The 72,089-nt window shown below is 45.7% G+C and overlaps 1 protein-coding gene across 2 annotated transcripts; it reads right to left on the bottom strand.

The window, feature by feature from the left end:
• Positions 1–29,498: 29,498 nt before the first annotated feature.
• LOC147673715 (protein S100-A10-like) lies at positions 29,499–55,911 on the bottom strand. Of its 2 annotated transcripts, none has more exons than XM_086947633.1 (3): positions 55,716–55,911; positions 34,232–34,391; positions 29,499–29,854 (listed from the first exon to the last, which is right to left on the bottom strand). In XM_086947633.1, exons 2-3 carry the CDS (start codon positions 34,367–34,369, stop codon positions 29,693–29,695), a joined length of 300 nt encoding a protein of 99 aa, XP_086803759.1. In that variant the 5' UTR covers positions 34,370–34,391; positions 55,716–55,911; the 3' UTR covers positions 29,499–29,692. The 2 variants fall into 2 exon arrangements, with proteins under 2 accessions (XP_086803759.1, XP_086803760.1); XM_086947634.1 differs by lacking the exon at positions 55,716–55,911 and adding an exon at positions 53,697–53,865.
• Positions 55,912–72,089: the final 16,178 nt, after the last annotated feature.

Raw genomic sequence — 72,089 nt, 5'->3', positions numbered from 1 at the left:
CTACAAGAGTGCATCAGCTATAGCAGCTCCTTAAGCAGCATGACTGGAAGGGCCTGGCTACTAATTAGTAGTAGACATTTGCGCATGACACATATATCCATATTAGGGAGTTGCCCAGAACAGTTGCACCCAGTATACCCTGGTGGCACCCCATGAGGCCCAGGTTAAAATGACAATTTATTTTTAATCTTTTTATTTTAATAGTTGTAGGGCGCAGCGAATCATCCCCAAGGGAATCTCTCGGCGACTGGGGGGCAGAATACTGGATGGCTAGTGCTCTAACAAAACAGCCACGTTTTGAGAAGCTTCTTGAATTGTGACAGGTTGGGACATGCTCGGAGCTCCTCTGGTAGGCTTTTCCAGTGGGCGAGGGCTAGATGAGAGAATGCCCTCCCTCAAATCTTGGTTTTTCTGATTCTGCAAGTACGGAGCAGCCTTTGACTGCTAGATCTCAGAAGGCGCCCTGGAGAGCACCATTGCAGCTTCTCGGTTAAATATGCCGGTCCTGTGTCCTTGCAGGCCTTTGAATGCCAGGCATAGGAGTTTAAAAATTGATCTTTTCCTAATAGGAAGCCAGTGAAGGTGCCGTAATAGAGGAGATGATGGGGTTTGTGAGGGCTTGTTTAGGGCTAGGCACGCTGTCGTGTTTTGTACAACCTGCAGCCGTGATAACAGATCTTCTCTGATCCCTACCTGTAGGGAGTTCCCATAGTCTAGTCTACTGACTAAAAGCGCCTGAATGAGAACTTTCCTGGTGTGATGGGGGGTCCAGGGAAAGACCTTTCTCAGCATGCGCATTATGCAGAAGAACTTGCCCGATGTGATTTTTGCGTGCTCCTCCATCGAAAGTTTGTCGTCAATCACCACACCCAGATCCTTAGCACAATTATTTGGTATGGGGGCTTCCCCCAATTCTTCCGGCCACCACTCCGTGGACCATAACTCCTCAGCTTTGCCGAATAGCAAGATCTCACTAGAGTTCAGTGTAAAAAGTTCTTGCTCCTCCAGGTTGCAGTTTTTAGCATGCAGCTCTTACATTTTTCTCTGGTCAGGGTAAGGTCTTTCTCTATGGGGACTATCACCTGTGTGTCGTCTGCATAGGAGATCGTATGGAACCCACACGATCTTATGATTGGGGCCAGCGAGGAGACAAAAATATTAAACAGGGTGGGACTTAGGATGGAACCCTGTGGTATCCCCTTGTCCACCACTATCGTTTGAGATACAAACGTGTCCATTTGTACACATTGTGTTCTTTCTGTCAGGAAGCTGTGTATACAGTTTAAATCCGAGCCTCTGACACCAATCCCTCGCAGCTTATCCAGAAGGACATTGTGAGAGATGGTGTGAAAGGATGCTGACAGATCCAGGAGCACTAGTATAGCGGGGGTTCCTTCATCCAATAGCATCCTTATTGAGTCTGTAATCTCTGTTAAAGCAGATTCCGTGATGTGACCAGCAGGGAAACTCGACTGCGACAGGTCGAGCAAATGATATTGTTCTAGATAGGAAGATAGTTTTGAAGGTCTGCGGGATCTGTTTGTGCTTTCTTGTGTAGTGGCTTTATATATAGGCCCTTTTCCATTTTACCGGGAACGTGGCTGTGTCCAGAGATAGGTTACAGACTTCTATGATTGAGGAGGATAAGGCCGGTGCCAAATCTGCGATGATGTTAGTGGGGCCACATCTGATGTCGAGCCTGATTTAGTGTGTAGCAGTAAGGCACGTACTTGCTCATTGGTAATGGCTACGAAGGTCTCTAAACTGGGGGAGGACCCGCGATTCCTTGTATATGGCCTGGCGTTCCTCTGTGACTCAATCTGATGGAGCTCCTAGAGGTGCGGAGGAAAACAAGAAGTCCAACCAGGGTAAACGGGAACTCCCTCCTCCCCCCCCCCGTGATTTGAAGCCTCTCACCTCTAATATTTCTGCCCGAAGCAACTTCCCTCATGGGCGAAATGGAGAAGATCCCTAGAAGAAAAGACCAGGAGGCGGGAGGTACCCCGGAGAAAGAGGCATCCAAGCCTTGATGAAAAGATGGGTACCTGTGCTCAAGATCCGGACCCAATGGGTCCTACTTTCCAGAACATCCTGCTAACAATCACCTCCTCTAGAGATTTACTTGAGGCTAAACTAGACGCACTGGTAACAGACATGGGCTCGATTGGCTGAACGAGTCATCACAAAGGAGAAAGACTTGACAGGAGTATCCCCAGCACTGTCTGAGCGAGTGTCTGCAATGGAAGACAAGGTGACCATTCTGGAAATACGTGCAGAGGTTGCAGAAAATAGATCACGTCATAACAACATAAGAGTGGTAGGCCTGCCAGGGCACGTATAAGGAAATAATATGGTTGAATACCTGGAAAAATGGCTATGAGAGTAGGTCGTGACAGACGGCCTATCTCAGTTCTTTGCAGTAGAAAGGGTGTTCAGGGTCCTGGCACAATCTCCATTCCCAGGAGCCCATCTGCTTTCAGTGGTGGCCAGGCTTTTATACTATAGAGACCGGGACTATGTGCTGAGCTAGGCTAGGTAAAGAGGCACTCTCACTGTGGACAACAACACGGTTCGGATATTCCCAGACTTTTCACGCGAGGTACAAAGACAACATTCAATGTTCTTCGAAGCCAAAAAAAAAACTTAGACAGATGGACATCCTTATGCAATTGTATACCCTGGACATCTGCGGGTGGTGACACAGGAGGGGACATAGTTTTCCCAAATTCATGAAGCCCTATGGACACTGGGACTAGTCATAACCCTTGGACAGACTGCACCCACAGATCCAGATCATGACAGCGACTCTCCAAGCGTAGCAAAGCTGCCTCCTCCTAAGCATAAACACGCCAGGAACAGCAGAAAGTAATGGGGGTGGTGGCTTCCAGAAGAAGCAGAGGAATGAGTCCCACCTTGGTGCTTGGAGATGAAGAGGGGCACAACTCGAAGTTAGACCATGGATCCAACTTCTATGAAGAATCGAACTCTGCGCAGATGACGGTGACCCCTGGAACATCAGATGAGATCACTTGACTTTGTAACTCCATCGATGTGATGGGCAGCTGAGACTGAGTGCTAGAGGATTGTCTGGGGAAATGCCAAGATGAGTGGCCCATTTTGATTCCGCCCCCCTCACCCCCCAAGTCAAATTGACCTCACTGTGCTGAATGCAGGATGGCCGTGACGCCGACAGGTAGTGCCTTACCGCCACACACTTACGTCAGTGTTACATGTGGGATCCCCACAAGTGGTTGTAGTTTGTTTGAATGAGGGGACAATGCCTGCTTGTCCTCAGGAGTGGGAGTTGGGTTGAATATTGTGTGTCGTTTGCATGGGGGTGCTTGAGTCGTAACCTACTTGTTTTCTTCTCCTTGGACTGCAATGGATTGCTGATGTATTATGATCGGACGGCATCCGGAAGAGGCGGGCGTGGGGAATTGTGATGTTGTATTATGGCCACACTCATGACATAAAAAGCTGTCCTGGAACATCAGAGGAATGCACCATTGAGGAAAAGCTTTAGCTAGGTATGTATATCAAAATTCTGTTCATGTTACAGTGAAAAAGACATAAAACCATAAAGGTATCACCCTATCAAATGTCAGTGGATATACACGAAACTAGATATCAAAATATATTTTTTATTTATAATTATTCTCGTTTTGTATATATTTACACATTATGACATTTTTTACATATTTATATATCCAAATACATGATAGACGAAAAAGATGATGGAGGCAGTGCTGCAGGTGTCAAACTGCGCGCGTTTCGACATACGTGCCTTCATCAGGTAGCCGTCTATTGCACATATAAGATTACAGGCTTGCATACAGCAAAAGTCCAAAGAGTTCTTTAATTCTCCTATGCTCAGGTGATGCCGTATAGTTTACTTTGCACATGGGTGGCAAGATAAGCAATTATTTTCACAGGTTTTATACCATTGTTTTTTTCTCTTTAGGTTGCAGAGATAACGCTTTCAATAGATAATATTTCAGTGGGTTCATTTGCAAACGTGTTCCGATAAGAGGTTGATAATTTTGCTAATGCCACACGATAGTGGAATGATTAATGCAGCGAAAATATGAACGGCTGCGAGGCCTGGGAGGATTAGTCTCTCTCTTCGTCGTGAAAGCGCTTCAAAGTGCACCCATGTATGCAGACGATAGAGGAATGCACACACTGACAAAACCCTACAAAGTGTTTTCATACATATCACAGGCCTCCAAGAGACTCACCTCACAGCCAAGGAGGGGGCAGCATTATATAAACAATGGAGAGGTCAGGCATTCTGCACCATGTACTGGTCCTATACCTGGGGCGCATTGATTTGGATCCGCTCTGGACTCCCCTTCCAGCATACGGGAGATCTGGTGGGCCCGTGGGCAGATAAGTGGTGGGAGCGGCCGCATGGGGGTTGAGATATAGCACCGATTAACATGAATGTCCCAAATGTAGATCAGGGTGCCTTCTTGGTGAGCCTATCGGGCCCACTGGCCCCCTACCTGGTCCAATCCACTCTTATTGGTGAGGACTTTAACTGTGTAGCAGATCCTCATTTGGATCACTCCCATCCCATCTTGAAAGGCTCCCCAGTGTTAAGAACCACCACAAGCTTTTCGGACTGGCAGATCCAATGGGGACTGCTGGATTTCTGGCGCCAAATACACCCACAATTACAGGATTTCTCCTTCTTCTCCAGCCTCTATGGCCATAATACCCGTCTGGACACATTTCTATGCACCCTGGATTTTAACAATCTAGTATATGACACGGAGTATCTGGCCTGTATGATATTGGACCACAATCCGATATTGCTACAGTTTTGATGGGTCCGCCCCTCCCCATGCATTCTTACATGGAGACTAAAACCGAAATCATTAGAGAACCCACAATTTCATGATGTGGTAGGGGACCAAATTAGTAAATATTTTGACGATGATGGCGGCACGGCTTCTTCGCCCTTAGTGGAGTAGGATGCCTTTAAAACAGTAATTAGGGGGAAATTTATTGCAGAATCAGTGGGAACCAAGGGCACATTACTATGGGAGATTAAGATAGAAGAGGGATATTGAAAAGAACAGATCAGGACACCCAAAACCTACAACAGACTGCCAGGTACTAAGGAAAAAGTTGCGGGTCTGGTAGAAATGATCTGTTGCTTTCACTATAGACAATACATGGAGCGAGCTCACGCAGAGAGAGACAAGACGAGATTGCTACTGGCTTGGCTTGCTAACCCGGTAAAGAACGGCTGAATTATAGTGGAGATTCTCCCGTAAGAGAATACCCAACTATATGGAAAAGAAGAGATTAATAATCACTTCTTATGATATTACACAGGGCTCTATAGAAGTATCACAAGACAGGAGACAGGAGCATTTCCACACCTTTCTTGTGCTACTACCCCTTACCACTCTCACACAGGATGAAGCTGAGGGTCTAGGAAGTGCAATAACTGTACAAGAGATTAGAGCAGCTACCAAGAAACTGGCGCACGGAAAGACACCTGAGTCAGATGGGTTTCCAGCCGAGTTCTATGCTATCTATGTCAATGAATTAGCTCCCAAACTAGTCGACCTCCTTAAAACATCAAGGGATGTGGGTCACATGCCAGGTTCTATGCCACAATAATTAAACAACAGGGGGTGGTGATGGACAGAGTTTCTGAATTAAGCAGAATACTCTCACCCAGTCAAGAGATCAGGGCTTGATCCAACACCGTTTTATAGCTCACTGCACCATCCCAGCTCAGAACCTGGCTATATGCAAACTAGTCTGTCCCTGGCCCAGTGCAACATGGGAACAGGGCAGACCAAACTACCAAGCCAATTCTTTCACTGGGAAGGAAACAAGCTTACGGGGACCGGTTTCTGGCATTACAGCCGTCTTCGGCCTGGCTTGCTTAAATCCTGATGGTGCAATGAGCAAGGGACTCACGTCTGAGTATACCCTTCCACACTTATGGTGGACAAAATAATTAAACAACAGGGGGTGGTGATGGACAGAGTTTCTGAATTAAGCAGAATACTCTCACCCAGTCAAGAGATTAGGGCTTGATCCAACACCGTTTTTTAGCTCACTGCACCATCCCAGCTCAGAACCTGGCTATATGCAAATTAGTCTGTCCCTGGCCCAGTGCATCATGGGAACAGGGCAGACCAAACTACCAAGCCAATTATTTCACTGGGAAGGAAACAAGCTTCCGGGGACCGGTTTCTGGCATTACAGCCGTCTTCGGCCCGGCTTGCTTAAATCCTGATGGTGCAATGAGCAAGGGACTCACGTCTGAGTATACCCTTACACTCTTATGGTGGACAAAATAATTAAACAACAGGGGGTGGTGATGGACAGAGTTTCTGAATTAAGCAGAATACTCTCACCCAGTCAAGCGATCAGGGCTTGATCCAACACCGTTTTTTAGCTCACTGCACCATCCCAGCTCAGAACCTGGCTATATGCAAATTAGTCTGTCCCTGCCCAGTGCATCATGGGAACAGGGCAGACCAAACTACCAAGCCAATTCTTTCACTGGGAAGGAAACAAGCTTCCGGGGACCGGTTTCTGGCATTACAGCCGTCTTCGACCCGGCTTGCTTGAATCCTGATGGTGCAATGAGCAAAGGACTCACGTCTGAGTATACCCTTCCACGCTTATGGTGGACAAAATAATTAAACAACAGGGGGTGGTGATAGACAGAGTTTCTGAATTAAGCAGAATACTCTCACCCAGTCAAGAGATCAGGGCTTGATCCAACACCGTTTTTTAGCTCACTGCAGCATCCCAGCTCAGAACCTGGCTATATGCAAATTAGACTGTCCCTGGCCCAGTGCATCATGGGAACAGGGCAGACCGAGTGTGCTGGGTATACTCAGACGTGAGTCCCAGGCTCTCCACACCACTGGAGTCAAGCTATCCAGGCTGATGAAGGCTGATAGCCAGAAACCGGTCCTTGGATGCTTGATTCCGGTCTGGGAAAGACATGGCTTGGTAGTTCGGACTGGACTATTCCCATGAGGCACAGGGTCAGAGCTGATTTGCATATAGCCCGTGTCTAACCCAGGGTGGTGTGGAGTGCAAAAACCGATGGATTTAGGCCCAGATCCTTGTACTGGGGTGAATGTATGACATTGTTCTACATTCTGTCCATCAACTGTGTTTTTTGCAATTTTCACCCCGAGTGTGCTGGGTATACTCAGACGTGAGTCCCAGGCTCTCCACACCACTGGAGTCAAGCTATCCAGGCTGATGAAGGCTGATAGCCAGAAACCAGTCCTTGGATGCTTGATTCCGGTCTGGGAAAGACATGGCTTGGTAGTTCGGACTGGACTGTTCCCATGAGGCACAGGGTCAGAGCTGATTTGCATATAGCCAGTGTCTAACCCAGGGTGGTGTGGAGTGCAAAAAAAACGATGGATTTAGGCCCAGATCCTTGTTCTGGGGAGAATGTATGACATTGTTCTACATTCTGTCCATCAACTGTGTTTTTTGCAATTTTCACCCCGAGTGTGCTGGGTATACTCAGACGTGAGTCCCAGGCTCTCCACACCACTGGAGTCAAGCTATCCAGGCTGATTAAGGCTGATAGCCAGAAACCGGTCCTTGGATGCTTGATTCCGGTCTGGGAAAGACATGGCTTGGTAGTTCGGACTGGACTGTTCCCATGAGGCACAGGGTCAGAGCTGATTTGCATATAGCCAGTGTCTAACCCAGGGTGGTGTGGAGTGCAAAAAAACGATGGATTTAGGCCCAGATCCTTGTACTGGGGTGAATGTATGACATTGTTCTACATTCTGTCTATCAACTGTGTTTTTTGCAATTTTCACCCCGAGTGTGCTGGGTATACTCAGACGTGAGTCCCAGGCTCTCCACACCACTGGAGTCAAGATATCCAGGCTGATGAAGGCTGATAGCCAGAAACCGGACCTTGGATGCTTGATTCCGGTCTGGGAAAGACATGGCTTGGTGGTTCGGACTGGACTGTTCCCATGAGGCACAGGGTCAGAGCTGATTTGCATATAGCCAGTGTCTAACCCAGGGTGGTGTGGAGTGCAAAAAAACAATGGATTTAGGCCCAGATCCTTCTACTGGGGTGAATGTATGACATTGTTCTACATTCTGTCTATCAACTGTGTTTTTTGCAATTTTCACCCCGAGTGTGCTGGGTATACTCAGACGTGAGTCCCAGGCTCTCCACACCACTGGAGTCAAGCTATCCAGGCTGATGAAGGCTGATAGCCAGAAACCGGTCCTTGGATGCTTGATTCCGGTCTGGGAAAGACATGGCTTGGTAGTTCGGACTGGACTGTTCCCATGAGGCACAGGGTCAGAGCTGATTTGCATATAGCCAGTGTCTAACCCAGGGTGGCGTGGAGTGCAAAAAAACGATGGATTTAGGCCCAGATCCTTGTACTGGGGTGAATGTATGACATTGTTCTACATTCTGTCCATCAACTGTGTTTTTTGCAATTTTCACCCCGAGTGTGCTGGGTATACTCAGACGTGAGTCCCAGGCTCTCCACACCACTGGAGTCAAGCTATCCAGGCTGATGAAGGTTGATAGCCAGAAACCGGTCCTTGGATGCTTGATTCCGGTCTGGGAAAGACATGGCTTGGTAGTTCGGACTGGACTGTTCCCATGAGGCACAGGGTCAGAGCTGATTTGCATATAGCCAGTGTCTAACCCAGGGTGGTGTGGAGTGCAAATAAACGATGGATTTAGGCCCAGATCCTTGTACTGGGGTGAATGTATGACATTGTTCTACATTCTGTCCATCAACTGTGTTTTTTGCAATTTTCACCCCGAGTGTGCTGGGTATACTCAGACGTGAGTCCCCGGCTCTCCACACCACTGGAGTCACGCTATCCAGGCTGATGAAGGTTGATAGCCAGAAACCGGTCCTTGGATGCCTGATTCCGGTCTGGGAAAGACATGGCTTGGTAGTTCGGACTGGACTGTTCCCATGAGGCACAGGGTCAGAGCTGATTTGCATATAGCCAGTGTCTAACCCAGGGTGGTGTGGAGTGCAAAAAAACGATGGATTTAGGCCCAGATCCTTGTTCTGGGGTGAATGTATGACATTGTTCTACATTCTGTCCATAAACTGTGTTTTTGCAGGTTCTATGCCGGAGGCGCAAGTGGTGCCTCTATTAAAACCGGGAGACCTGCACAGGACGGTGGGACCTATAGGCTGCTATCAAAGCTCAACATCAATTATAAGATTCCTATAAGGATACCGGCTGCCAGGCTTCTTCCATTCATGACTAGGCCAGTACACCAATGATCAAGCTTGGTTTATACCCGACCAGAACACAGCATTAAATATCCGACACCTCTTAGCGGTCATGGAGGTCGATACATTTGACCGAGACAGGGCAGCAGCGTTTGGGGTCGACATAGAAAAGGCCTTTGACAGCCTGGAATAGGGATTTCTTTATGCAGCGATTGACCAAATGCAACTGGGTCAGGGCTTTTTAGCATGGACGTGTCTGCTGTACACAGAACCACTAGCTAGTGTACAACCGGGTCAAACCATATCAGGGAGCCGTAGTGTGGGATATGAAACTCACCAGGGGTGCCCATTGTTGGCACTGCTGCTCGCCCTGCCGAAGGCACAACTGGCCAGTCTAGCAAGGGAGGGAGGCAGATATCAGGGACTCCAGGTAGGCAGCCATCATCATCATCGTATAGCACTGCATGCAGATTACCTCATATTATTCCTTAAAGACAGGGCCATGGTCCTGCAGGGAGCTAAAGCCATGCTGGAATAATTTGGAGCCTTGTCAGGCTTGAGAGTGAACTGGCGGAAATCCCAACTATTTTGCTTGAGGGCGAACCACCCCCCACCAAATGATCTGGGAGAACTGAGATGAGAACCCTGCTGTTTCACTTATCTGGAAGTAAAAGTTTTCCACAACAGACAGGTCTCACATTATTGAAACGTGTCCTATACCATGAGGTCCTAGCTGGTATCAGTTTTGCTGTTCCCCACATATTCCAGAACTTTACTTCACTGACATGTGGGGAAACCTTTTTAACCAATGTCTGAGGCGTGCAGGGGATTTTAGGTTAGAAAAAGTGATGGCGTCCTCAGAGCTCACACCACTTCTCCATGTGTTTGGTCTGCAGAAATGTCTGGGGGTTATAGGTTTCCCTTGGTGCCAGAACAACCCAGGATCAAATGAGTGCATCTGTGTTCCAGCAAGCAGCAAGGGTGTTTGGGCTTTTTATAACAAAAGCCAGTCAGCATCCAGGCTCCCTACTGAGGCCCTGAAATGTATGTGTGTCTATGCACCATTAAGGAGATGGGTGCTGTTTGGTCTTTTTCTGAGGCTAAGAAAAACACAAGCAGCAACCATACTCCTCTTTGGAGTGTAGACATGTATCTGTGGCTCAGCTAGGAGCCAGACACTGCTTGAATTTGTTCTGAAGAAGAGAAAAAACACAAACAGCGTTCGGGGTCTGCACTTCGTGCAGGCATGTCTATCTGCACCCCCATAACGAATTAAATATAATGTAGATTTCTTCTTAGAACAAGATTCTGGCTCCTTATTAGGGAACAAAGCTATGTTTCTCTCTTCCTGAAAGGAGAAAGACACTGTCTAGATTTTTTCTTAGGCTAAAGAAAATCCAAGCAATGGTTTGCTAAGGCACATGCACAGGACTTCTGCCTCTCCCAAAGCTTCTCTGGGACAGAGGATCATTGGGAGGCAAAGGAACTGCCTGACACCTAACCAGGAAGTAGGGTTGGAATGGAAGAGATTAGGGACTTCAAAGAATCATCGCATGGGTGAGTATCCATTAGAGAATGCATGTGTGATACAACATCTGAATATGCAATGAATTCTTTCAGGACTCTGGGTTGTACTTGTACTTGATTTTCTGACTACACAGTGTGAATGTATGAGTGAAGCTTTTGATTTACGTTCAGTTTGCACAGAGCTGCTATCGGGACAGAGAAGAAAGCTGATTACAGGTGCTTACAGATGCTGACCTAGGGTAGCTTTGATGGGCGTCTATCCTATCATGCCCAGCATGAGTAGCAGAACTCCACACATTGTCTATAAGGAGAGGGATGATGCTGACAGACAAGGGCTTCCTGTCTTAAAGGACTGGACGTTGTAGGATATCGTAGCTATATGGCCAGCCACAGGGTCTGGTCTGGCTACTGGTGGGCAGATTCCCCAACTGACCAACACTACTCTCAATAATTGTGGAAGCTGAGAATAGAGGATTTGATGGACTTGCTGTTTGTTGGACGATAGTAAATGTGCAACACACAAGTCATCACGAACGGCTACTTACCTCATGTACGAGCTACCGTGCACAGGAGGGGATTTTATACTCCAGTGTGAAAGTGCATTCCCATGGAACTTGGTCACTAGCCATTAGCACACGGCTATGCAGTTCTGAGATTGAGAGCAGTGGCAACAGGCAAATATTAAGTATTCTTGAGCGGGACGTAAGGAGACGTTGTTGTCAAACCTCCACGCGTGGCAAGTTATGCCGCATCTCTTGCTGCTCACCGCCCAATGTAGGACACTTCACAGGATAATTACCACCACCGTGGGTGCCTTGAGGTGCCCTTGCCAAAAGAGTGGAGGCAGAGACGTGTGAGTAAACAACTACTACTGTGAGAATTAGTATTCATGATTGTATGAGTGAGTGAGTGAGTGACATATTTATAAAGCACACAATTGCAGAGGCTTCTTGGCTCTAGGAGTGACATGTTGCAGTTGCCCAGGCTCGACCGAAGTTTATTACGGGGGGAAAAGCCAGCCTAATAGTAGTCGGTAGCTTGTTCCACAATTTGGCTGCTGGATGCGATAGGCTTTTGCCTCCCCACCTGGCTTTTTGAATCTTGGGAACCTATACTAGCCCTGTGTTCGCTGATCTAAGATTCCGCCGCGGGGAGTACCAGGAAAATAGTTTCTGTATATCCATGGCTCCCCCACCATACAGTACCTTATGCACCAGACAGAGAGCTTTAAATTCCACACACTGTTGGATTGGGAGCCAATGAAGCTGCCTGATGCTAGTGGAAATGGAGTGATATTTGGGAATATTAAGTAGTACTCCTGCTGCAGCATTCTGCAAGGACGGCAGTTTGGCTGTCTGACACTTGTCAATTCCCAAAAATAATGCATTGCCATAATCAATTTTTGAGAGGACATCAGCTCCTATTACCGTTTTCCTGAGGCCCAATGGAATAAAAGGCAAGATTTTCCGCAGAATTTTCAATAGAGAGAAGCAGGAGGAGGTCAGATGATTAATCTTTTTTGCAAAACTTAGTTTGTTGTAAAATATTATTCAAAGATTTCTTGTCCTAGTGGATGGGACAGGGCAGTTACTGCCTGAGATGGCCACCACAATTGGCTCCATATGGATGGACCCTGCCCAAACTCCATGACCTCTGTTTTCTCTGTATTAAGATTGAAAACATTTAAGTTCATCCAGTCCATAATGGAATTTAGACAATTGTGAAGGCTGACGGCTGTGGCGTCCATCGTCGGCATGGCAGATACCACTATCTGGGTGTCGTCCGCGTATGAGATCAGTGTAAGACCGTGATCTTTGATTAGTTTGGCAGGGGGGTGACATGGATATTGAACAAGGTTGGTGATAGATCTGAGCCTTGAGGTACTCCACAAGGGAGGCAGGTGTTTTCTGATTTCAGATTGTCCCAATAGATCGTCTGCTCCCTGGATGCCAAGAAGGAGAAGAGTAGGGTTAAGGCCGTCCCTTTATTACTTATCGCCTTCAGCTGCCGCATCAGTACAGCTTGGTTAACAGTATCAAATGCTGCTGATAGGTCAAATAGGATGAGGACGGCTCTTAACCCTCCATCCAGCTGTCTACGAATGTCCTCTGTGGCTATAATCAGAGCTGACTGAATATTTGTACCCGACTTTCACAAGAGCAGTAATTGTTTCTTTTTATTTTGCCCTAACGCAAATGGGCTGTTGAAAGTAAAATTCTGAGTATGAGGGAGGATTTCCAGGGACCACATAAATGAACTGAGGCACTAGGAGTTACACAGAAGTAGGTCTTGTCCCAATAGTATGCAAAAACATACTTACAAGGTAATGTGTGGTCAGGCAGTGCCACACAGACCCACAGGCGGAGAAATGTCACCCAAGGGGGAGATCATAGTATACTAACTAGGTAAATCGTTTCCATAAAATTGAGAAAAAAGGGGGAAAAGGGAAGATATTACTTTGATAAATTAGTTAACTGGTTTGAAGAGATTATCACTAAAATTATATTTAAAAACAAAATCCTTGTGTGCAAGACAGCTTTAAATGCTGCAAGAAATTCCAAATGTTTAGAAAATATATTTCAGCAGCCTGCTTAAGTGTGTTAATAATTAATGAGAGAATTGGTAAATTGAGTAGCTAAATATGCAAAGAAGGCTATTGGTTTATGACAAATAACAGGGGCCTGATTCCCAGAGAAAAGTAATAAATCTGCACCCATTGAAGAACTCCCCCAAATGAGTCCAGGATTACTTCTTTCAGAAATTCATAAACATCCACAGTAGCGCTCTTGGAAAACTCAGCCAGTCGCAGGTTTGAAGCTGTGCTATGGAAATGTCATAAGACAAGGTGTCAGGCTTCCATTTCTCCAATGCAAGATTGTACATACAGTGCAATTATGTACTGGGGAAAATCAAACTGCTATGTAATTAGATTTTTTTCTTTTCTTTTTCTCCACAGGGAAAACATTTTACCCATGGAGAAACTTGGGGGCAGATTTACAATAACTGGCACATCCCCAGGGATGCAATTGCAAACAAAACAGGTGATGGACCGAATGTGGATCAATGTCACACATTCATTGCGCCAGTTATTGTGCACCACAGCTCCGCCACCCATGGTGCGCCGCATTTACAATGCAATAAACAAAGAGAAGTTGCTGACCCCACACTATTATTATTTGTCTCCAACGATAAGAGAAAACCAAACAAAGACTAATCTTCTGTTTGTTGGGTATATTTATTTTTACCCTTATGAATTTATCAATTCTTTTTTCAAATTTTCATGAGTGAGAAAAACACTGTACAATCAATACACATTTACACATATATACACAACTGCTCACATTATACATATATACATTTTATAAACAATCTTCTTCTATAATGCAATAGTTTTTATCCGGTGGCGGAGCTGTGGTGCACAATAGTTTTTATCCACGAATAATTACTCTTTGCAAGATAAATGTCAAAAAATGGAATAACCACAAAAAAAGCAAAGAAATTGCTAAGAGAAAGATCAAAATCAAACTTCGAAAGCTAAATCAAAGTTGCATTTAATGAAATCTTGTTGTCTTTCTTTTATGCCTGCCTGCCGACCAAAATTAAGCCTGCGTACCTGCCGAGCAACGTACCTGACTTGCTCGTTCCGGTTGCGGGGTTTATGGTTATTTAGCACTATTTCTCCTCCGCGCTGCTGTCACCAGCGTTACTTGGTCACGAGGATACCCTAAGGGAAGCGCAAACTTGTTAGTATAATGGAACACAGTGCAACCATTTGTGTATGTTATGCAAAGGCGCTCTCTCACCTATCAGTGTCTGCTCTAGGACGGAGATGCGAACGTTCTCTCGGCGTGGCGGCCATGTTTGGTTCCTCCAATATAGGCAATCATCGCAATGCATTCTGGACATTGTAGTTGCTGGTCCTATCAAAGTTGCCATCAGAAATTGTATCAAAGTCTAGATACTTCAGAGAGCGAATTCAACCCCGTCTGTGTGCTGTTAAATTTTAGGATTAAGTAAGCCTCCTTTTTCAGTAAGACCTGTTCTGTATTGGTCACCAGTTTTGACTGATTGACACTGAACAAAACAGTCCACTTGGAGTCGTGATCTCCATGTTTATTTTCTACAAAGTGCTGTTCAAGGGGCGCAGTTAGGACCTTATTTTTGAGGCGTGATCTGTGTTGGGTCATACGGGCGTTAACTTGTTGATTTGTCTTACCAACATAGATTTTAGGACAAGGGGACACAATGGCGTAAACCACGTTCTTGGTCCTGCAATTGGAGAAGCATTCATGCTTCCAAGAGACATTCGTATGTTGAAATATTTTGCCCTCGATGGTGGTATCGCACGCCACGCAGTTACCACATATATTTCAACATGCGATTGTCACTTGGAAGCATGAATGCTTCTCCAATTGCCCGTATGGCCCAACACAGATCACGCCTTGTATCATATTCTATAACTACGTGATCAGCTTTTTTTGTTGAAAGTATTACTTTAACTCCTTTACCCCGGCGCAAATTCCGCTGCGGTGCTGGATTTCTGAAGAGTGGGCGGGGCTGCGTCGGTTAACGGACGTGCACAGTAGTGCTCGCGACGGCCGTTGGCTGACGCCCGCATGCAAGGGGTGAAATATAAAGGTGTGCTTGAGCATATGTGTTAACAAGTCTCCAAAATAAATTACATATTTACACTGAAGAGTATATAAAAGAAGCTGGCTGCCTATTGTAAGTTGAAGTTAAGATTTCAGTTCCACAGAGTTGACTGACATTCCGCGTGCACTTAGATTTTGTAGTATATTGCCACAGAAGTTGTGTCGTCTTTTTCTTTCGTTCAGCAACAAAATCTGTACATTTCGTAAGAGCTTCAACGAAGTCCAAATATTTTTACTGCTGTAGTAGCTCATTCTGTTATGCCCTATTTCACTCTGTCATTAACGTACAGGTCCCTAAAGTTGGAAGTTAATCTTTTAGCAAGTAATTTCAGTAAATGTTTAACCTAGAACTACTATGTAAGATAGTCACTTACTTCTTATCCCTGAACACAACAAAAGGGGACAGTTTGGAAGTCTGCCCCAAGCTTCACTTGAAATTAAAATGTTCTCTATTAATTGTTGTCCAGATTGTCATTTAGCCATTGCTTAAAGTCACAGTATGTCCTCAGCCAAACTTACCTTTTTAGTTACATGTATTCGTCATCAGCCAGGATAGCTTGACTCCAGTGGCGTAGTGAGCACGAGACCCACGTCTGGGCATACCCTTCCCACATAGGGCGAACAGCAAAACACACAAGATGATGGACGGAATGTTGCACATTGGCAAAAAATTCACCCCTAGTTATCTTGTGTGTTTTGATATACAGGAACTTGCCAACTTATGGTCTGTCCCTTCATCTTGCTGGGGCTAATTACCTTTTATTTGAAGACCTATTTCTTCGTTTCAATTTGAATTCCATCCTCTGTATCAAATACTGAATCCCGATGGTCAGACAACAGGAGTTATAAGTAACTATCTAAGGGCTTATAGGGCAGCAAGGACAATGTTAACATATCTACAGGCTTAATTATGCGCTAAGATTGAGATCTAGCGGGGCAGGGCAGGGCAGGTTAAGGTCCCTAAAATCAAAAGAGCGAGGATGGGAGGGCGCTCCTTTCGATTTCTGGCAGCACAACAATGGAATAAACTCCCTTTGAGGCTCCGGCTGGAGACTTCAGAGTTGGCGTTTCGCAAAGACCTGAAAACTCATCTGTTTCCCAGAGGGTAGGCAGGGGTGGGGAGGGTCGAGGTGGTGGAATGTTGGCTTTGGGAGTTTTGATTATCACGTACTGCAGCGCGGGGACACACTAGCCTAGTGTACCCAGGTCCTTTATAAAATTAGTAATTATTATTATTATTAAGATATTTTTTTCCTGGACAGATGTAGCTTATTCTGCCCATTTCTTCTAATTAATGATCAATTGCAGCTTGTATGACATCAATGCGCACTGTGATGTTTTCTCAAACGAGACCTTGGTAAAAAGGGCATCCCAGCCCCATGGTGAGATGTATTTTTAGACCACTTCTGGTGCCCTTCCCTTATATACCTCTGCACTTGCTCCAACATTTGCCCCTCTGTGATTAGTCACCTGCAGGAAATGACTTAACCCCTTCGCTGCTGATGACGAGCTCAGCTCGTCATCAGCTACAGTGGTCATGTGCGGATGACGAGCTGAGCTCGTCATCTAACGCGGCTTTTTGAAAAAAGCCGCACAGCGGAAAAATAACTGCCGCAGCGATGCGGTTAAGATGCCTGGGTTCTTAGTTAAGAGGGCCAGCCTGAGAGAGTATATTGGCTTCCATTGGGATTGCATGTTGGAAGATTCAGTGTAGAGCTCTGCAAAATCACTGTTTGTTAAAGTAATTTACGCATCACCATAGTACCCGTGAAGAACAATACACATTTTCAACGCATGCATCTTTATTAAGAAAAGTTTAACACCAATGACATTTTTTGTGTCTCACCTGCGGGACAGCACAAGCTGCCTGGTTGCCCAAGACCTATTGCGGGCTCACTAAGAACTTACAGTAGGTTTTCAGGCCTCCCGTTGCTTATCATTGGTTGAATTTAGTGTCTGTCTCACTTGGTTGCTTTGTATTCATTGGTTGCGTTGGTATTCCTTCCTTCTCTTCTGTTTGTTGCACCCCTACAGCTTAGCTCCAATGCCATCCTTATGATTGGCTGTCTTGTTTTCTTCCTTTAATCACTTTTATTGAACTACTTTTTTCTTTTCGGTTAAGTACTCCACATTAGTGCATGTGTTTTCCAGCTCTCTCGCTCCTGTGCTTGTCCCACTGCACCAAGCTCTGTGATGCTCTCTCCCCCGTGTGTGGTTCATTCTCTCGTGTGTTTCTCCCAATAAACTCTCCTGCAATGTGCTCCTTGTGCTCTCCCACACGTGCTGCTCCCTCTCCTTTGCTTCCCACAAACTCCCCCGCTTTCCTGCCCCTTGTGTTGCTCTCTCCCTAGTGTGTTATTTTTCTCCTACGCCTCCCACACGCCCTCCCCCCTTTGCATATCTCAGAACTGCAAATGTATGGTATTAAAAGCTTACATGCATACACATTTTTTATTTATTAAAAGATAATTAATTAAACAGGTCAGGATGACCACTGACAGGGGCAGTCGTCCAATATTGAAAATGGCTTTTGGCATCACAATGCTATACATTCATAGTGCATGCTGCAAGGGTAAAGATTGACGTCAGAAACCTTCCCAATTTTGAAAATCTTAGTATAGTTTTCATAAGGTTTCAGCAATCCGTATTTTAGAAATTCAACTAAGACTACTTGCCCATTCTGACCTCAGATTCTCTGCCCATACTGTGAAAAGAGGTGGCAAGCAGTGCGTTTTAATCCGCAGGTGCATCAACCCACGGAGGCCTAGACCGAGATCACGAATTTGTTTCAATATTCCATCCCTGCTAATATCTTTTTATGTCAGCAATCTCACACAGTGTGAAACAGTCCACATGAAACTGACGGTAACCCTTCACTTTCAGGTATGCTCTAGGTCCACTCTTGAGACTTGCATCCAGGGGCGCAGCTTCAGGGTGGGGGTGTTTGAGATGTGACACCCCCCAAATAAATGCATTCTTAGCTAGATAGATATTTGGCTCTGCGATCTATGTGTTTTTTTTAATTCTGAGCAATGAACAAAAAGGCGAAACAGTGACCTTTGATGTCAACACGAGATAGAAAGAGCGCGAGGGACAGATGTACTCATCTGGTGGCTGAATTTGGAAATATAAAACCAGATAACCTACAGTCAAAACTGGCTTCCTGCTAGTCCAAATTGTGTGATCCTAAGCAAATATTTTATTTCACAGTGCCTACTTTTTTTTTATTATCTCATATGAGCGCCCTTTTAATTACTGGAGTTTAGGCTGTGCGCTGGCATAAGAACCTCTTACATTTGATTTAACAGATTGTAATATTGCTCCATCCATAATAAGAATCTAGGCCACATTTAGGGTTTACATGACTATAGATTTGCCACTTAAGGACAATGAAATTGTTGGGGGGCGAGCCATGACAGTTTTTTAAAACGATCACTCTTTAGTCAGCTTTTCGGATGCATGCTTCAGGCCGCAGATTCCTTACCTTGTGAATATTCCCCAGGTGTCAGACTGGATCCGGAAACGTTAAAGCAGTACTCCTGCATGGCATTGTACAGCTCAGCATGACATTGTTTCGACCCGGAGATAAAGAGCAGAGCTGCACGTAAGCCCCACCTGTGTGGGCTTACGTCAGTTCCTTCCTTTCCGCTCTTTCAGCTTTTCAAAAAAGACCACAGGGTTCAGACTGTGTAGGGATTCTTGCAAACCAATGTCTGTCATGGACCCTCACCAAGTGTGCCTTTGGTGCCTGGCGAAGCTTTATGTCTACAAGCCGGTCCAGTTTCCGAAGTCTTTCCCACTGCAGATCATCATCACAGTCAAAGGCTTCAGGTTGGCCCAAAAAAAGTATAAAAAGTCAATCCTAGAATCGGCCCTTCCTACCACTCTTTGATTCCAGCGAGGGTGCAAGGACATCATTGTGCCACTCGGTCTCACTCTGGATCTCCATCAGAGCCAGTTCCCAGTCTAGTCCTGCTACAACCTGGGATTTAAGGTCTGTTAGCGACGTTGAAAAAAGTAAGCGCCTTCAGAGAGGCAATGCTGTGACTCTGTCAATTTTAGGTTTCCTCTGGGAGACCTTCGGGCCTCAAGTCGTGCTTCGGACGCCAGGTCGATCTTCTGCACCTTGTGTGCTCCTCAAACCTGCATCAGACTTAGCACCGGCTCCGATTTATATTCCTGCCTCATACTGTCGGCCCCCCTTATATTGACAACAGGGCCACCGATGCCAGAGAAGGACTTGCAGCCTACTGCGCTGTCCAGCTCTGCGCCCGCTGGTGTGCAGCACTTACCACATATAGGTCACAAACTTCTCATAATCTTTTCAGCTCTGACTCAGATAGAGATAGCTTTGATGAAGGGGATGCTTTTATTGCCCAATATATTGGGAAAACTTGGCATGAAGAAAAGCAAAGTGCCAGTGGTTCTGTTGCTGTCATGGATCCTCCTGCAAAGGAGGCAAGGAAATGAAAGAAAAGCGACGTTTCTCTGTGGATGTGTTTGTGAGTGTGTTTTAAAGTGATTGAAATTTAATGACTTTATGTGGGGGGAGTATTTGATTATCAATAAAAGTGACCGTGAGAACCTGAGCCTGAGAGTGTGTGAATACGTGAAAGCGAGTGCAAGGGAATGAGTGAGGTGTGTTAGTGCGTTACAAGGAGTGAGTGATCAGAAATTGTTAGAGGCGGCGGAAGTGAGTAAGGGGTTTAGATATCAATGGTGTAGCAGGTGCAGTTGCACCAGGGACCAGGTAGTCAATGTGAAAGGGTGTGTATAAGTGTGTTTGTAAGTGAGAGTGAGAGTGAGAACCAGTGAGTATTAGTATGCTTGAGTGTGAATAGAAGTGAGTGGATGTGAGTAGGAGTAAGTGAGGGAGTGTGAGTTACACTGAATGAGGGGAAAGAGTGAATTTAAGAGGGATTATGAGTGTGAATGAGTAAGGGTGTGTTAGTTAGCAGGTTTTATGATTGCGGGTCTGCCGCTGGTTATGACTTTCTCAGTATAAGTCTGGGCTTAGGGTGGCATCCAAGGTTACGTGCTGTCACTGGTATACTGGAGGTAATTCTTGGCATAAGGGAGGGCACCCAGGCAAAATGCAGACTCAAACACAGGAAGTAATAATTCACATGAGAGGACAACTATGGTAAAATGCTGGTGCTTGAATACTGGAGTTAATTCTTTACCTTAGGGAGGGCACCCATGGCATATCGGGGCTGAGGAGGTGGGTTCGGGAATATTGTATACAATTTTTGGCATAAGGGTTACCCATAAAAAATGTTGGCATGGGCACAATTAAGGTAATTCTTAACATATGTGGAGCTCTCATATCAAATTTTGACAAAACACAAAAGATGGCTAGTTCTACAATCAAGTACGGTTTTGCGATTTTCCCCGGTAGCAGTGTGTCTAGGACATTCAGGCTATGATCCTGATTTTCCAGCCTGTGTCCTGAATCTCAGTACTGATGACTTTGCATCTGTTGAGATTGTTCTACTCCTGCATCCAGATGGTCAAACAAACCAGATAGCACAGGTGTTCTCTGTAGTGGGACCTCAAGTCCCAGTGTGCACATCATCCAGGGAATCAGTTTGTGGATTATGTCCAGACTTTGGCAGAAACTGCAAAAGATCTTCAGTGGTGGCTCATGGACCTTGACTGAGTCTGCAGCAGACTCATCTCCCTATCCCACCCAGATTTGACACTGGTTATGGATGCATTGTTTGTGGGTTGGGGAGGCCATCTTGGAGGGGTGGAGATTCGACTCCACATCAGTTTGTTGGAGGGGAGTTCAGTTTGCTTGAATTTGAAGAACATCCTGCATGCCTTCAAAGGAATGTAGGTGCAGGTGCTCACAGACAACACCGCCGCCATGTAGTACTGCGACAAGCAGGGTGGGTTGGGGTCTGGACCATGTGTCAGGAGCCTTTGCGCCACTGGAAGTGCCTGGACCGCGCTAATGAATTTCTTTGGTGATAAGCCCCCTGGGGTGATCTCTAAATGCCAGAGTGGGCAAACTCAGCTGCTGATGCGGAGCTTATAACAAATGCAAAAACAACAGTTGACAGACAGAATGCAGAACAATGTCACACATTCACCCCAGCACAAAGATCTGGGCCTAAATCCATCGTTTTTTTGTTCACCATACCACCCCAGTTCAGACATGGCCATATTGAAATCAGCCTTGACCCTGTGCCTTATGGGAACAGTCCAGCCCGAACTGCCAAGCCATGCTTTCCCTGGACCGGAATCAAGCAGCCTAGGACCGGTTTCTGGCAGTTGTACTCATAGGTGGCACGGGGCATCTCCGCCAATGGGGAGAACCATGGCTCAATATTTTCGCCACCGCCGAGAAGGTGCAACGTCAGCACTTTTGTGTGTTTGAGTTTCCACTGCAGCTCATTCTCATAGACTGCTTCCATCTAGAAAAGTTCTTGTAGGCTCTCCCTTCTCACTGTCCTGATGAAGACCCCAACATGAGGCAACAATTACCCTTCTAGCGTACTTCGGGGGTCGAAACGTAGACTACGCCATCCCAGCACACCATAGGACACAAAGAAATATATTAATTTGACCTATGTGTGATGCAATCTTGGAACCTTGTACATTTTGATTGTAAAGGCGTGTTTTGATTTTAACGTGATGTCTTTAAAAAGTCACACCACCTTTACCCGGTCCCTCACAACCTTCACACTTTCCCTTCCCTTCCCACTGAGAGCACTCTGAAATGTAATGATTTAATAATTGCATTCAAGTACTTCTCTTTTTTGAAATATTTGATACAACTAAGCTGATTAATGAACGCAAATAGCAGTATTGCGTGAACACTGATTATGCAGAAATAAATGCATAGAAATCTTTCTCTTTTTGATTCCTTTTGATAAATGTGAGTTAATCTATGATAAATGGTTATGTGGTGAGTGTCAGTTTGATATGGTACAGACTAAATATTGTACATGAGTCACATTGCAACTCGGATCAACGCTTATTTGTACGGTCATATGGACCCAGGTCCTCGAGTTCTAAGGGCCTACCCCTTTATTACTCATATTCCATCTAGAAAAGAGCATGGGTCTCCTGTATGCCTTGCCATCGCTGCCTCTTCTGCCCAGAGTTCTAAAGATCAGTAAAGACCAGTCGCGGCTGTTGACATTTGAAAGTGGAGGGGCGATTGTGTGAACTTGTGTACCTGGAAAGAGACCTTTAAAGAGGTCTCAGTAACCGGCAGCTGTACCGAGTCAATAACGTTATTGAGGGACAGGTCAAGTGCTGCTCACATGCGGAGGCTTCGAATTAATGAGAACAGTCAGTCAGTTATGTGAAAGAAAAACCTGAAGAACGCTACATAGCATTTACAAGTACTTGTGAAGACATAAGATACATGCCTATAAGTGCCACCAGCTACAGTGAAGGCAATGTTATGTTATGTTATGTTATATGATATTTGTAGAGCGCACTGACACCATGGGTTTCCTGGAACAGAGGTAGGACACAGGCTGGAACTTGCAGGATTAGCAGGGTGGGGGGGGGGGGGAGAGGAAGGCTTTTTAGCCGTTTCCTGAAATGAAGGAGGGAGCTGCTGGATTTGATATTCAGGGGGAGAGGATTCCAAAACTTCGGGGCCAGGAGGGCAAACCTACGGCTGCTGAATTTGTTAGTTCTGGTTTTGGGTACAACAAGCGTGTGAAGATGGGCAGAGCGTAGATTACGAGTTGGGCGGTATGGATAGATGAGTGAGGTCAGGAAGGCGGGGCTGGTGCAGTGGAGAGCCTTGAACGTGAGGCAGCCCAGTTTGAAGGCCACTCTTTGTTCTATAGGCAACCAATGCAGTTTGTGCAGCAGGGGGTTGGTCGACTGCCATTTGGGCGTTTTGTAAATGAGGCGGGCTGCTTGGTTCTGAACTACCTGGAGGCGGTGGAGGAGTGATTTAGGGAGTCCGTGATAGAGGGAATTGGAAAAGTCCAAGCCGGAGTGCACAAGAGAAATGATTACTTGAATCAGAGCAGCTGGGGGAAGTAAGTGGCTGACCTTCCGAATCTTTCAGAGTTGGAACGAACAAGATGATATCACGGTGCTAACTTGAGATTGGAGGGAGAGTTCGGCATCGATGGTCACGCCGAGGCTCTTTACAGATTTCGCTGGGGTAGGTGGAAGGCCCAGTTCAGTGGGCCAGAACTGGGTTCCCCAAAACGAGGGACTGGAACCCGGGAGAAGGAGCTCAGTTTTGCCCGGGTTGAATTTCAGTTGGTGGCAGCTCATCCACTCCTGGATGTGTAGCATGGCGGAATGGAAATTGTCCACAGCGGTCGGGGAATTGAGTGGAAAAATGATCTGCAAATCATCAGCATAGTTATATACTGTGATGTCCCAGTTTCGAAGTGAGTGGATCAAGGGCCAGAGGTAAAGGTTGAATAATAAAGGTGACAGGGAAGGGGCCCTGGAGGACTCCACAGGTAGTGGGGGTTTTGGGCGCTGTGTAGGGACCCAAGCGGACAGCTTGTGTTCTGCCAGTCAGGAAAGACTGAATCCAGCTGAGGGCAGGGCCCTGGATACCAGCCTGTTCGACACAGTGAAGCAAGATGTTGTGGTCAACCGTGTCGAACGCGGCCGATAGATCCAGGAGTACGAGGGCCTGGGGGGTCCCAGAGTCAGCGTTCCTCCTCAGCGTGTCAAGGACAGCCAGGATGACAGCCTCAGTGGAGAAGGCTGGCCTGAAGCCGGCCTGATTGGGCTCCAGGTAGCATGCGGTCTCGACGAAGTTGGAAAGGCATCGGGTGGCATGCGCTTCGATTAGTTTGGAGAAGTAGGGTAGAAGCAATATGGGGCGGTAGTTGGACAATTCTGCAGGGTCTGCGCCAGGTTTCTTCAGTAGTGGAACCAATATGGCCTCTTTGAATGTGCTGGGGACAATACCCGTGCTGAGCGAACCGTTCAGCAGAGGTAAGATGCATTCGGAGAGAGAGTGACAAACACTCCGTAGGATCGAGGGAGGGCAGCCATCATTCGGAGGACCCGATTTTACCCGAGACGCGAGTTCCGCTAAGGAGGCAGGGTTGAGGGTAGGGAAATCGGTAAAGACGGATGAGTTATTGAGGGGGGTGTCAGTAGCGGTAATCTGAGGGGAGGTGGGGATAGAGGCTTTGATTTTGTTGATTTTATCAATAAAAAAAAGAGATTGAGAGCGTCGCAAGTTCTTTGGGTGGGGGTGTGACCGGGGAGGGTTCTGTCGTCGGAGGTGAGTTTGTTTATGATTTTAAAAACTTCCTTTGATTTGTTGTCCGCAGATGAGATTCGATAGGAGAAGTGGGCTGATTTAGCTGAGGAGATTGAGATTTTGTAATCTCTACGGGCTAAGATGTATTGCAGTCTATCTGGTTCAACGTAGTCACGTCTCCATGTCCTTTCCAGCTGGCGTACCTTCAATTTGAGTTTTTTTAGGTCGTCCGTGAACCATCTATGGGAGTTGTGGTGTCTAGTCGGGGGGAATTTGGTTAAGGGGGCAAATTGGTCACTGGCTGATTTGAGCCATGTACCAATGGCGCTTTCCAACTTGTCAATATTGGTTAGCGGGTTGATAGCTGGCCGGGTGTCGGATAAAGTTGCAAGGAAGCCTTGGGAGTCGTAAGAACTCCATTTGCGTGAAAGGCCACGCGCCATCAGAGGGGCGGGGGTTCTGCCGGTGACAGTGAGGGTGGTTTCGATTAGGTAGTGGTCTGACCAGGTGCAGGGGGAAACGGATGAGAGAGAGAGTTAGATTTTGAGTCCAGATCTGGTCCAGGGTGTGACCCTTGATGTGGGTAGGCGAGATGATTTGTTGAGTTAGATTGAGGCTGGTGAGAGCCTCGAAGAACTCTGTGGCATGGAGCCCGGCGTTGGCGTTGTTAAACCAGTAGTTGAGGTCGCCGAAGAGGGCGAATCTGGGGTTAGAGGTGAGTAGGCTGATCAGCTGTTCGGACAAGGTGGCCGCGAAAGAGGGCATAGGGTGGGGGGGGTCGGTAGAGGAGAAGGAGTGTTAAGGCTCCTATGTCCGTTTTTAAGCTGAAGATTAGATTGTCTACTCCCGAGAGGTTGAGGGAAGATGTAGAGATGAAATTGAGGCGTTTGGATATTATGGCAGCCACCCCACCCCCAGGGCGATTACCTGGACGGTCGGCGCGAAGGATGTAGTAGTCTGGGGGGAGGGCCGCCAGGATGTCAGGGAGAGAATCTGCAGTCAACCAGGTTTCAGTGAGCAGGAGTGCGTCCGGCTTCTCGGTAGATAGAAGAATAAAGATGTTGACTTGATGTTTTACCAGGGAGCGGGTGTTCAGATATAACACCCGGATGGTAGTATTCCTCTCGGCCGGTCTGGCGGGGGGAGTGCTCCGACTGGTGGGGCATCGATCGGACGAGATGATGCCAGTTGTGGTGATACGTCTAATGGTGTAAGGAGAAGGTGTGAGGTGGGGAAGTTGTAGGCCCCTGAGGGAGTCAGCCGAGTATGAGATAGGATAGCCGGCTTGGCTGGCCCCTGGCCCGGCCTGGCGCGGACGGGCGCAGACGGGCTTGCCTTTGGCGCGCCGGCGGCGTGCCCGTTGAGCGCGTCCGGGGAAGGCACATTGTTCTTATAAGAGAGGAGGGGGCGTGGCCTCAGGGTCGTGGGCGTGGCCATGGGCTCAGGAGAATGGCGGCGAAAATCTCTGTGCCGTGGCAGCGTTAGGATCGGCTGCGCAGCGATTTTGGCAGTGATTAGGGCGGGAGTGTGCCCTGAAGGAAGTGAGGAACAGGTAAAAACAGTTTTTAAGTATCAGCAAATAATTGTATCAGCAAGTAATTGCAATCAACCACTCAACACCGCAACACGCATTACCCTCACATAGGGGGGAGAAGGATCCGGCAGCATGGGGGAGAATGAACAGGACAGAGAAGCCCTCGAGACACACCAGCACACCGTGGAACCAACAGGCACTCCAAAAAGGCCATCTGTGTGCTATATGACCCCCCCCCCACCCAAAAAACCAATAAATAAACTTACCGTCCGGAGACTCCGTCCCGCCGTCCTGGTTTCAAGTCCTGTAGCACGTCATCAGGAAGGCGGCGCGGCAGGCAGCCTCCCTCCCCTCCACCGCCGCGTTTTTGATTGGTGCGGCCGGCTGCCCCAGGCTACGTCATTTTCTCTCTGTATGCTGCTGCTGCAGCATACAGAGAGAACAGGGAGAGTGAGTGGGTGGTGTTACTCAAGGGCAGGGGGGAGTGGCTTTCCCACTGTTGTTAATACTGTCTGTCTGGGCGGCCTCAGGCTGCCCAAACAGTCAGTATTAACAACAGTGGGCAAGCCACTCCCCCAAGCCACTCCCCTTGCCCTCGAGTAACACCGCCCACTGTAAACCAAAACCAGGAAGTTCTGCTTTCTCGCCGTGCAAGAAGGCAGAAACAAATGGTAGTTATATTATTACGGCAATAATTAACTACCATTTGTTTCTGCCTTCTCGCACGGCGAGAAAGCAGGGGGGGCGGCGCCAAAACCCCCCCATGGAGGGACCGCCACTGGTAAAGACAGGGCTCAAGTCAGCATAGTGTAACTGGATTGGGCCAGGAGATTGTGGTACCCAGAACTCCTGGGCATGAGCATCTGTCCTCCAATCCAGTTGCCACTTTGGGTGGAACTTTTGTTGCTGCAGCAAGGCAGGGTACAGCACCTGTACCTGCACAATTTGCATCTTTTGCTTAGAGATTTGAGTGGCAGCCGTTGGCCTCTTTTGACCTTTCTCTGGAGGTTATTGATGTTAACTTAGCATCGAGGGGTCCATCTACAAAATCTATGTATGGTAGTCGTTAGGATAAATGTGTGGTTCGGTGCAGCACCCACCACATTAACCTGCTACAGGTCAAGTTGTCTGATGTATTGTTATTTTGTCCATGGCCCAGCAAGGACTTGCCTTGGGTTCTATTAACCTCTTTGGTGTTGTCCCGAGACACGGTAGGCGTGTGCTCATGACGGCCGTGAGCCGTCCGAACGTTGCCGCTCCTCCCACGCACTGTTAATTCCCCTCTGTGCAGGAGAATTAATCAGTGGGCGGAGTTCGGACGGCTCCCGGCCGTCATGAGCACACGCCCCCGTGATTTATGACGGCTGGGAGCCGTCATGAACACTGCAGCGCCCCGCCCACCCCCTAGACACCCCCGCACCGCAGCGGAATTCGCACCGCGGCAAAGGGGTTAAAGACTTTATCAACTATTTTGACTTTTGTTCGGTTGCCTATTAGCCTCCTTTATTTGAGTCAACTATTGTGATGAGATTTTAGCAAGGTTTGCAATATTTGTTTCCACCAACACCCTATGTGATGCCATAGTGGGACTTCAACTTAGTTCTCACTTTTTGATATGCACCCCTTTTGGACCACTGCAGTTTGTTTATAAAGTCTCCAGATGTAATAAAGCCCCTTCTCATAGTGATAACATTGGCTATACCGTATTAACAAGCTGCAAGTTGTTTCTATTGACCCACCTTATAGTACATTCTTCCCAGATTAGTTGATGTTGAGGACCGAGCTTCCTATCTGTTGAAAATGGTCACTCCATTGCATATTGGACAGGCTATCGCCCGTCTGTCATTGTTTGCCTCACATCATCCCTCTAAGGAGGAAGGGTGTCTTCATTGTTAGCATCCAAAGAGGGTTCTAAGCTTTTATATTGATCACACCAAAGAACATCAGTGAACAATCAACTCTTTGTGGGTTTCTCCGGAGGAAGCCTACACAAATGGGGACGCTCTCCTGATGGATTGTTCTTGTATAACTATCTGCTAAGCACCGGGAAAGAAGCAGCCTACAGGGGCCTTGCAGCCTCCTTCCACCAGAGCTAAGGGTGCTACATCTGTTCTGGAATGCGAAACATTTATCAAGTAGCTATATGGGTGTCATTGCATACGTTTACAAAGCACTACTGTCTTGTTAGTCGGTTCCATGGAAAAGAGCTTTTACCCCGCTCAGTCCCGCAGGACTTCTAGATTTGAGTCAGTTCACAGACTCAGCAGTTGGGGGATGTACTGCTGTGGTATCTATTCAAAAGATGAGAAATCTGTGGTTAGTAGTATCCATCAGAAGAACAAGTTACTTATTCAGAACCAATCTTTTCTGGTCAACACAGATTCCTCACCGACCCATCCGACTCCATTTCCGGTAAACTGGGCTCATTTTTTATTTAAAAAGATCCTACTCTAGAGATCTGCACACTTGTCATGCCAATGTCCCGATTGCCTCTATGTCTGAGTGCGTGGCTAGCCTAAGAAGGCAACTGGTGCCTGAACTCATGTGTGGCGCTTGTATGCAGCTCTGCTCGTCTCTTTCGGAGCCGCACAATGCCTCCTACGGGCATGCAGAAGTACTGCATTAAAGTTACAGGATCCAGGTCAATGTCAGAGGAATATTCGTACCACAGGAATCTTCATTTAGATAGAGCATCCACCAGAAAGATCGTTACCAAAGGTAAATAACTTGTTCATTATGTATATTGTGTAATTGATAAATTGTAATTATTAATAATGCTTTGGGCCAATGGTGGCTGTGTTCCGAATGCATAGATAGCCACCTACAGCCTGTCTAAAACTTTTATTGAGGTGCCACAGAACAGTCTAAAGACAAAACAAGTGGGGCCACCAACACTGTGTGCATTGGGTGCCTAATAATACTGGGTGCTCTACTCACTGTATTATCTAAGAGATAATACGAAAGCAGAAAGGTTGTTAAGTGGTAGGCGGTGATTTAAAATTCTGTGACATAATATGCATGGTTTGTATTTACTGAAAGCCATCCCTCTTGATGGGAGCATAAGAGGGGGCAGAAAAAATCCAGCTTGGGCACAAGAATCCCACGCCCACACCTCTTCTGGTGATTCTACTGCTAGCTGCATCTAGAAAAATATATGCATTAAGAGAAAAAGCATGTAGTGTTTTTTGTTTTCATGGCTGAAAAAGGCTGTGTGGGTTACACTTTATCTTAAACATGTGCGTGCAGAATGGGGTGCAGTGAAGAATTTTAAAAAAAATCTAATCAACGTGTGAAAACAAGTCGGCCTGTATGGAACAAGGAACAAGAAATACACTCACAGGTTGTACCAAAACAAGCCATGGGTCTTTATTTTTTCAGCCAGGGGTATATTTTTTAAGCCAGGGGTGGAGGGTTGCAAGAGTTTCATTAAGGAATATCACTTCACTCTCCCTCTCGCAGGGAGAACATATAAGTTCATTGATCCCTACTGTGCTCCCTGCATGGCAGCGCAGGGTTCCAGTGTTGGATAGCATTTCTAGCTTCTCGACTTGGGCTTCATGTGCGCAACGTAGTAGTCGTTGCAGGCGATGTTGAGCCCAGCAATGAGGGAGTAGAAACTCTGAAAGTTGATCTGTCCTTCCCGGCACTGGTCTAGGTCCTTCATGATCTTGTCCACTGCCAAAGGATCCCTCTGGTTCTGTTGGAAACAAACATAAAATCAAAGGAGGTTTCTGGATGTTACAGTTCTGACAGAAAGGGGTGGAAAGACAAATAAGTCACCACATTAAGGGGTCTGGTTTAAAATTTTGCTAACTGCAAAGATAAAGTAGTTCTTCTCAGTTCCAGTTTTACATTGAACTACTAATACCAGAATTCAATTGTACGGGAAGTGGGATAAATTGATGTAACTGCACAGATAAAATTAAAAACTCTCATGTGGATAGCTTCAAATTATTTAGTTAGCACCAAATGTGAAAAGGCACAACCCATTCTGGGGGCAAGAATAAGAATATAGATTGGACTATCAAGACCAGAGCTAAATTGGGAAGGAGGTTGGATATACTGGATGTAAGGCTACTCAGGAAAACTTTAGATGAACATAGGTGTTTAATGAGTCTGGCGTCTGATACAGCCTTCTCTATCTGGTACAAAGTACTATGTCTTCTATTCCATGAACTCTCATGACGTGTTGGAAGCACAGATGGACAGTGACAGTGTAATCAAAACATGCATAGAAAACATGATCTAAATATGTATTGCACAAACGTACATTTTGCACCTTCACATTGGCGATTAAAGAAACCGATTCAGGCTTCAGAGTGGTAACCTATTTATCTGCAGACGCATTATTTTTCGTGCCATTCGAACAAGGCAGTTGTTCTTATGGAGAAATGTCTTTTCCTTTGACCATCTCAACAGGATCACCCATGAACTGTTGCTTGCACTAGTGTTTCACATCACAACCAAGGCATTCTCAGTGCTTGCCAGTAGTACATCATCAAACCCAAGAGTACATGACAAACATGAGATACTTCATGGTCTTTGAGAGATAAAGACGCGGTCAGTGGTCTTTAAGGATGTTTTCTTTGGGGTGTGGTTTATCGTTCTCCCATAGAAGCGTTGAGGCGCGGCTGCCCCACTTGCGGTGTATAGCCCATAGCACAATCAAGATAATCAACCACCGACTTTCAGGCTGTACCATGTCACAAGGCACTCTGCTGCTGCATGTCAGAGATATTGCAACACGCGACTTGCCTCCCTTCCTTCACAAATAAGGTGTTGAGCAATTTGTTTTTTAGTGCACCAGAAAATAGGCGGGCACGTCCAGGTACTTTCCGTATCTTTCTCTTTCAGAAGAAATATCTTCTAAAGGATAAATTGTGAAAGGTGATACTAGGACTTCTGGGGTCAATGTAGGCTTCTACACTCATCCACAAATAGTGCTATGGGGTAAATCGCTTCGCCTTGTATCTGCTCGGCTTGGCTGTGCTCAGAAACAGGTTACCCTCACGCACAAAAAATATACACTGTCTACTTTAACAGTGTCTAAAAGGGTTAGTAAGAGTCACTGCTAAACCTCAAAGGCGAGCGGCACCCCAGATTGAACCACCCCACCTTGACATTCATCAAACGGAGAGTAACGAGATACAAAGAAATTATACAGAGTCGTTTCCACTCACCATCCATTTTAATTATGCAGAAGTGGAACTGGCCATTCTCGAAAGTTCTAATGCCAAAGCCCCTGGGCCGGATGGAATCCCAATAGATTTATTTAAAGATAACATCAAACTGTGGGCACCAATTGTCACAAATGTTCTTAACTCCTATGCCCACACAGGATTCCCTGAAACCTGGCAAGAAGCCATCATAATACCAATCTTCAAAAAAGGGGAAAGAATGGACCCAAAATGTTACAGACCCATTTCTTTGTTGGACTCCATGATGAAGGTGGCGGGGAGAGTCCTGCTGAACCAACTACAGATATGGGCTCAGGCAAACAACACCTTGTCCAAATTTCAATATGGATTTGTCTCTGGCCTTGGGACAGTGGAACAATGCCTCAACTTAGCTTTGATTACCGATAAATATGTGACGGCAAAAGGGAGTAATTTATATATGACCTTCGTGGACTTAAGCTCTGCTTTTGACTGCCTTAACCACTCTATACTGTGGTCTACCCTTACTGTCATGAGAGTTGATCCCAATATACTTGTTTTCATAAAAGAATTGTACCGTGGAGCTGGGGCCAAGGTTCGCTACGGCAAGGATGGAAGTTGCACGAGTAAATTTCCCATCAAAAAGGGGGTTAGACAGGGTTGCATCCTCGCCCCTTTTCTTTTTAATTTATATATAAACAGCGTCGCCGACTGCCTCGCGAATTTGGATGTTGATTACCCTAAAATAAAAGGCCTGGCAGTCCCAATTCTTTTATACGCGGACGATGCCGTTATCATGTCAAGGACACAATTAGGGCTACAAAAAGCACTGTCAGCCTTCTCAACATTTATGGGCGAGAGAGGACTAAAGATCAACGTAAGTAAAACCTTTACCATGTGTTGTAGTAAAAAGAAGAACACTTCCTGCAACACGTTTATTAACGCATCCAAGATCTCTCTCACAAAAAACTTTTACTTACTTGGGCATACTCTTTAATAGCAAAGGGTCATGGAAAAACGCTATTCATACCCGTAACTTGGCTTTCATTAGACAAATTGGAGCCCTAAAGAAATTTGCCACAAAAGTAGGTGGGAAACCGGTAGGGATCTTGTTGGATATATTTGCAGCTAAATGTATTTCCACTGCAACATATGGGGCTGGAATTTGGGGTCTGGCGGACTGTGGAGAGATACAAACCAGCGAGAATGCATTCTTAAAATACCTGCTGGCTGTGCCACGATCAATTTCCACCACAGTCTGCCATAACGAGCTTGCCCGTGTACATATCTCGGACACAATTAAAACCGCACCAATTCTTTTATGGCACAAAATATGGACTTCGGAAAAAACTGTGCTAAACCGAGATGTGATCAAGGACTGTATGGCCTTAAGTGACTCAAGAAAAATATCCTGGCTTGCCTACGTACGGAGATTCCTAACATCTTTGGATTTAGCCGATTTATATGCCAACCCGACCCTATGCACAACCATCCTAAAAAAGGACCTTAAGGCCCGTTGTTTAGGCTTACTTGAAGACAGGCGCTCTTATATTGAAGGTAACAAACTATCGATTGCCCACCATAAGCTCTTACTCCATGATGTCGGCATTCCCCCCTATCTTTCTACGCATATTCCAACCTACACAAGAATGCTGCTAACAAGGATGAGGACGGAGTGTTTCTACCGTCTACTAACATTTCCCACCACCAATGACTGGTCCACTAATCTGGTGGTCTGTCCTTGTGATAATACCTCTAAGCAATCCAATATTCACGTCCTTTTATTCTGCAAATATTACGACTGGGGTAGAAAGAAACATCTCCTACCACTTTTGAAACAATGGGGTCTAAGACAGTGCAGACCAGCCTTACTCAAGCTCTACATGCTCGAAGATGAACATACCATTACTGTAGCTGCTAGTTTTTTTAAATTTGCAGTAAGGTGCAGAGCATCTATGAAGTGACTGTCCTCTGAATCCTGATATATACCTTTTTTAAAACTTCAAAGTCTTTTCTTATCGTTTATTTTTATATTACGTCTGAGTTGAATTCATTTTATTATGTTGTATTAAAATGTGCTTTTATGATTTTCCTTGCTAAAATCGAATAAAGCTACTTTTGAATTGAATTGAGTCACTGCTATGTGTTACTTCCAAGTTACGGGTGGCGAGAATGGCTCCCCTAGCTTGAAGATGTTGTGCAGGGCCTTTAAATCTCGGTAGCTTCGAGGAGTCTTAGGAAAGAGACATGTAAGAGAGAGAACTCTTTTCAATCTGCATCAACAGTTGAACACCAATCACAGTGCAGTGATTTATATATGACTTTACTGTGGGCCAGCTAAACTCACTTTTGTAAATCCATTTACATCTAGTCATCATTTATAAATTTGCATGTCTATGTGCAATCAAAACTTTGCCCAACATATAATGTTTCTAGGATTTCTGGGAATGAAAATTTTAAAAGTGTAAAGATTAGATGTCAACCCGTGACAGGAAGCATTGTGGCTTTGACCTATGTACTAGTGCTTTTATGTCTTTGTAAAAAACTGGATTGTATTTTATCTTCCCTTGTAGCTGTCCAAACTTGGAGAATTCCATGTGAAAGTGGGGTGACTTGATAGGATCATACATATCTCTCTCTAAACAACAGGAGAGTTGTTAGCTCAAGCCCATCTTTAATACCTATATTGCCAAAACTGAATCCACAGGACATTGGGCACCATTAGGTGGGTGTGTTCTACCCTAAACGCAATTACTTTTTCACTATTCCTGGCTCTTCTGCCTCCGTTACTTGAATGTCAAGGAATTGGGAAACAAAATCAATATTGAAGAAGATCAGAACTCTTAAGTATGATAGGCTTATGTGTATGAGGAAGGTTACTACTGGCTGGTATAAATATCTCACCAGTTGCTACTTACCCTGAGAAATTCAGTGAACTCTTTTTCCATGAAGTGTTTAAGATCATCTTTGTTCAAGTAGCCTTTGTCTCCACTATATTTATGAAAAGTAAACATAAGGGTTTCCATGGCTTGTTCCAGTTGAGTTGGTACCACCATCTTTGCAGACTGCGTTGCTAATCTTTTAAGAAAAAAAACAAATGAAGATTTATGAATTAATTCTATACACAAAACTAATGTAGAACATTTATTCTAGAACAAGGTTGGATGGAGAAAAAGAAACTAGCAAGAAATTATTTGTCGAAAGCTTCCCATTTTATAACCAATGTACATCCACCATTCTATATATTAACCGAAGTTAGTGTGTTTGCTGGATAAATAGTAACTAGAATTCACATTCCAGATGACACCAAAAATGTAAACCTCAAATTAGGTGAAAACACGGTTTTATAAAGAAGAATAAACACTGGTATCAGATTGAATACCCGGTCTGATATGCAGAAAAAAATTACAACGGACTTACAATTCCAAATATTTATTTCATTATAAGAGTATTTTTATTGCATATAAACTGAGTTTGGAGTTTAGGGCCAGCAACATAATAAATAAACCATGACCCAGTTTAGAAAGAGCATCAGAGGCTGAACAGATAACAGACGATTAAAATAAATCTTGAAAATTCATGGAGGAATAAAGAAAAAGTTCAGTGCTGGTGTGTAGAAACAGCAAAATACCTTTTAAAAATATGTAAATGAAAAGACTGACAGAGTGAGTAAAACGTGAGTGGAGAGTTGGAGAGAAAGGGCATGAAGTAAGGGAGGTCGATGGAAATTGGGGGTTCTCACATCACCACCACCAATCAGACGTACCAAAAAAAAAAGAGGACAAGAAGTGGTGTGGGAGAGAAAACGGTCATGAAGAAGGCAGAAGGAGGGGGGATATGAAGGGGGAGGGGATATGTAGGCTTACACTCTGACAGGAAAACAAAAGAAAGAGGATGTAGAGTTTGTGCAAGGGTAAAGAAAAAACAATATGAACAATTTAAAACAACTATAGGGGGTGAAGTATTTGGGTCATTTAATGGGATCAATATGATCCATGCCAAAAACAAAATGATCATAGTACATAATAATAATATGTAGCTTATCCCCTTCCGTGCTCCCGTCGGCAGCACTCCCTCCACATTTGCGCCGTCGGCCAACGGCAGACGAAGACCCGCCCACCTTTTAGAACGCCCACACCGCGGCGTAAAAACCGCTGCGGTTAAAGCGTTCGTTATAGAGCGCACGGCTACCCCCAACGGAAGTGTCCCAGCGACAGTACATTTTTAGCACGAAAATCATTCACCGCAATGGATTTGATTGTGACGTCTTGTTAAATGTACTTTATTTAGAACAATACGAGGAACCAGGTTTGATAATGTTTCAGCAGAACTGGTTTCTTCAAATCTGGCATTTGTCTAGAGCACAAGGATCCATTAATCAATGCAATTCCTGGCTGCATGTAAGACCCTTTTTTGGAACACAGAGCAAAATGTCCATCATCCTGAAGGATGGAGCCCACTGTAGTGAGCATGAATATTCAGTCGCACTGGAAGAATGAAAACTACTGAATCCTCAAATCATACACACCCTGGAGTCCAGAGAACAAGGAAAATTGTTTGGTATCCAATGCTTGCAGAGCGTGCTATTGCTAAATCGAAAATCTAATGCAAACCAATATTGCCATCTAGTTTTTCTCAAAATTAAAGTGTTTTATGTTCAAGAATCTGCAATTAATGTTCAACCACGATTCGGCCTGGCTTGTCCCCAGAATCCTAAACAGCATCTCCAGCCCAAAGCCCTAGTTAACAGTCGCGTTCCCCTCTAACCATTGTATCTCAGGAAACTTTTGAGGCTATGCATATCAAATACCCTTTAGGCTTCAATAAAGGCTAATCAACAACAAATATAAAATTGTGAACTGTTGCAGCTTTATAGATCAACATCTATATAATGTATGGAATACGGTTTGACTTTACCCGGGTCATTCTCTGTGAAAGAACCAGTTTTTCATGTCCTGTTCTGCTTCCTTGTCTCTAGAGACACTCCTTTCTCGCCTGGAGGGACAGTCAAGCTTCCCAGCGCTAGGCGGCTCCCTCATTTTGAATAAATTGACACCATTGTTTTGCTTAGATGATTGCAGCGTGATCTGAATGCCATAAAGCGTTCCAGACTCCCCGGGCACATCAATGTCACTCATCAAGTGCAGTGCAAGGAGGGCCACTGAATGATTTCCCAATGCTGTGGATTATTGAGGGCCAGGGTTAGGACGCAGTATAGAGTAAAAGGCTTAAATGCATAGAGGCGAGAGGGAAAGAAAGAGAGAGCGACAGAGGGGAGGAAGTGGGACGCATCATAGTGAGTGATATCACGAAATAATTGTGAAAGTTGTAGAAGCGCGAAACTCAATTGTTAAAAATGTGAAGTTGGAGAAGGTAGCGAGCTTGACTTATCACACTCAACTCACAGTAGATGTCTTGATCACTGGTTAGAGGCGGCAGACCCGAGAGCAGAGGACGGCCCGGGACCAGGGTTCGATTCCCGGGGCGGCAGGTTTCTGGACCAGGGTCAGCGGACTCGATAATTCTCTCGCCTCAGTGCCCACTCTGATCAGCGATCACACTCGGCAACTCTGGGCATTAGCTTGCCTCATCTTCACTAACGGCCCCACCAGACCGTCGGGGATGCCTGGTCTCACCCTGGAGATACCCATTAAGGGACCATCTCTCAGGGAAGCCAGGAAGGGTTTCGCAGCGGTCGAAGCGCCTTGGGACCCTCCGGGTAAGTAGTGCGCTATATAAATGCCTATACATTTACATACATTTACAAGTCCCCCCAATTGTTCCATTCCCTTGCCTGTGGTAATACCACACACCCTACTCAGCCTCAAACATGGTCTTTACTTCCACACTACTATTACTCTTGTGTGTCTGTCTGACCCTTTTTGTAATGTTTCCTGATTTTGCTCCCACAACTTCTCCTAGAACAAGATTCCATACATTAACCCACTTTCATGAAGAACGTCTTCTTGAGTCTCCAAGGAGAGGTCTGATGAGTACAGCCCACCATCACTCTTCTTTCTTTCAAGCCATATTTTCGTGAGACTTTGCACCATCTGCGATAGTCCTACTCTGGACTGTCTTTCAGTTTATCTTCTGGAAATATGGCTGCAGAAACTCAAAACATCAAGCTGAGGACTCGTTAATGTGGTAAAAGCACAACTCTTGTCTGCCTACTCTGACATTCACCTGGCCATGCTCACCACCGTGTTTTGAAACGATGACTCTTAGCCAGCATAACCGCAAAATCTCTCTACTGTGCAACGATGACATTATTATCACTCGTCCTGTCCCACACAGCTCTCCCTGCAAACTCACGACTCTGCACTTCAATGCATTAAATCTTAAAGCATGGCATTGGTTTACTGCAACCTTTTTTAATTTTTTCTGTAGCTTTAGTCTTGTTTCTCTTCTTATTGCACCGTTGAACAAATTATGTTGGGATCGTTTTGTTAGGCAAATACTTTTCTGGTGTCCTGCTTCTGAGATCCCCCACCCTACTAATCAGCTGAGCTGCTGCATTGTTGGCACATCATATCAGCAGTATCGTTCAATTTGGATGCTTTATGATGTCTTACTGTTGATGTGGCAAATAGCAAGCTCATAAAAACAGGACTCCACAACCAAATATAGAATCCTGATTCACAAAATCAGAAAGAATGTCTGTGCAGAAATGAACTTACTCATGCTGAAAAGGCTACCAACTAGTAAGATGATAATCTAAACTGCCATATGGTTGCTACCAATTTATAGAATGTGTTATATAGCATGACAAAAACACTGCATCAACTATACAGTAGTGGCAGGCAGGGATGAAGGGGGCAGGGCGAGGAGGATGACAAAATATAAATTTTAAAAAGCACTTATCTTCTCACGGCCGTGGTCTCTCTTCAGCTTCGCTTCCTGACGAGTACAGGGAGCAGGAAGCACACAGCCTCCCCTAAGCCAATCACAAAGCTGCAATGCAGCGCTGAGATTGGTCTGAGGGCCCTGGTTCAACGCTCAGATGGGGACAGGCAGCCTGCGAATGTTCCCCACCAGGCTGCGCATTACAGCATGGTGGGGAACATGCAAAGTGTGCATGAACCACTCCTCCCCCCTGTGGCACCAGTCCCGCCCGCCCTCATCCAGTCCCATAGCCCCGAAAAATAAAATCATAATAATAATGTTATCCTTTTATTTTGCCTCTTTCTTGCTCTGAGAGCAGTGGGCGACGCTCCTCCACCTTAGCATAGGACACGCCCCGGCACTATATCGGCCTACCCACCACGACTTCATGCAGTATGTCTTGGTAATTAGAGGTAAGAATAATAATTATATGTTTACCGTGGCGATCTAGTGGTAGGCTATCTACTGAATGCAGTATTATTGAAGGTCGATATTATTGACATCAATGTAGTGTCATGCAGCAAAACAGCATGTACACACTGAAGGAAAGGCCTTATATGTGGTCTACCTTGTCTCTCGATTTGTACCACTCTTCTGGGTTGTCCCAGGGAATGAAGAATGGCCTTCTGTTCATGCAATGGTTTCCACAGGTTTTTCTATTCTTTCCGGCACATTTCCCTGGATAGCTTCTACCTGCTTCACGTGGAATGGGTCCATGGAAAAACCTGAGGGTGACTGTTTTACTACCCCACCTGTAATCTTGGTTCAGCCAATAACTCCCTTTAGGTGTAGAATCAGGATTTACTCCACACTTTTAATGTGCACCTTTGCCTGTCCTCCACCAACCATCACTCAATACTGTGCTCAGCTGTGCACGTGGCGTTCATGCCGGCAAAGTAGAGGTGTACTTGTTGCACACCCATAAGGATGACTTAAGCTCTTTTCGCTACACTTACAACATATAAACCACAGCCATCCGATCAGGACCAACTGCGGCCAATGCATCTGGAAACCAACATCCAGATATAAAGTCAAGGACTGCAAAGACTGGTTCAAGCGATGTCTCCAAACGCTGGTAAATCTGGCGTTTCCAATAGTTCATGAAGATATGTACAACCACATGCATATATTTGTTTCTACGTCCATCTGGCATGTTTTCATTTTACTTTCCATATTTGGGATGTTTGCTCGCCCAGTTCTTTTCTTTAAGATCCATCACTCCGGAGACGCCATAGCCATCCTCCCCAGCTAGATTGCTTGTCCCCAAGAGTGGAAGAGCTCCAGCATGTCTATTCCTCTGTCCCCCCACGTTTCTCCAGAGTGGCAGGACACCTCCATTCGGCTGGCTCCATCACACAGATATTCGTTTGAGACTAGGAACGTGACCCAATGTTGATGTTTAGTCCACCTCATGAAACAGTTGTGATTTTAGTGCCAGATCCAAAGATCACACAACAAACAAACCTATGGGTGGTCTCCCCGTAACAAGTCAATCATTGTTGGCATCACCAACTTGGTTATTTCAATCTGCTCAGGGGCATGTTTATATAGAGCTATAATGGGTTGCGGTGGAGTCTGCTGATTATATGTAAACATTGGTAGGGTTTGACTTTCAGGTTGTTGTTCCCCGGGTCTTTCTTCCAAGCGCTGGGATACGATGTAAGGCGTAATCATGCACTTTAGAAATGTGATTATAATTACCATAAAGGAAGATGGAAAGACAAAAGCACCTCCTCGAATCAAACTGCCCTCGTACAAGCACCAGACAGTATGGCTGAGTTTCTCAGACAGCAAAGTGGGTTTATGTCCTAAATCAGATATCCCTGGGAAATCACAACATGCTGGAAAAAAAAGAGCTAGAGGATCGTCTGGCACTGTTGAGCTACTGGAGGCTCAAAGACAAACAACACTATCACCCTCTTTGCAACGAGCTATCCCTGTCCCAAAAACTCAAACCAATTCCCTAACTGGGTGGCCTGTGTCACAGGTTTCTAGCAAGGCAGCTACTTTCTGCTGACATTAACAAGATATTAGCCTTGGCTTATTATTTGATTTAGCATGCATTAAGATTTTAGTACAGTGCTTGTCGGAGTCCAGGTAGTTCCGGGTAGGAAGAAGAGGCAGAACGCCTGAAACAGCAGGCGGTGATCATGAGTACACCGATAGCAGATTCCCTTAGTTGCTGTACGGCTGTAGCCACTGCTTAGTTTGTAAAATAATAAGTGCCAGGGCCCTGACCCAGAGGCCACTGCAGCTTGCACCATCCATCGCCCCTGTCATTGCTGACAATTACGGTACCAAACAACTGTTAACCATCTCTCTTGCCTGCAAGTGTGACAGTTCAGGTTATTCCAGGTCCCCAAAGCTAATGGAATGGCTGGGGAAGCAGGTATTAGTATTTTTAATGTATATTGTGTTCATAAACAACCGTTGTTCGGCTCCGCTCTAAATTAGATTAGCAGCTCCACCATGTGGCAGAGTGTCATAAGTGTGGTGATGACAATTGAGTGCCGGTGCCAAGCACCGGAAACATCGTCTCAAATTAAGCACTGGCCCGTAGCCAGATTTGAAAGGAAGTGTTTTTATCTTGCATCTCCACTCAAGTAATTTTACGTCGGAGGCGGATGGAACAGAGGTTTCAAAATAAAGAGACGTTTGTTTCCAAAAATATCCCACTAATCCTTTTGTACTGGACTGTTTAAATGACCAGTACGTTATGGGATATATGTTTGTAAGAAGTATTTCTTAAGCGGACAAAGGCAAGATGCAGCAGAGAGCTGTATCAGCTCAAAGACAAGTCAGCAAGTGGTAGAAGAGATAGCTGGTTTGTGGACTATTAATGCATTATGATGTAGTGCTCTTTAAAGAGGTGTTTCTTCAACATTTCCGCACATTGAATCAGTATTGAGGTGGTGCTGATGCATATGGGGGACGTTGTTTAAGCCTAGGTGAAGTTCACGGAGTTCCGCGAAGTGGAACACCGTGAAGTGACCGAAAAACTCTGCTGCGCTATAAGGAATTCCGCAAGCAGCAGTAAGCATCAGGTTGCACCATTCACACTGATTTTTACTGGCAGGTGTTTGTTCCGTGCTGTAAAATCAGCGTGAGTGGTGCCATGCGCAACGCAAGAGGGTGCTGCTCCTTTCTGCCACTGGAGTAGATGTTCTACTTGAGAGGCAGCTTCCTCAACGCGAACGGAAGGTTTCTCAACGTGAGCGGTAGCGCCCACCTGTGACAGTCCATGTTGAGAAATCTCGGCGGAAGGTGGTCTGGAGTAAGATTTTCCTCAATCGCACTTGCCAACTCAATGTTTGTGAGCAAGAAAAAAAACTCTGCTACGTGGAGCAGAGTTTTTTGGAACTCTGTGTGCTACCCAGAGCGCGGAGTGGGAAAATTCTGCGAACTCCGCGAGCAGAGCAAAAGTTCACACCCAGTTCTAATGTTGTTCCAGATCCTGGGTGCATAGCTGGAGAAGGTCTGCTGCTATGTTTTTTTTTAATACACTTCTTAGTTTGCAATCTGATGGTGACCTGAACTAGTATGCAAGATAAGCAGGGATGCTCATTGTGACGGCTTCGTAAATGATGCAGCTTATTTTGAAGATGCAGGCCAGCAAGGGGAGCCAATTAGGTCCCATCAGGATGTGGATGATATGACCAAAGGTCTTAAGGCCCTGGATGGCATTGGTTCCGGTGAGTAGGATCCACTAAAGGTGTGCCAATATGGAGACTGGGAGGCCGTGGAGCAGGGTGTTACAACCATCTGAGTGCATAAATATGAGGGCTCGAACAGCAATTCTGAAGTCGCTTTCTGGAAGATGCTGTTATACTTTCTTTAGAAGAGAGAGCTGGTACCAGACCAGGCCAGGTCTGGTGGCTGAGTGGACTAATGCGTCCACTGCAGGGGCCTGTGTTCGACCTCATGGTCACAGGTTCCAATCCCGGCGGGTCCACTCAGCCTTTCATCCATCTGAGGTTGATAAAATGAGTTCCATTGAGTTGGGTAACAATAAACATCTGTTATTCAGCGCCAAGATACCCATGGGTGAACGTGTGCTTTACAAATACACGTTATGTTATATTTTCTTTTTTTGGCAGTGTGTTCCTTGAGGGTAGGGTTGATGTCCACTGTTGGGACACCAAGTGGGAGGGTGATAAGGTGTCTAGACAGACTCTGGTGTTGCAGAATGTCATGAACAATAAGGAGAGCTTTAAAGGCTTCCTCTCCTGCACAAGAAGGCCATGTACGCCCTTCATAACCTTGGTAATATGATTGTGTATGTATGACTGAGTGTGCAGGCCTGTAATCCTGAGCCCACTTCTGCTTGTTCAGTGAGTAGCCCCCTCGTGTTTTCATTAGCATGGCACTTTAATAGTTTTCACATAGTTCACTTACTTAGAGCCAATATTGTATTTACACGCTTGGAAGAATTAGCCACTGGCCTGTTGCTGAGGTGGATTCTCATTGGTAATTAATGTAGGCTGAGGCTGGATAAAAAAAGTTACCAATCAGATTTTGTTTGATTCTATTGAGCAATTTGATTTGTTCGCAGTATCTTCAAAAACAATTAGCACACTAAAACTGAATTTTCTTTAAGGCGCGAATAATACGAGCTATTAATAGGCTCCATTTACTTATTTTGGAGACTGAGTTGGCTTCCCTAGAATAAAAAGAACTGTGGAATGGAAATCTCACGAGGAGCGTATGTGAAGGGGTAGTGGTGTAATGGGGGCTTGATAAGAGCAGAAACCATTTTACAAACTTTTTGGTTTGGAAAATGATATATAATAAAACTGCAAGATGTGCATGTGACACTGAATTATCTTACTGTGTTGTTTTGTCCACAGCCCAGAGCAGAACACCCAGTGTATTGTCCATTCCAGTCCAGCTTACAGCCTGCAAAACTCAGACCTCAGTCCATTTCTGAGTCTTATCTAGTACACTACCAGAGATATGCGGACTGTTCACCACCTTTGGTTTTTCTTTGTTCGCCCTAGTTGGCAGGGTATGCTCAGACGTGAGTCCCTTGCTCACTTTGCCACTGGAGTCAAGCAAGCCTGGCTGAAGACGGCTGTAAGGCCAGAAACCGGTCCTGGGAAGCTTGATTCCGGTCCAGGGAAGACATGGCTTGGCAGTTCGGGCTGGACTGTTTCCATGAGGCACAGGGTCAGACTGATTTGCATATGGCCATGTCTGAACTGGGGTGGCAGAGTGAGATAAAGAACGGTGATGGATTAAACCCAGATCAGTTGACTGGGGGTGAGTGTTTGTATTGTCAACGCTCCGTCCATCACCACCTTTGTTTTTTTTTTGTTTGCCCTAAGTTGGCAGGGTATGCTCAGACGTGAGGCACAGGGTCAGACTGATTTGCATATGGCCATGTCTGAACTGGGGTGGCAGAGTGAGATAAAGAACGGTGATGGATTAAACCCAGATCAGTTGACTGGGGGTGGGTGTTTGTATTGTCAACGCTCCGTCCATCACCACCTTTGGTTTTTCTTTTTTTTTTTACTGTTTAACTCTGCCAGTTTATATACAAGTCCAGGTGATTTTAAAATACACGAAATAAGAGGCAACTTTAAAGCAAACAATATGTATCAGCCAAGTGCTATTTATATAAAAAAATACACACCAGATGCCGAAACCGCATGTCTCCATCTCCCTTAACCGAACATGGTTAATGACATATGACCTAACATAAACAGAAACGAACTGGAAAGTATCAGAGCGAGACAAAAATCTTATTGCTTCATTATGTACCATAGAGAATCGACCAATGAGGATTAAGCCCATATAAGGGACGACGTCGTCAAAGATAGAAGATAGTCACACTTTGTTTAGATGCCCTGAAGAAGCTCATAACTGGGCGAAACGCGTTGACTGCGCGAAGTCCTTTCCTTTAACTACAAAATGAAATTTGAATGAAGAATCAAGGACAACACCTCTTGATTCATCTCTTTTTTATATAAATAACATTTGGCTGATACATATTGTTTGCTTTAAAGTTGCCTCTCATTTTGTGTGTTTTAAATTCTTGTATAATTATGGTTCAAATTTGTGGGGAACCAATTTGAGGTGGGCAACACTTGATTAGTGTATTGTTAACAAAGAGAACACACGTGGTTTATGCGACAAACTGATCCCCTAGCTGCCATTATATGTCCAAGCCCAGGTGAGATCACAGACCCGCCTTGCACCTAGCCTAACCCACTAGCAAGCATAGCCCTGCCCAGCTAAACACAAGAGTAGACCATTTGGGCACTCAGCCCACAGTAAATATAACTGCTCAGCAAAGCCCAGCCCAAGAGTATTCCTGCTGGAGTCTCAGACCGCAACCATACAAAACCCTCTCTGGGCCCACACAAGAGTAGCGCAGCCAGGTACTCCGCAAACAACAAAGATTGAACCTCCACAGCAAAAAACAGGAGTAGCCCTACCTAGGGGTGGCACTGCAATTAATGGCCCGTCTGGCCTTGCTCCATGACATGTGGATATTCTTGGACTTAACGCACCATGGTTAGCGTTGCCTGGCTACGGCCTTCGCAGTAGCAAAGGTGGAAATGTTGCACAATTGGAAATCAGCCATGCCACTGTCTCACTGCACATGGCTGTCTGATACGCACAACATAGCCACTTAGAAAAAGCTGATTTATCGGCTAAATAACCACCTGCAGAAGCTTGAGGAGGTCTGGGGTCACGCCCTGCACGAGCACATATGGACACTGATGCTAATCGGTTCAGTACCATCCTGTATCTCCGGCCTTTGGCTATGTCAGGGGTGGGAGTTGGCTTCTTGGGGGAGGGCCAGGGGGCCTGGCACCACGCCTTTTCGGCCCTGTTCCCTTGTCCCTTCTCCTATCATTCTCCTTGGCTCTCCTTCCTTCTTGGCCGCATCATATCTATCTGGAGGGGTTATGCTCTGTAGTGTCTTTCTTGTTATCAGTGACTTCTCAGAAGTTCTGGTTTCTATGTTATCTTGGATTCTACAGACTGACTACCTTTTCAATCGGTTATAGGTTGAATGTATATGAAAAAACAATTAAAAATTGAGATACAAAACAGGAGTAGAACTAGTGGGCACTCATCCCACACCAAGCAGAAAGCTGCCCAGCCAAGCCCATCTCATACGTGTGGCCCAGCCCTGACCTTAGCCCACAACAAGCATAAACCAGCCCTGCCACACCCAGATAAGTACAAGAGTTCTCCAACCAGATGCACAGTATACAACCAAGCATGAACTAGCCCACCCCAGCTCAGCATAAAGCGAGCCTAGCAAGGCACACTACTAAGCATTATCCAACCCGGCACAACTCTTTCTTTTAAATCTTTATTCGATCTATGTACAGACAGATCATAAAAGCACAGATTCATCGATTAAATCACATTTAAACTCATTTAGTAAAAAAGCATGAATCATTTTGAAAACCTTATTAAACTTTTTAAATTTATTAAAACCAAAATCGGCTGAACAATTTAATTCGTAAAGATTAAGAGTCTTAATTCATCATAGTAAACCCATGGCCCTTCTATTCTCAACTCAACTTGGCCAAGGGAAGTCTACCACAGTGCGCTATGCTAAGCATAAATCAGCCCATCCCTGCTAAGCCTAAGCCTAGCCATGCGATCGACCAATAAATGAGCATAAACCAGCCCAGCCAAGTGCTGCTGAGCTGAAGAGTTCAGGCTCTCAGCCCACAACGAAGAACAAGCCGTCCCAGGCAAGCCCAGCTCAGCATGAGAAGTAAGTAAAAGAGCCTAGGAGGAGCCAGGTTCTTAGTGATTGCTTCCCAAACCTGGAACTCCCTCCTAGAAATGAGCTCTATTGAAAACCATGAGCTATTTAGGAAATACTTAAAGATCTATTTGTTCAGACAAACCTATGGTTAATCCTTACCACGGCAGCTAGTTTTCTACCTTAATGCCAAGAGACCTTTTGGTGAACGTGCGCTCAACAAATTCTCCATAACATAAGCGTGCTTTGTTAGATAACAAAGCATAACCCGCCCCATTCATGCCTAACTTACGAGCAACCTAGCCCAGGACCAGATTCAGTGTCCAGCATGACACTGGTGAAATTACTCCGTCTGCCTGCGCCTCATTTCCCATATTGAGGGCTCTCAAAAAGGAACTAACTTCTGGTATTTAGAACGGGTGACATGTTGACTTACATTTTTGTATTTGTGTTGTCAGCTCTGTCCCCCAGGTGTAGGCAGGGTGATTCATAGTCATGCAGCACCCATTATGATCAGGGCACCTCTTGACCTAAAACTGGTGCCCATGTCTCTAATTGAACAGATTGGAAGTGAACATACTACATTTGGTTTAGCAGTGTTCTTTTTTCTCCACACTTTCCTCTGCTTCGACATAGTTTTGCAATGTGAAAGTCCTCCTATTTGTATCCCAGTTAGAATTAACCTGCCATCCCCTACCTCATTAGGCAGGGCTGCAGGAACCCTTCCACCTTAATCAAAGTTCAGTGGATACCGCATAACTTTAATTAATAGTGATAATCCTGCCTACTAACCAATTTTTCCCAAGGTGGATTGTCTGAGCTAGATCGTGTATGCACAGGGGTGAATGTGCCAAGTGCGTGAGTGCGCTATCATTGTGAACACTTTATGTCCTATCCATAATGATTACTATAGGTACGGCTATAAAAAAAAAAAGTTACTACATGCATCCCTTGTTGAACCTTACAAGTAGACAAGTCATATTTTAAACACAATCTAGAGAGGACGTGCGTGATGTGCGCCTTTTGAGGGATTGTGATTAAGAAACTCACAAACCAGTTTTCAAAGTTGCTCTGGAATAAGGATTCTAAATGGCTTAAGTCAAAATACTATTTAGCAATTTTGACGCTCCCTTTCCTCCACAAATAGGGTCATTTCTCGTGCCATCTCTTGTAACGTGGAGCCACCTGTGTTCATTTGTGATGTCCTCGCTGGCAGCAGCCTGCACAGGCGCTGTGGCTAAGCCACCTGCATAAGTGACCACTCTTCGGCTCAGAGGACAGAGGTGACTGGTGTCTTGTCTTCTGAGGCCTGCTGCATGTGGTTGTCGGAAGAAACTGACGGAAGAGGTTGTGTACAGGGAGTAAATGCAATGATCATCATTCCTCTATATCTCTTCCAACGAGGCACATAGTGATAACGAAAAACTGCAAGTCTGGAGAAGAGATGGCGTCTAAAACCAGGACTTGCTCAAAGTTTACCCTGGGCAGTTAAGCTCAAACATACTCCTTTCATCCACGTTGAAGTGGCGAGAGGCTGAGTCAGCTCTTATTGCTTCCACGTCACCTTATGTTACACACATGCACCTCTTGCACTGACGAGCTACCTGACAAATACACACCGGTGACGCTATTTCCGGGAGCTGGCCGGGTCCTATCTTTGTTTTTATCTCTGTACATCCTGCTGTGGGCGTGAGAGCCCAGAACAGATAGTGCTCGTGTCCTGCTGAGACTTGCGCGCGCTCATCCCGTGCAGGGCGCGCCAGGAGCTCGCGCTAGAGCTTGCGTAACCGCGCCCGCAGCTCTGCCTCGCGCTGGCGCTTGCGTAACCGCGCCCGTTGGACTTCGCCCAAGCCTTTCACGCGGCCGGAGTCCACTGCCAGCAGGAACTCCATGGAAGACACACCCGAGAGAGCAGGAGGGCGTGGCCGCCGCCACCTGGCTGACTGGAAGCTGAGCTCAGTGGTACCTCCTGGAAGGAGGCAGGGCTGGGCACGGTGACCCTGGCAAGCCACCCAAACCCAGCCTTATCAGGGAAACAATGTCTCATCTCTTCTAGGAGTGCCGTTAGTGCCCTCGGCTCCTGGGTCAGGCCTGCTCTACAAATTCAAAGTACAAAATGTAAATCTAGAGGGCCCAGTTCACAAAAAAGCTCAAAACACATGCGAAGATGTTTTCGCCTAAACATTCTTTTACTGTTTTTTAGTTCACACATTTTCACAGACGTAGTTGGAAAGGTGCGCTAGAAGCAGGCTTCCAGGCGTCACTGTGACATATCTGCAGCATGTGGCGGCTCCTCCACTATGGCAAAGGAGCGTCGCCCTACTACTTTTGAGCAGTGCATAGCACGAAACATAAAATTATGATAACTTTGCGTTATTATCATTTTGTGCTTCGTGCTGCTTTGCGGGGTGGCGGGTGTGCAGGGCTCTCAGAGCAGGGGAGGAGTGATTTGCCCACTCCTAAGTGCGCAGTGACTGTTTGGTCTGCCCTCTCGGGCCGACCCAAACCAGTCATGCACACTTTCCCTGTTCTCCATGCAGACTGCATTACAGCCTGCGTGAAGAACATGCCCGTCGCTCCAGCTTCTGACTGAGCGCTGTGTCACGGAGCTCAGACCAATCACAATGCTGCATTGCAGTGTTGTGATTGGTCAGGGGGGCCTGGATGTGCTTCCTGTTCCAAGACGAGTAGAGTAGAGCAGGAGCAGAGACGTGGGACCGACGGCAAGCTATGTTTTTTTTTTGCGCACTCAACGCCCCTGTGCATCTCCCCCCTCAACGCCCGCCCCGCCACCCGCAAGCCATGCCAGCCGCCATTGGGTCTGATGCCTACTAATGTCCAGGTCTGGGGTATTATAAAACTTACAAGGCTAACCACGTCTTGAAACATCCACTTCCCATGCTTCGGGTAGTATTTATTTCCACATGCATTGCTGATAAATCTGCAGTATTAAATCCATGTACGCCTGGCAGGAATCATGGGAGGTGTAAGTTGGATGTACTTTCAGCCTTAAATGTATATTGACAGCCGAAAATGCCTTTATGAATTGGTCCCATAGTTTCTTTTATAGGACAATAGGTTACAAGATGTCTCCTTTTTACCAGAGACATGTTCCAGTCCTGGTCTTTCATTTTGCACGGCACTGTATTGTGATGCCGCAGCTCTAGTAATATGGTAACATGCAACGTTTTATCAGACCAATGGTACTTTATCTGTGCCAGTGTTAAATTACAATGGAGTAACTTTGAGAAAATGAAAGGCCTCACTGCTCTTAAATAAAGCAGAAACTATACTAGTTTGAACGGCCAACACTGCTTTTTTGGTACTGAAATATACCTATTGAAAGAACTTTTTGAAAAAAATAGTCCAGACAGAGATTTGGAGCAATGTTGATTAAGGGCTAATGCACGGGCAGGCTACACCTGGAAAATATGAAACAAACTCCTCTTTAAATGTACTACCCAGTGCATGTGCAGAAAAGAGAAGCCAAGGCAGCATGTAAGTGACATAATTGCACGTGACATCACAGAGCCTAACATCGCACATTGCATCACAATATAGGGAGTGACATCACACAACGCGACATCAGATCTTAATACCATACACATATGTTTTGCAGGTTTATAATGAGTACATTTGAGTGCATTTAACAAATTAGAATTTGTGTCAGAGTTGTGACAAAAAAGTGGAGCAAAATCTGGGCCTCAACTTATACATTTATTTATTTTAACTCTGCCACATACAAATTTGCAACAAGGAGAAATGTGGCAGAAAATGTGTTTTCCTTAATAGGTTGCAAAGTCTGCGTTTAAAAATATTTTATGGGGTTAAGGCACCTGCTGCATAGATCTTTGTGCGCCCAGTAAATCTCAAGGAATAAAAATAATGGTAAGATAACCCTGGAGGTTAATGCACTTCCCCGAGAGATCTGTGTTTTCTCTAGACCCAGTTTGAATCAAGGTAGCATAAAAGGGTTAATGTGTCTCCTGCAAAGCACATGTGACACGCAGAAGACAGATTTTTATTTTATGTAGATGATTGAGTGGGTTACTGCTTTTAACAAAGAGATCCTTTTTAGGCTGTTAGCTAAAGACATCTTCAGGACATTCAGAAAGCTCATCTTCTGGACATTCAGAAAGCTGACCTAAGAATGCATTCTGCCCGTTGCTTCCCATTGGATTTGTGGTTTGTAACTTACATTCTCTGGATTTCTATTTGCTGGCTTTATTTGCTTTAGGCTATCCAGCTTGAGTTTATCAGTCCCATTGCTCAAACCTTGATTACTATATTCTTCTGTGACCTAGCTTTCTGTAAATAGGCCTTTAAATCGTGTTCTTATCTTGTCCCATGTTCTGTGCATTCAAAGACAGAGGTCAAATGTCACAGAGGGATCCTGGTGTTTACTTGTCTTTCTCTGATTTCAAAGTGAGAGCATTTATGGAACAATCCTGCTGAGTATCAATGCAAAAGTAGAAGGAGTGGATGTTCTTTTCTAGCACACAAAAAAATGAACTGTGCTGATGTTTCAGAATATTTCAGAAATAGTACAAATGAGGCACATTTTTGTAATTATGAAATGTGGAAACAAATATTTGAATATTATCAAAATACATCAATACACTAGGTGATGACATTTGCACAAATTATTGTTTGTGTGCAGTAAAACCTTTTCTCGGTGCAGATGCAATGGTCATTTCAATTGAAAATGTGTTTTCCGTAATTGCAGTGTGCTACCACATCATGCATATTCCACACTACATCACTCCACGCCCTTCCACTCTATGCCACGCCACTCAATTCTACAGCACTTCACTCTACGACATGACACTCCTCTCTATGCCTCTCCAATAACACACTCTTCAACACGGCATGCCACTTCACTCCATGCCACTCCAATCTACACCACTCACTTCACAACACAACACACCACTCTATGCCTCAGCTCTCCACACCACTTACCCCACTCAAATCTATCCCACTCCACTCCAGGATACCACATTCTACCCCACCCCACTTTGCTACAATCTACTCCAATCTACCCCATTCCACTTCAACTAATCTACCCCACTCCACCTAATCTGCACCACTCCACCTAATCGGTCCCACTCCACCTAATCTGCCCCACTCCAATATACCCACCCCAATCTACACCACTTCAATTCACCTCACTCGGACTCAATCTATCCCTCTCCACTCACTATGATCCAACCTACCTCACTCCAATCTACCCTACTCCACTTTACCCTAATCTACTCTACTTTAATCTACCCACTCCACTCAATCTAGCCCAATCAACCCCACCTACTCCAGTCTACCCTACTCCACCCTTATCTTCTCCACTCCACTTAAATCTACCCCAGTCTACCTCACTCTAATGTATCCAAATCTAACCTACTCAACTCCAATCTACCCCTGTCCAATTTAGCCCACTCCATTCCAATTGACCCAACTCCACCATAATCTAGCCAACCCCAATCTACCCCACTCCAGTATACTCAAATCTAACCCACTCCAAACTACCCTTTTCTTATCCATCTTACTCCAAACAACCCCACTCAACTCTACTCCATTCTACCCTACCATAATCGACCCAATCTATCCCACTGCAATCTACCCTATTCCACTCTAGCCCACTCCACCCTAATCTACCCCACTCCAATATACTCCTCTTCACACCTGTCTACCCCATTATACTCTACCCCAGTCCACTCTAACCCATTCCACTCTAACCCATTCCACTCTTACCAAATAAACTGCACTCCAGTCTTCCCCAATCTACCCCACTCCACTCTACCCCAATATATTCCACTCCACTCTACCTTGATCTATCCATTCCCCCAATATATCCCACGCCACTCTACCTCAACATACCCCACTCCAATCTACCCAATTCCAGTCTACCTCATTCTACTCCAAACTACCTCACTCCACTCCAATCTACGCCACTCCACCCCAATCTACTCTGATTCAATGTACCCCACTCCTCCATTCCAATCTACTGCACTACAATCTACCCCACTCTATCCCAATCTACCCCTCTACCTCACTCCAATCTACTCGCCTCTACTTCAGTCAACCTGAATCCACTCATCCCCAATGTACCCCACTCCACTCCAATTTACCTCAATACTTATCCCACTCCACTCTACCCCAACCTACCCCGTTCTACCCTACTCCTATGTACCCCACTCTAATCTACCCCAGTGTACTAAACCTCAATCTACCCCACTCTAATCTACAACGTGATTCTACTTCACTCTCCGACTCCACCCTATTCCAATCCATCCCACACCCTTCTACCACACTCCACTCTGTCAATCTACCCCACCCCCCTCTACGTCATTCGACTTTACCCCAATCTACCCTACTCCAGTGCACCCCACTCCATGCCACTACTTTTTAGCCATGCTGAACAGCAGCCAGGCTGCTGTACAAAATGGTTAAAACACATTGTCATGGTTAATAGCTTTTGCATAGAAGAAACCTATTGGCATTGCCAATGCTTGTGTTTTTTTCAGTTCATAAATTGTAAACCTTCTAATATAGCACAGTGAGCTGTGAAGGATATGTGACTCCTACACCTTATTATCCTCACTGTTTTATATAATACATCCTGTACACGATTTACACACATATGATTTATTATCTTTGTATAATGCGTAGGTGTGATGTGAAGTGCTCTGACACCCTGCATTTGGGTAAGTAGCACAACGCACTATGAAAGAAATAAAACAAAATAGTGGTATTTAAAAGGTTATTTGTGTAAATACTGGGACAGGCCAATGTAGTTGACATTCTGACAGTGCATGCATATGCCTTATGCACAGGAATGAACAAGTCAAAAGCATGCCTCTTTTAAGCACCTGTGAAGTGATAAGTGCCTTTGTTTCCCCTCCATTGCATTTAGGTGAGAGGCTCCATTAACTCTAGCCCAGAATACTCAGTCAAAAGGAGGCCGGGTGGCACCTTAACTTTGGCTTCTGTTTTAGGCTGAGCTGGAATTTAAAATAACAAGGCCATGTTGCTGCTCATGTCCGTTGGGCCCAACTTCTTGGGAAGAGAGACGGCGTCCACCCTGTGAAAAGAGTGGGTAGACGCCGTCTACCCCCATGTGTCCTCAACTTGTGTCCTGGGTACTACTAACTAGCTAAAGAAAGCCTCCTCTATCCAGCCCGTCCCCCAAAAAGTTATCAGATGAAAAAAATACTAGTAAAAAAGAAAACCTAGGAGTGATCTGGGCACGAACCTTACCCTGAAGATACAAAATTCCTATTGACGTTCCATCAAATAAGGTGTGTCAACAAGACCATCCCATTCACCAAAGCCAGAAATCACCCATTAGTGACTGGTGCACCAGTCAACTCCCACCTCGAATAACTAAGCACCGCTACCGAGGCCTCCCTAATTAAAAGATTGCACGGGGCCCAAGAAAACTGTAGTTGGCCTGATTAAGGCTGCCAGTAAAACTGAAAAAAAAACGCAGAAGACCAGTGCTCACCAGTCAACTCCAGAATCACATTCTTTACCCAGTGCCTCTTCAAGGGCCTGGAAGGGCTGGTGTGTATTGCGGGGCACCAGCCACCAATATCTGCCCCCAACCCTCCCTCCTTTCAAAGACAGGCCTTCAGGTCTCTGTGATTCATCTGGCCTTTGCTTGCTCTTCTCCCGCTAGCGCCTAGAAGCAGTTAGGTTTTCCACTATGCACTCTTTGCTTCTGCTCATAGTATGACTGCCTCCTTCAGACAGCAATCTCTACATTCACTTACGGACAAATGAAGGCCCGGCAGATGCAAGATTTCACTGCTGGACTGACTCTCACCTCCTCCCCTAGCTCTTCAAGCAGGCACTGCCGCCCCAGGATTCCCTCCCGGCCCCAGGCGTGACAGCAGCACGGATGCTTCAGAGATGACGACCGGGCGGCACATATCCCAGAGTTCCTCTAACCGGGGCGGGCGGCGCATATCCCAGAGTTCCTCTAACTGGGGCGGGCTTTGCATATCCCAGAGTTCCTCCCTGAGCAGAGCTCGCCTCCCCGCCCCTGGGTGCGGCCTCCTCCTTTATCGCGACACAAGGTCTGCCGAAGGAACCTTTGAGCGGCCCGCGCTCTCCAAATAAACAATGAATAACTGTTCCCATCTGTTTGCCGCTCCTGATTAACAGTAAACAAACGCAGACAGAAAGAGCAGACACTGGCAGCCAGCGGCCTCCATCTTCCCGCTCGGAGGCCCTGCAGAATCCCAGGACAGAGCAAAGCGCCGAGGAGGGACCGAGGCAACTGTTACCCACTCCCACCTTGCAGCGCACAGAACGGGGCAGACCTCGGGGGCATCTGAAGCGTAATGTGCGGCGCTCCAGCTGCCTATGCTTAGTTCCTTGGTGTTCTTCGGAGCTCCCCCTCCCTATGCAGCTTCTGCATAACGCGCAGAGCTCCAGCTGCCTACGAGTGGATCCTTCGTGTAATTCAGAGCTTCACTGCTGTGCTTAGTTCCTTGGAAGTATTCAGAGCTCCATCTGCCTATACTTAGTTCCTTGGAAGTATTCAGAGCTCCATCTGCCTATGCTTAGTTCCTTGGTAGTATTCAGAGCTCCATCTGCCTATACTTAGTTCCCTGGAAGTATTCAGAGCTCCATCTGCCTATGCTTAGTTCCTTGGAAGTATTCAGAGCTCCATCTGCCTATGCTTAGTTCCTTGGAAGTATTTTCCTTGGAAGTATTCAGAGCTCCATCTGCCTATGCTTACTTCCTTTGAAGTATTCAGAGCTCCATCTGCCTATGCTTAGTTCCTTAGTAGTATTCAAAGCTCCATCTGCCTATCCTTAGTTCCTTGGAAGTATTCAGAGCTCCATCTGCCTATGCTTAGTTCCTTAGTAGTATTCAAAGTTCCATCTGCCTATGCTTAGTTCCTTGGAAGTATTCAGAGCTCCATCTGCCTATGCTTAGTTCCTTGGAAGTATTCAGAGCTCCATCTGCCTATACTTAGTTCCTTGGAAGTATTCAGAGCTCCATCTGCCTATGCTTAGTTCCTTGGTAGTATTCAGAGCTCCTGCTCCCTATGCAGCTTGTGCATAACGTGCAGAGCTCCATCTGCCTATGCTTAGTTCCTTGGTAGTATTCCGAGCTCCATCTGCCTCTGCTTAGTATCTTGGTATTATTCAGAGCTCCGGCTCACTACGTTCAGCCTCTGCATAGCGTGCAGAGCTCCCCCAGTCCAGACCTGTCCCTTAGATAAAATGCAGAGTTCCGCCTTTCCCATTAAAAAGTATATCTTAAATGGTTTCAAACCCACCGTCGTCTTCGCTTTGCTGCCCTCCCGTCCCTTCCAGATGAACCCTCCAACAGGACTGTAAGCACTGTACATTTTTACGTTCCCAGTTCAAGCACTGGTCACACTCCCTTCCTTGTACCACACGGACGGATGGAGGGAGGGATGCTCCCTGGAGCGGACACCCGACCCTGCAAGTTGTTTATGTCCCCGGCAGCTTTGAGAAGTCGGATCGCTTTACAACCCCCCCCCCCCCCCCCCCCCCTTCCCCGGGCCTAGCGCTATCACTGCACCCGACTTTGAATCTAGATTTCGCACGGATTCCAACTTCCGCTTCTCCCCTTCGTATTTTCCTGGTTTATTTTTTTCTTTTCGCCTTTCCTCTCAGTGCCACGCATTCACTTGGTCGCCGAGCCTCTCCGCGCGCCTCTGGGGTGCAAGGAGGCGCACAGAGCCCCCCCATAACAGGCTAAATCAGATCAGCAGAGGGTAAGAAACACTCCCTCCCCTGTAATGCACTCACCTTCAGCAGAGGAGAGAGAAAGGAAGCTGCACGGCACCGCCCCAGGCCAGAGTGAGGAGGGAAGCTGCGGCCAGCGCCTATAGTGGGAGGAAGGGAACACCCCGCTGGAGGTGGGCGGGCGGGCACTCCCTGCCAGTGCCCAGCCCCGTGAAATCCGAGGCCTGCGTCTTACTGACTCACTAGCGAAAAGCTCACTAAAAGCACGTATTTATCTGCCTACTAGGCTAGGTTTCAACATCACCGCCCTTATTTTCCTTTTTCCCATCTACCCTCCCACTCTTCCATTTTCCAGTCAGTGTTTCATTTGTAAAATATTAAGTGCCGGGCTCTGACCAGGAGGCCACTGCAGCTTGCACCACTCATCGCCCTTGTCTTCGCTGCCAAAACAACTACTTACCATCTCTCTCATGTAAATGGGACAGTTTAGATTATTCCAGGTCCCCAAAGCTAAAGGAATGGCTGGGGAGGCAGGTATTAGCAATTTTAATGTATAATGTGTTCCTAAACTACTGTTGTTCTGCTCATCTTTAAATTAGATGAGCAGCGCCACCATGTGGTGGACTGTTCCAAGTATGGTGTTGACAATTAGGTGCCGGTGCCGAGCACCGGAAGCCAATTAAGTGCAGGTGCTTAGCCCCGGAAAGCCTCGGCTCAAATTAAGCACTGATTTTCCTTCTTCCCCTCATACCCCCTCCGCTCAAACGTTGTATCCCGACCCTCACCTATCTTCTGTACCCCACCCCCTTCCTCTCTCTTCTCATTGCTGCCAAGGTTCCAGATTGCTATGTGTGACATATTCATGTTTTCGGTGTAATTAAGAATGGCTTTTCCACAAATATGAGTAACGCCTTCTCACAAGCAAAATCAAGGAAGGAAGATGAGGGAAACATAAATATTAGAAATTAGACCCATTTGAGCAATGAGAAACTCTTAAATTAACTGTTGCAAAGCACCAGAAATGGAAGGGCAATAATCACTTCACCAACTGGACCTCCCTAACAGTATGTGTGAGGCCCCAACAAAAAACTTTTACCTGCAGCAAGCGGTCCGCTGCCCATTCGTGGCACCGCTACATGCACAGCTCTGGTGTAGCCAACAGCCCAGATGAGTGACCTTAATGAGTCAATACACTCCAAAGTCGCTGATTAACAGCCGATGTGGCAGAGAGCACATGGGACCACATGGGCATTCAATGGGGGGAAGAGGCTCAGAGATACGCAGATAGAGTGAGCCAGGGCGCTGAATAATTCCAAGTACGTTGCAGAAAGCCGCTCTATAATATAAACCAAATTTAAATCGCATTAACACGCGGACTGTGATGGAAACTGTTGATGTTAAACTTAAATAGCAAAGCGAACAGCAGTTGGGCAAGTCAGAGCAGTGCCATTGGCCAGCCTGAGTCGCAAAACTTTAGCTACCTGCTGTGCGCCGCCGCTGGCGGCAGCATTAGGACGTAATGTTAGGTGCAGTGGTAATAGCAATTGGGCACTGCCTCTCCTGACACAGAACACTCAGTCAGAAGGTGATGCTGCGCCCAGGAATACTATTGATACATTGTAGCCAAGCTCCTCTTCAGGCAGTCCCCGCAGCCTGCTGGGAGCAGCGCGCTCGTCGCAGCGCCACTCCAGCTACTAATTTCACAGTCAACATAGCAGCGCTACGGCTTGACATCCCAGGCAGAAGCTATGTCTATTATGCATGACTTTGCATTTCAGTGTGGTGATGCGGATCACCACACTGAAATGCTTTAGTCTAACACCTGATGCGTGGTACTTGGTAGGACTGCTCTATTTCTTCGCCCTTGTGCTTATCACTACTCCTTCCTTTGTTTCCCTCTCTGCTCATCTGCCCTTCCTCTCTTTTCCCTCTCTCCACTTAAGTTAAACTCTATCCTTATTCCTTATCAAGACATTCTTCATTTTGGCATTTCTTATTCCTGATGGTAGTGGTGCTGGAACAATTTTCAGAGTGGGGGCACTGCCATCAATGCTACATGTGCAGACCATAAATTTTCCAGTGAAATGGCTATTAACCCTTTTCGTGCGCACGACAGCCGGGAGCCATCGTGCGCCAGTGCTCCTGTGCGCAGGATGGCTCTCGGCAGTCCTGGCACATGGCACTGGAAATCCTCATCAGAGGGATTTCTTTTTCTCCCCTAAAGCCTCGGGAGCTGCGGAAGAGCTTCCCCAGCTCCCGAGGACCCCACCCCACCTGTTTTCTGTGAAATGACGATCAACGCGCACGTTGCGCTGACGTAGTTTCATAGAAACTGAAATGAGCCTTTAGGTTCATTTCAGTTTCACCTTCTTTGTGCTCAAAGGGCTATCTCAGCCCCCTGTGCATGTAGAGAGACAGGAGAGGTATCATTGCAAAAGGGGAGAATCTCCCCTCCCCAATGGTACCCCTACCCAGTGGATTCTTGCTTGGGGATCGTCCCAGGAGGGGCAGGGCCGGACTGGGAACCAGAACCGGCCCTGGCAAAGTGCTCGGCCGGCCCCCCTCCCTCCCTCCGGGAGGAGAGGGGAGGGGGGAGAGGTGCGACCGCGCTCTGTGACAGGGCCGGTTTTCGGCCGTTTTTGTTACAGGGCCGTTATGCTGCAAAAACGGCCCCAGGGGCCCAAAACCGGCCCCCAACCATGCGGCCCACCGGGGAATTGCCCGGTACCCTCAACGGCCAGTCCGGGCCTGAGGAGGGGTGATCCCCAGAAAGCCTACTAGACGCCAGGGATTTTTTTGGGCAATTAGAATTAGGGTGGGGGCTGCCCAAAATGGGCATGCCAATGCTCCCACCCCGCTAAAATTACAGCCTATCTGCCCCTCTGGGAGGGGGCAAAAAGTCCACTAGAGGACAGGGATTTTTTTTGGGCAATCTGAATTAGGGTGGGGGCTGCCCAAAACTGGCATGCCAATGCCCCCACCGCAAAAATTGCAGTCTTTTTGCCCCTCCTGGGGGGGTAGATGAGGACAGTAGCCCCCAATCTGCCCTCCCGGGGGGAGGGGCAGAAATCCCAATAGAAACCAGGGATTTTTTTGGGCAAGTACAATTGGGGCTGAGGGCTAACCAATACGCGCCTGCCAATGCCTACACCCCCACAAAAATTACAGCCTTTCTGCCAACCTGGGAGACAGATGGGGGCAGTAGCCTGGGCATTCTGGGTAGGAAAACGTTGGGGAACCACACCAGCCATACCTCGCGGAACTCCCTCCGGGTGTCTGGTTTTCTGAAATGTGTGGGTTTGGTAGTTTTTCAAGATGGCCGCAGAGCCCGGGCCAAAAATCCAGGTGACACCCCTTGCAAAACCAGATTGTACTGGTACTGAGTTAACTTAGAGACAATGAGCTAAGTATTTATGTAGTACCAAAACAGTCATTTCAAAATATAACACAAGGAAAATCCAAAATCAATTAAGAAAAATAGAGTACATTTGAATAAATAAAATGTCACCAAAACAACAAAAAATACAATAAGGGCAACCAGAGATATGAATTTCAAAATGTTTAAATAAAAATACGCCAAAAAGTGTTTAGCACCAACTGAAGTCAACTGAACATTGTAGCCTGGGATGCTTTGAGGATTACTGCAATGGAGCGGGGTCTGATACGAAGACCAGGTTTGAACCGGTCAGAAGTTTTACCCTGGTACATAGTCTCAAAAATGGAAGGTCAAAATCTCCAACAGGGTATGGCAACAGGGTGTTGCCCAGAAAAGCTCCAAGAGGCCAGATAGCCATAGGACGAAGTCTCGAAGGTTATCTTGGGGAAGATAGCATCTGCCTTCTTGTGCCCCGACTTGAGGCGTTCGTAGAGCTTGAACTGGTAATACCCCCGAGGCTTCTTCCTGCTAATATCTCTCTTTTAGAGGCCAGTATAGGAATCAGACTATGTTCCCTGGGAACACTTTTGGTTTACCTTTAGAGGACTCCATTTGGTTTTTTTTCTCCTTCCGTTGTGTTTTTTTGCTGCTGGTTCTCTCCGCCAAATACCTTCTTTGACACTCTGGTATTGATCAAGTGGTAAGTTTCGTTCCCAAGCTCTCTGGGCAAAGTAGCCTGGTGTCTGTCAGGTGCTGGCGTGCTGTATAACAATTACTTAAAATATGCTCTCTTATAATTAGATTGTGAAGCCTACCATAATCCTTTACTTTGGTGCCCTTCACCGAACCATCCTTAGTAGATGAACCCATGCTTCTGTGGGGTGAATTGCAGCAGGCATAATGCCTCTCAAGTTCTGAGGTCAATGGGGTAGTTCGCCTTCTTGGGCTCCCTGCTCAGTGTAAGCTTCTTTCGTTGCACATCTTTGCCAGCTCTGCGATGCTAAGGGGTTCCATGCTGCTTAGGCCTACCTCCATGCTTGCAAAATCACAGGTGCAAACATTGAGGACAGGAATGAACTTAGGGAAAATGAAAAATGACAGCATTAAAGCCGAAATACAATTAAAAATTCCAAAATAAAATATTTGATGTTGATTTAAAGAAGGATTTTTAATTGCAACTTAAATCACTTAGTGTTACTGTAAAACACAAGTCCTGGATCCCACAGCTGAACATCAATGTAAGAAATCGAGTTGTTATTTAAGGTGGGCGACTAGCAACATTAAGCAACAAATCCAAACTGTGTCAGGGTGAACCACAAAAGTCAGTGTATCAACAAAAGCTCAACCCCTGGTAGCTATGGCACAGAGCAGAAAGGCTTAAGTTAGAGGCAATGTATAAAGTATTTATGCAGTACCAAAACAGTAATAACATCAACACACAACACAATAAAAACCCCAAAGCAATTTAGAAAAACAGTAAATTTTAATAAATAAAATACCACCAAAATGACAAAAACCCAATAAGGGTCAACAGAGATATGATTTTTTTGGATTTTAAATGAAAATAGCACCAAAAAGCATTACATGAAACCGCCACCAACTGGTTATGGTAGACTGGGACATAGATATGATTTAAAGATGTGATTTGAGGCAGACTACGCTGGAGCATGGTTCAGATACAGGAACCAAGTTTGACCTGGTTTTAAGTTTTACTGTGGAACTCTGTCTAAAAAACAGAAGTCTAACATCTTCAGTGAGATAAGGCAACAGGCTGGTGCAGAGGAGGTCTCCACAAGGTCGGACAGCTGTTGGATGAAGTCTTATTGAAGCCATTAGGTTTTTGTTGGGAAAGCAGGAGAAATTAGAATTTCACACACAGACAAGTCCCTCACCAGTCAGATACCTTTGACACCTTTGCCTGGATAAGTTTCCTTCCTTTGCATGTAGTCACTTTTTGGAGCTTAGATTCCTGCAGCGGGGCAAGGCTGCAGACTGTAGCCAAAGAGGGCTTTACAAGACCAAAAACTTTCTCTGCGAGGGCCTGCAGAATTGGAGTAGCTGATGAAGAAAATCTCCGAATGGCAGAAACCAGAATTTTCAACCAGCTGCAACATGTTGGTTCAACTTAGCAGGCTTGTCTCGGTCCTCCAGAGGTCTTTGGAGGTAAGCATGTTTCTAAGGTCCAGGATTTCAGGGTTGGTTGGAGAAGTTCACCCAGCCAAGGATTCCAGGACCTCAGGAGAAGCACATAGGGGTCAAAAGTCACTCCAGCAGAGAAGTTCTTAAGGGTACTGTGGCCCCGACTACCTCCTTTGATCTGGCCTACATGTTTGTGCCACCCTTCCCTGTGGCTTTCGTCAGCACCGGAATGCTCACTCCCTGAGACCACTCCTTACACACTTATACAAAGTTTTGCAAGGTGCATTCCAGTCATGCACCCTGAATGCCAAAGATTTTTCTACCTACTTGATGTGTGATCCACTGTATATGGAGTAACACTTAATAGTACTCCATAAGCCAATGGATGCAAGGCGAACCTGTGGGCACACAGTTTTCAAGGTCCCCGCCTGGTCCACTAACCTGCAAGACTGTCATCCATGCCTGAATGATGGATATCATTTCAGTCCCATTTGAGAAAGTGTATGTGGGAGTGCGTGTATGTGTGGGCAGAGGTTATGTTAACATCTGGTGGCCGCGAATATGACATTCATCTCAAAAGCATTTGCAGGAACCGCTATCAAGGTGGTTCCTGTCTATGCTGTTTACATGTCAACATGACGGAGCCATGCACTAAACTGTTTTCTTTTTTTAAAAAGAATATTCCGAACCGGTATCTCCTTTTTAAAAAGGAAAAATAAAATGTTCCCCTCTCCATGGGAGTCCTCTCTCATGGCGAGGGGAGCATTTAGCAGTTTTCACTGCCCCTTAATGCCAGGGTTTTCCTGGCGGTGATGGGCAGTGAAAACTCACCTCTAATTCCACCCATCTGAAACAGGTGGGCAGAATTAGAGGTCTGCCTCCGATGATCCTCAATCCATAGGGTCGTCAGAGGGGTTTAATCATGGCAGAGACTTAGTAGTCTCTGCCGTGATTAAATGTAAGGTCCGCTCGCATATAAATTTGACAGGCGTAGCATTATCTTGGCGGTATAGATAATACCAAGATATAAATCAGCCCCTATGTCTCAGATGACTCACTTGGCACAAAGAGACAGCACAACACCATCCATCACACCATTAAACCACTACAACATCACCTTCCACCCAGACCTCATCCACAAGGGGTAGGAGAAGTTTGCATGTATGGCCAAACTCCTGGTCACTCCAGGAGAGCCTTCATCCCCCAAAAATATAATAATAAAGTTTTGCTTTACATGTACAACTGCAGCTTCAGGTTTCTTGGTTGATTATTTTGTTTAGGTTACTATTGTTTGTTGATAAAATATATAGGGTTTTGAATACTAGTATTGCTGAACTGTTTCATTGCGTAAATCGTCTATACATTTATTTAATCAAACATTTTTTATTTAAAATAAAGTTGTATTCAGCACTGTGTGGCAAGTGATGCTATGATTGTTTAGTAGCCGGGATCATTGGCAAATCCTGCAGTAACGTAAAATGTGAGGTTGGTGGGATGTGAAGGCGTGTTGTGTGACACATGTTTTACAGAGTTAGATCTGATATGTACCAGATGCGCTTTGCTAGGTACTTTGTGGTTCCAGACCCACCCTTGCAAGAATTCATCAAAACACATGCTCTCTGTGAAAGTGGTGTTCATACTAGCATAGACTGCATTTTGTAGCAAGTATGAGCTGTCACCATTGATGATGTCAGTGGTGTCTATGGTTAGTGGCTGGAAAGAGTGTCAGTTGTGGGTTTGTACCAGCATGGAATATGTGGAATGTCTAAACTAGTCCAGGGTGATGTTCACATAATTTCCAAAAGGTAATTATGTGATATGGCCAAAGGAGTATGTGAAATTAAACAAAATAACAAGGTCATTACTCAAAATGGCATTGTTGGCATCTTGTACAATTTTGCCATGTAAAATGCGTTTTTGCATCAGTTTTTCGTTCAAGGACGCAGTTTGTGCTAAATGTTAATTCAAAGTCCCTTGATGCAACAATAGCCACTCGCTTTTGGTTTGTTTGCACTCTTCCCTTGCTCCTGTGAAAGTGTTTTTACCTGAACAACGTTTAAATTATGCTACTTGGCATAATCTCAGGAATTTCGCATACCAGTGTAACATGAAATGCTGGAAATCAGGCAAGATTACGCAGGCATACATTAAACTATACCCGGGCCTAATCTGTACTTTGTCTGATGATGACGAGTTTGTGAATTAAATAGCAGTTGATATAAGTTAACATTTCCATAGAGAAAACTATGGTTAGGAGGCTGATTGATTCTGGGTTCCACTTTCCGGAGTGAACCTTGTTCTTGATGTTGGTTTGTGTTTTGTGTTGCAACTTCATGCTCTGCAACATTGTATCAATTTGGTGAGACTTTTGGAAGTCTGTGATATAGGCCAATCTTTTCAAATATCCAGACCTCCTCTTGCTCGTGTTTACTTCTTGTGGCGTTTGAGACTTTTGGTTCTAGTGGAGAGAAGTTTTCTTTGGTACTGTGAAGAGTTGAGCTGACTATGTCTACCCATGATTTCATGTAATCTTTTCTGACATTTTGTACATCAACACTTGTGGGTCTGTTGTAGAGAGGCCTTAAAGACCTTCTTGAAGCACCTGTGAGGTTTTTTTGTGGGATATGATCCACTTGCGTTGAGTTGTGATGTGTTATGTTCAATAAGGTGACATTATAGTCTGTCAGGTGAGCAGGCGAACACGGGCAAGATAGAGGATGAAATTTAAAGTGTTGCCCTTGAAGTAGGTTTAAGTAGTTTTATGGAGTGTGAGTTCTCTGTGTCTCTTTCATGATGTCTGTGCGAGCATCACCTGGTAGGTTACATCCCCACTGTAGATGTTTATTAGAAACTGGGGAAGAAAACTCACATTTGGCAAATTCTTTGTTGTAGTGTTTTGGGCATTTGGGAGGTCTGTGAATTTAAAGTAAAGGAAATAGGTAATGTGGAAGGAGTGTAAAGTGATTGTGCTTTGTTAAAAGTATGTTTTGGCCATTGAGGTCAATAGCTAGGTGTGTTTATGGATAATTGTGATTCGGCCTCTGCTTGTGAGAGCGACTCTGGTGCTGATCTGAAGGACCACCTTGGATGGACATTGGCTATGTTTCCAGGCTGCTTTTGGTTCGGATGGATGCTATGTACAATTTCTGGCGAAATGCGGAGTTTGCATTGATGAACATGAAAATAGATGGCTGACATTGGTGTGTAGAGTTATAGAGTGGGTGGCTGTGTATGGGGATCTGCATGAGATTGTAGGTTCGATCCCAGGCTCAGCTCAGCATCATGTGACTCTGAGCAATAGCTCACTTAATCTTTCCGACGGCCCCCAGGACCTTGAAACCCCTATTGGGTGATATGTTCGCGCTTTACAAATAGGAATTATTATAGGCGGGAGAGGGTAACGTTTTGCGGGATATGGGCCATAGGCACACAGTGATGTAACTGGCTTATGTGGGCTATTTCTTCAGGCACTGTCATAAGGAGTTACTGTTTGCTTTAATTGATCGTCGGCTCAGGACACCTGGGGTCGATCACTTTGGGTAGACTGAAGAAAAGAGAGTGGGGTCATATTAGCTCAAGGATCAACCAGGAGTAAGTAGGGACGGCAGAAAAACGTTTGCCTGAAAATTTCAAATACTTGAATCGCAACATGTTTGTTCTTTGAGGTCCTGCTAACTGATTTAAAGTCATTTCGATTGTGGAACCTCTTAGGTGAAAATTGACCCTTCTTGTTGAGGTCTTGCTGCTTATCGTTGAATCTTTCAGCATTGAGTAAAGTCCTATCATTGATATGCACCACATTCAGGCACAGCCGCTGTCACTGAAAGAGACCTTTCTTGACATCAAGAATTTTATCGCTGTCGCAGTAAAGGATTGTTTCTGCTGACACTTCTTAATGATGTAAACAGAACAGATGATGGACGGAATGCTACACAAATCAAATATTCACCCCCAGTCACATATCTGGGTTAAATACATCTTTTTTTGCTCACCATGCTATTCCAGTTTAGACCCAGCCATATGCGATTCGGTCTTGACCCTGCTTCCCATAGGAACAGTACATAACAGCAGTGGCGGCAGTTGAATAAACAACATGTGAATCCACTGGATTTCTTCTGGTTTTTTTCGACTGTCTGGGATATCCCCATAATGTACCCCTGCTTATGGTTGATGGTGGCTTCTGTCTCCTCAAACCAACTTAAGAGTAGATTCATGTGTGTGGCGTCTGTTTCTAGGTTTAAGAGGGCAGCCTGGGTAGGGAAAATGAACATCTGTGATTCCTGATAAAACCTGTTTTCTTTGCTTTAACTTTGCTCTTTACTTTTGTACCGCCTTCAGTGTGTTTATGTGGCATAGAACTTGTCTGTTGCCTTGATTCTGGGAAATCATGTGCAGTGCAAACAGTGTCCTACGGTGATCACGATATATGTTCATATAATGACGATTTCTTCAGCTTATATCTGTCGACTGTGGTAGTGGCAAGTTTCAAACTACAGGTTCTGTCTGCACCCGTGAGACCATGATTTGTGTAAAGTGAGAAATAGGCAGCCACATCCTACCAAACTCAAGGCATCTGCACAGCAGCATTGTTTGACCTTTCACCCCTCTCTCTGACCTGTACAGGTACTGCATACAAAAGATGAGACCTTGTCTAGAGAGTCTGGGTGACCTCTCATTGGAAATCCCAAACTCTGAGGAGTTTCTCTCTGCCCACTTCGCCCACTAGAAAGCTTGACAAGGTGCACTCTGCAGAGATTAGCGGGGAGTGAGAATGTTAAAGAAGGCTTGGCCTCCATTAACCGGTAGTTGTACTTTGTCTGGACTTCAAGGAGTTTCTTGGCTACTATGGTTTGGAGGGCATTCGTCCTGCTAACTGGGACGCAATTTCACGTTGACATTCCAAGTGCTATGGAGGGGCAAGTTAAACCCGATGCTGCCGTAATATCAGCAGCCTCTTTGACGGTGGCAGACTTTGTCATGGTAAGTTGAGGCATGGACATTTCTTCCTGTTGAAACCTCTCCTCAAAAATATTCTCAGGCATTAGACCAGACCTGAAAATTTTAATCACATATCGTCTAGATATCTTGTGATGCTAAAGTGACGTGGAGAGCAGGGCCGCCCAAGCATACCAGAACATCTGTGTCAATTTTATGGAGCTGTTCTGTGTTTTTAGCCTTTTTTCCTACTTCTTTGCTCATTTTGTCTCTCTTTTATGCAGTCATAATATCAACGACTAGATTAAAGCTTTCAAAAGGACTGCAAATGTTAGATGTCGGGACTGGACTTTCCCCCCAGATGCATGTGCTGTTCAGGTTTTGCTCATTCCTCTGGAGCTTATAAATCCTGCTTGAGCGCGCACCATAGTCGAGAGAGAGGGAACAGCTAATCTGTTCTGCCCTTAAACCATCAACAAAAAGTTCATCTGTGTCTTCTTCACATTATTGAGAAGCATGGCCGAGTCGCCCCCCCCCTGAAGACTGAATGCCGTACTGATGGCTACAGTGGTGGGAAATCTGATGACCCACACATGTATTAAGCCAAGGCAGGGATGAAGTGTCAGGGTACCAAGCCAAGAGGATGACATGAAGCACATCAAAAGGCTAGGAAACTGGGAGAAGCCATAAGTCTGCTAACGTGGACCTTACGCTGGGACTAAGTTCTTCTTTCATTCGGCTCCTCTTGCCAGAGTAACTCGATTCACTCATGCTTACAAACAACACTAGCCCCTCTGATCCTAGAGCTCCCTGCACCCTGCTTCGCTCCTCTCCTTTCTACACACCTTTTTGCTGTCCTACCTGAGCACCCTCTAACAAGGCCATTCATCAGAACCATCCTCTCTATCTATCAGACGTGGTTTCCATGGCTGACGTCAGAAGCTGAGCTGTACCTTCCTGCAAATGGAAATAACCTGTGCTTGAAATGGCAAAATTGAAGTGCAGGTACTCTGTAGCTGAGTACCTGCTTGTTTATGAGAAGTGCTGGTACTCCCCAATTAAAAGTATTGTATTTCTCTTGAGAAGTGCTGGTACTCTCCCTCTCAAAATAAAAAAGTGCCGGTACCCCGTACCAGACAGTACTGGCCGTTTAAAGCACTGGAAATAATGCAATGCAAAGGCAGATGGTGTCCAGAGGCACCCTTTGGCTGGTGCCATTTCCTGAACCTCTCCCTCTAGACATCAGATCTAAGTCCACCCTGGTATACCCAAAACACTTAAAACCCATATTTTCTACCTTTTGATCAATTAAACGACCCCATCTAGGCCTGTAGTCGACGTACACATATGCTCCTGCTATTAGCACCTTTTCTCTCAAGTTCCTTGCAAGCTGGACTCTTTTTGGTTTTATACAAAGAGCACCAATATGTTTATAATGTTGAACTGTAATGGAAAAAGTAGTTATGTGTAAAGTGCTCTAACCCAGTAGTGCTGGAGCGATGAAAACTGAAAGTTATTAGTTGATGTTTCCTTCCATCCCTATTACTTTCATTGATACAGTCTGCTCTTTGCAAGTCAGCATAGGCTGCTGGCTAATGCACACATAGAAACCCTTGGGTTGTAGATCCAAGAAGTGGAAGGGAAATAATTAATGATGTTGTCTGCCATAATTGGATGAACTGGATGGTGATTGCAGCGCTGATCATTAAGCCATGACTTACATTATTTGGTGGTCTGACAAAATCCAAAATGAAACAAATGATTTTTTATTTATATAGTTGTTCTATAAAGAAAATATGTTTATTCAGAAATACTTCAACTTAATGTCCCTATTGAAACATCCTTCTAGGGTTTCACACTTCCTTTTATAGATTCCTTTTATAGATTCCTTTTATATTTAATCTCATGTCTTTTTTCTTGCAGGTTCCAACTTCCTAAGTTTGTGTTTGCCTGTTTCCTTCACATTATATTTATTCCCTCCTTTATCCTTCTCTGTCTCTTAGTTTACCTCCGTGCGCTAAGGTCCAGCCCCCTTTCGTGTCCCACCCTCCCCTCTTTGGATTCCAGCTGGAATTCCTCCGCTCCTGCCCTCCTCGCCTCCTTCTCCAAGGCATGTCCACTCCCTGATCTTCATTCTTTATCCACAGATGGAATTTCAGAGCGTCCCCACCTATGCCACACTCCCCTACACAAACCAGAAAGGAATCTGGTTTGTGTGGGGGCAGGGGAGTTTTGTCCATTAAAAGTGCAACATGGGAAACATCGCAAAACAAAGGAATCCAGTGTTTTAAGCAGTCCACTCTTTAAAGGAGAGTAAAGGAACATGCGTCACTGATGGAAACCACCCCACAAAAACAGACACCTTGTCCAAGTGAAATAAAACAATGTATTGATTGCCCTTTGATTGTGGGATTTGATCGAGTCAAATCCGGCCTCCGTATCCCCTCTGATAGATTGAAACGCGTCGGGTGCTTCATACACCACAAGAGCAGCTCCTGAAACCGAGGGGAGGGGGTGCGAGGTGGAAAAGAATGGGGACTTTCATGTCCTAAGTCGCCTGCAGTGGCCCTAGGGCTCTCTCACTTCAGTCTCACTGCTCTTAGGGGGCCCATGCAGGGGTTCATGTCAGTCTCCTTCTGTTCTCAAACTAATAACACCTAAAATCACCTTGAAGTAGGAGGTCCCAATGGCACTGGCGTACGGAAACCGTAGCCCCCCTGCAAGGAATGGTGAGGGGGCCTCTTGCAATACCCATATACCCTCGAGCTGAGACGCTGAGGGCCCCCCCTTTCTGTCTAGATGACTGGCGCCCCCAGCGCAGGGGATGTGGGGGTGTTCATTACGCCCCCGCCCAAGGCGTATTTTGCAGAGTTGTAAGAAAACTTGAGGAGGCCTCCCTGCAAAGTATATTGCCCCCCCCCCTCCCCAGGCTCCGGACCCAGTCAGGAGCTCTGAGTCCTGCCTGTGCACAGGGCTGGAGGGGGCCCCTGGAGCTTGGGGTCCCCCGCACCGCGGTGGCTGCGAGCGCTATTCTTTTGCCCGTGGTGTGTTGCCTGTTCTCACAGTTTTCCACAAATTGACCCATCTGGTGCTTTCTAGGGCTCACTTGCTGTCTGGGGGGTAAAAGACACTTGAGGACCACACCAAACCCACCCTCATAGAGGGCTTAGAGCCCACCCAGCGCTCGCCACTTGTTATTGGCCTTATTGTCACCCATTCGCTTCCTTCTTGTTTGACGGCCTGTCTTTCCCATTACGGGTTGCTCCTTTCCCAAAGAAAATTCTCATGACCATCCTTTTGGTCTGCTTTGACTTGAACCCTTCCCCTGTTCACACTGAGGGAACCACTTTTGTCTTTAAGCTTGCAACTGTATGTAGGGTGACCGGGCGACCAGGTAGTAGCTCTTATTAGAAAGCAGTTTAATTAACAGCCATGACACCGGATTTAAAAAGTTGCATTTAGTTTATGCCCTAGTGTCTTGTTTATGTTTCTAAGTTGATAAGCGCTGTCATTCTGTGCCTCTGGTTGAAACTGTAGTCCCTCATCTATGATTGTGAGATGTGCCAGTTTTTGTTTTTTAAATCTGGTCACTTCATGTGTTTTCAGAATCTTTCTCCCTTGTAGATCCATACCTTCGCCTCCCCCTTCCAGAGCGTGCCATGTTGCTCTCTCCCTAGCCCACGTTCTCTCTCCCTAGCCCACTTGCGCTCTTCTTATTCCACCAGCACTCTCCCTACCCAATTGCTTTCTCTTTATCCTACTTGCTTTCTCCCTAGCCCACTTGCTCTCTTCTTATACCACTTGCTCTCTTCTTATACCACTTGCTCTCTCATTAGCCCACTTGCTCTCTTCTTATACCACTTGCTCTCTCCCTAGCCCACTTGCTCTCTTCTTATACCACTTGCTCTCTTCTTATACCACTTGCTCTCTCATTAGCCCACTTGCTCTCTTCTTATACCACTTGCTCTCTCCCTAGCCCACTTGATCTTTTCTTATACCACTTGCTCTCTCATTAGCCCACTTGCTCTCTTCTTATACCACTTGCTCTCTCCCTAGCCCACTTGATCTCTTCTTATACCACTTGCTCTCTCCCTAGCCCACTTGATCTTTTCTTATACCACTTGCTCTCTCATTAGCCCACTTGCTCTCTTCTTATACCACTTGCTCTCTCCCTAGCCCACTTGATCTCTTCTTATACCACTTGCTCTCTCCCTAGCCCACTTGATCTCTTCTTATACCACTTGCTCTCTCATTAGCCCACTTGCTCTCTTCTTATACCACTTGCTTTCTCCCTAGCCCACTTGCTCGCTCCCTAGCCCACTTGCTCTCTTCTTATCCCACTTGCTCTCTCTCCCTATTCCACTTGCTCTCTCCTTATCCCACTCGCTCTCTTCCTATTTCACTCTCCCTCATGTGCTTCTTTTTATCCACCTGCCCCCTACCCCGCACGCCCTGTGTTGCGCGCTTCTCTCCCCGTCATGTTGTTTGCTTCCTCCTCCTTGGCTTTATTTATATTTCTATAAATTATTATTCACACTGCTTCCCTTGCCCATTAGTCCCCCTGTACTGCTTCTCATTGCTTCCCTACCCCTCGTTGTACATAAAAACAAATATTGGTGCGCCATCTTGGATCGGTAAATTGACATTTTTTTTAACTAGTGCCCACTGCAATTCCCACTAAAATACACAGTACCAATAGCATGAAGATACGTACACATTATGCGCGGTCGGCATTGTGATGCATTAGGACCAAGATATATTTATTAACTGTGTCATGTCAATTTGAGAGAAATCCTTATATACAGATTGGACTGGATTCTATCAATTAAAATCAACGTATTTTGTGATTTAGAGGATGTGATTCAATTTAAGAGACTTTCTCCTAAATCCATGAAAGCTTGTTGTAAATGGTGGCACAGTTGGAAGTCTGTAGCACAGAACTGGAGTGGTAGAAGTGAAGACAAGCCAGAATTGTGTATGCTGTATGAACGCTATAATCTTTGGGGGACAGCTAAAGATCATTTTTTGGTAAGGATTCTGCATGATCCGAAGAGTGATGAAGAATGGCTTGAAGGAAATGACACATTTATGTGACCAGCAGCCGCCCATCAACCAGTGCATCCTCCATCAAAATATACAACTTATTGGCAGAGTTTTTTTCCAGGTAACCACGCACCCTTTGCACACAAGATTTTTAGATATATTTTGTGCTTCATGTTGCTACTCCTTATGTCCATAAAAATGGCAGGCCCTGCTCACCATGTGAGTTAAGCCTCTGTCACTGGATTGTTTCATCAGACTGACGGCCTCCAGCAAGGAGTCTTCCTGTCTTGAAGGGAAGTGTGCCCAGCAAATGTTTGAAAGAATAAGGACCCCGCATCACCTCAGCCCCCTGCCATTTGATAAATGTGTCTTTGGCTCCAGGCAGTGCACCATGCCACCTGAAATAACGAGTCCTTTCCTATCTGGTAAAAAAGAAAAAAAACATGCTGACTTAACCAAATGATGTATATTCTAGCCCATTTCTCCTCTCCCTTATATTGTAATCGTAATTTCATTCATATAGCGCTTACTACCCCTGACGAGGCGTCGAAGCTCTTTCAGGCAAATAGCACACTACTCCGGAACCCAAAGTGGATTAGCGGTGAATTAGTATAGGGAGATTTGAAATTAATTTGAGCGTTAGACATGTGAGCTTGTTATTTGGTTTGAAAAAGGATAGAGGAGGGATAGAAGATGGAAGGGTTTGCATTTATATAGCGCTTGCTACCCCTGATGAGGTGTTAAAGCACTTTTCGGCAGGTAGCACCCCACTCCAGAAACATGAAAGGGAAATATTAAATTAATTTGAGCGGTGGACATGTGAGTCTGTTATTTGAATTGAAAAAGGATAGTGGAGGGATAGAAGAGGGAAGGGTCTAGAAAGTGTTTTTTTTTTATATGGCTAAGCTGTTAGAAAGAGATGCAGTATTTGGAATCATAGCACC

Source organism: Lissotriton vulgaris, chromosome 12 (assembly GCF_964263255.1).
Source record: "Lissotriton vulgaris chromosome 12, aLisVul1.2, whole genome shotgun sequence".
Lineage (NCBI taxonomy): Eukaryota > Metazoa > Chordata > Amphibia > Caudata > Salamandridae > Lissotriton > Lissotriton vulgaris.
Note: the sequence above shows the minus strand (reverse complement) of the source record. Positions and strands in the feature narration are given on the sequence as shown.

Bases quoted from the DNA above. Each gene is read 5' to 3' on its own strand.
- LOC147673715 (XM_086947633.1), bottom strand. From the start codon at position 34,369: ATGGTGGTACCAACTCAACTGGAACAAGCCATGGAAACCCTTATGTTT. The intron at 29,855-34,231 runs GTAAGTAGCAAC...TGTTTCCAACAG, and splicing joins AGTTCACTGAATTTCTCAGG to AACCAGAGGGATCCTTTGGC.